Raw genomic sequence first — 72089 nt, forward strand, 5'->3', positions numbered from 1 at the left:
AGTTGAGCCCAAGATCCATCTCATGTACTACCCGTGGAACCAGAGTACCTAGAAGCTGATATGACCTACACAGAACAGCCAGCTGAAATTTTGGACCGAAAGGTGAAAACCCTTCGCAACCGCTCCATTTCCTATGTAAAGGTGCGATGGGCTGATCATTCACTTGAGGAAGCATCTTGGGAGGTAGAAGAAGAAATGCGAGCCAAGTACCCTCATCTTTTTGATCAACCAGGTACGTAATTTCGAGGACGAAATTTTTCAGAAGGGGGGGTAATGTAATACCCCGCTTCTTAAACCCGGTCTGATTTCGTGGTTGAACCGGTTTAACTATGCAGGAACCGAGCCAGAGGAAATTAGAGTAGGTTCCTTATGGGCTATGATGGCACGGGTGACCTTAAACACCGGCTGGCCCGACAAGTCCGAGCCAGTGCCAGAAGAGACGGGAGTGCCCAAACCGTGTACGTGCACCTACCATAAGGCTATGTACGGATAAAACAGGTATTATATCCGTATTTTAAGGTATATACGTATGCTACATCGTATGCCTGGGGTGGGGCTCGCGCCGAGGTCCGAACCCGGCCAAAAATCCCAAGTCTTGGCTCTTAGGTGGGTAGGACAGGTGGGTGCACCCACCTGCGTGGCCCATCCAAGAGCACTATTCACTTAATTAGGAATAGTATATAAGGCTTTATGATTTTCTTTTCTTTCCATTTATTACCCTCGTACGTTGGTGAGAAAAGTAAAGAGGAGAGAGAAAAGAAAGGGAAGAAGAAAGGAAGAGAAGGAAGAGGAAGAAATGAAGGATTTCAGTGGTGCCGAAGCTTGATCTTCTCATTCCGGTGCCGGAAGAGTGATCTTCAACTCTAGATCTACAGTTGGAGGTAAGAAAAGTTGGGTTCCTTAAACCTTCACCATACCCAAGTAAAACCCTTGATTTGGGTAGGGTTTCTTGAGATCTTGTAAATCCCCCTTGAAATGATGAATCTAAGGTTTAATAGATGATTTATGTGTTGATCTTGAAGGATTTGAAGACGTATTTACAAGGTTGGAGAAGCATTGTAGATTTGAAGTGATTTTTGGGGTTTGAAGGTGTTCTTGAGCAAAGAAGGTAAGATGGCTTCCCATTCCTTAAATCTAACCTAGATCTAGGTTAGAACCATCCTATAAGACTTTGAAAGTGTGAAGAATGGGTTTGGAAAAACCCCCATTTGAATCCCAAAAGAATGGAGGAAGTTGGGAAGAAACAGCAGGTTTCCCGCCAAGACCGGTGGGCAAGACCGGTGGGCCATCTGGCCCGCCTGTGGGCACCCGCCTGAGAGGGTAGGGCCCTCGGGCACAACCGGTGGGCCAGACTGACGGGCTAACAGGCGGGCCACCCTGACCGTCGGTCTTAGCAGACCCCCTGGCCCAATCGGCGGGCCAACCGGTGGGCCAGCCTACCGGTGGGCCAGACAGGTGGGCTGTCTGACCCACCTGAGAGGCTCCAAATGTGATTCTTACGTCTGATTGAACCCAAATCGGACGTGCAACCTTCTTTTAACGTTCTAAACATGATTTTGTCATCGGATCTCATTAATTTTGATCCTAAGATGGTGAAATACTAACCCTGGTCACTCATGTTAGGTTCACCAAATCCTACGCTTCCCGCATCGGATCTCACCCGTACCGAGCGGGAATCCTTGTACACTATAAGTAAGTGGGGAGAGGACGTTTGGCCTTGTTTCAAGGCATTGTTTGGCATTCATTTAATTGTATCTAGTCTAGCCATGCCATCATGAAAATGCTATGTAGATTAGTCATCCTCGCATTGTTATGCATGTGTGCTATGTTTACTTTCTAAATGTCAAGTGATAAGATACTTACGCGATGAATGTTGACATCATTGTGCACAATGCATTAATAGACTAGATGCCGTAGTCGGCTTGGAAACGAATGCATTGGTGGCCCGTGGTATGGGACGTGATGGCACTATGCAATCGTACTATTGTCATATAGGAGCATGCGGCTTAGGATTTTCACCATCCCGTGCTACGACCCTTCCCAACAGGGGTTAAGGTGTTGGGTTACCATTTGGGGGGAAGCAATGGTCGCGGTTGTTGGGTCACTGTGGCTATTAGACATAACGCCCGGTGGGTCATTAGGACAGTCGGCAACCCCGGTGGTATATTCAAGAGGGTCAATCGTACTGCTTTTAAATTGCTGGAGTCAACACCTTTAATTTCAGTCATTTACTTTTCTGTTGAGAGTCGGTGGTCGGCATGTTTTTATTTTTCCGAGTACTCACGGTGGGCCTTCTCCGACAACCCTGTGGGCGCATCGCGAGATGGAGTTCGCGGCTCGTACCCAGAGTATACGCGTACTGTGGCTGTAGTAGCACTAAACCAAAGACTTAGTAATGTTGCTTAGGTGGATGTGATTTAAAATGTATTGCATAGCATGTAGTGCATATGATTGTGTTTTGTTGTGTGGACTACTGTGTGGTCCATCTTTCCACTTACTGAGCTAGTGAGCTCATCCCACGTGTGCACCTCTTTTTATATGATTTTACAGGTCATCCATCTGAAGAGCACGGGTCGGGTCCCACGGTTGAGTTCCCTGAAGAGGACTGGTGGGCCCCTGAGGAGTTAGAGCACGACACTGACTGCTCGTGCTAGAGTTGTGCTGTGGGACCGTAGTTCTGATGCCGAGCTGGGCTCAACCCTTGATGCCGAGCTAAGCTCTAGCCTTTGATACCGAGCCGAGCGGTATACTCTGATTTTTAATGGTTTCCTCTTTGTACTTGATATGTGAATTGTACTTTTATTGTGTAATTATCATGCCTTCGGGCCCACATGTATATAACTATTGTATCATAATTCGGGTATCAAGTATTAGGGGAATATTCACAGGTAAACCAAGTCTTCTGCTGGTCTGATAAGCTTTTATTTTTTGTTTGTATGCTGTGGTGGAATACAGTATCAGATGATCCTGGCAGGTTTGGGTTAACAGTGTTAACCCGATCACTGGCCCGGTTCGAAGTGAATGGGGTGTGACAATCCCAATGTAAGGGTGTCCTGCATCTCCTACCATAAAATGCCTCATATGGAGCCACTCCAATTGTGGCCTGATAGCTATTAGTATAAGCAAACTCCATTAAGAGGTATATTTTCCTCCCTGCTACCACTCATTTCCATCACACAGGCCCTGAGCATATCTTTTAGTATTCATATGGTTCGTTCAGATTGCCTGTCAGTTTGTGGGTGGAAAGCAGTACTTAGGTTCACCTGTGTTCCTATGGCATGCTAGAGGCTCTTTCAGAATTTAAATATGAACCTTGGGTCTCTATCTGATATAATACTCATCGGTGCCCCATGTAAGCGAACTACTTATCCATGTAAAGTTTTGCCAACTTGTCCATAGAATAGGTAGTCTTGATTGGAATGAAATGAGCGGTCTTGGTAAGCCTGTCAACTATCACCCAGATTGCATACATCCCTTGGGTGTACGAGGTGATGAAATCTATGGTAATCATATCCCATTTTCACTCTCGTACTAGGAGGGATTGAAAAGTGTCATATGGTCGATGCTGCTCCGCCTTGACCTTCTGATATGTGAGACACTGCACTACATATAAGGCCACAGTAATCTTCATCCCTAGCCACCAGTAACATTATTTAAGATCCTTGTACATCTTTGTGCTTCCAGGGTGAAGTGTGTACTCTAAGTTATGTGCTTCCTTTACTATCTTGTTCTGTATCACCAAGTCATTGGGCACACACAACCTGCCCTGAAACAAAAGTGCTCTATCCTTGGCTGTTTTGAAGTTAGGATCATCCACCATTTGCTCTTGAATCCTAATTATGATCATCTACAACTCAGGATCCAAGGGTTGTTTCATGATCACCTCCTTCCTGATAGATGGTTGTACCTGCAGGGCCACTAGAGATAGAGTTAGCTGCTTAATACTACCCGGCTGATGATTAAGCTCCAAGGTCGCTTCCTCCTTTAAGAGGACATCATCCATTAATATTGCTTCTTACTTAAGTGGTAGGCTAGTGGCCAAGTACGCAAGTGATACAGTCTGAGCTTTTTGACTCAATGCATCCGCTAGCTTTACCGGATGGTATTGGATATCGTAGTTATAATCTTTCATAAGTTCCAACCATCTCCTCTGCCTCATGTTTAAATCCTTTTGGGTGAAGAAGTACTTGAGACCTTTGTTATTACTAAATATCTCGCACTTCTTCCCATACAAATAATGGTGCCAGATCTTCAAAACAAAGATGACTACCACTAGCTCCAAATCATGGGTGGGGTAGTTCTTCTCATACTCCTTTAGTTGCCTAGATGCATATGCCACCACCTTTTCAGGTTGCATGAGAACGTAACCCAACCCAATCTTGAAAGCATCAGTGTAAACCGTCATCCACCCATGCCCTCCAGAATTGTCAATACTAGGCTGACACCAATCCACTCTTCAATTACTGGAAACTATTTTCACTCCCTAGACCATTCAAACTTCATGCCCTTTTTTTTCAAATTGGTTATTGGAGTAGTGATTCGAGAGAAATTCTTAATGAAGCGTCGATAGTAGCCCGCTAACCCTAAGAAGCTTCTAATCTCTATCATATTCTTGGGTGTTTCCCACTCCACTATCACTTTTACCTTACTCGAGTCTACTTCAATTCCATTCTCAGATATTATGTGTCCCAGGAATCCAATCTGCTTGAGCCAAAAACTCACACTTGCTGAATTTTGTGTATAACTGTTGTTCTCTCAACCTTTGAAGTACCATCCTAAAGTATAGCATGCTCCACTTCAGTCTTTGAGTAGATCAAAATGTCATCGATAAAAACGATGACCTACTTATCAAGAACAACATGAAATACTCGGTTCATTAGATCCATAAAAGTTGCTGGTGTGTAGGTTAACCCGAAAGAAAGCACTAAGAATTCGTAGTGACCATACCGAGTCCTAAAAGCTGTCTTGGGTATGTTGCTGCTTTTTTATTTTGAGCTGATAATAGCCAGATCTGAGATCAATCTTTGAGAATGCCTTAGCACCCTGCAGTTGATCAAAGAGGTCATCGATGTGTGACAATGGATACTAGTTCTTGATGGTTAGTTTGTTCAACTCCCGGTAATCGGTGCACATATGCAAACTCTCACCCTTCTTCTTCTCCCTCCTCTTTACTCTTCTCCACCAACCTTGCTTAATTGATGACTTAAATAAGTTTATTCACTCATATTTGGTTGTATTATGGTAATGAGAATGATCTTTTGCATGCATGACTCACCTATCACTCTGTGGCAAGAAATTTCATAATTTTTAGGTTAGGGTTCATGAGAAATTTGGGGTTTTCATTTGAACCCTCTTTTACTCACTATTGTTGAATTCCTCTCAATGCTATGGATGTTCATTGATTATGCTCATTCCTATGGAAATTTTATTTTTTTCTTCCCTTACAATTTGCCAAATGCTTTGGGTTATTGTTAGTTTGAGTATTTGTATGATCTATGCTCCAAATGAAATGTTCTCACTCCTTGGCTTCTAACTGTGAAATGTGGATTAAAAAGCATGACACCTTGATGTTCTCTTGGTCACTACACTATACATGCCAACTCTTTCCTTATCAACTTGTCATTTCTATATGAGCATATTATGTCAATGGCATGAGCATTATAGTGGTTTTTTTCCTTATTCATCATCCAGTACACATTACTCCCCCCTTTTTATGGCAATCCTTAGTATCCCCTACAATGTACTTAATATAAGTGCCATGTTGGATTGTTGTCATTCACACTACTCTTCCACTACTTATAGCCTTATATGCATTGACTCTTCTCTTATATATTGCTTAATTTACTTCCTCTTGGAATTCTTGTCGAGTTTCTTATTCTTTATATATGTTTTCACATGGACTTTACAGGATGTTATCTCACAAAGGTAAGGAGGTTGCTGCCCAATCCCAGAGCAGGAAAACTCCTAACCCCAAGGGGGAAAATGCAGCTTCGAGTTCTTCTAGAAAAAGGACTCACTAGAGAAGGAATGCCCCTGTGGACCCAGAGGATTATGATGAGACCATGTTCCGAAGCCTGGAGACAGTTGCCTCATGGTCCATGTTTTCCTTAAGGCCAGTGCTCATGGAGAAGATTGTGATCGTAGAGAACTTCATAAGGGTCCAGATGCTAGAGAAATTCACGGCTTTGGGCTGGCAGTCCATGCTCTCCATTGATTTTCCTTGCTACCCCGACCTTGTTCATAAATTTTACTACAATCTAGAAGCTTCCTATGACAGCAGGGTGTACTCCCTTGCCAGTCAAGTGAAGGGGAGAGACATCAGACTACCCATGGAGCTATTCCCAGAGATCCTTGGCATATCGATGGAGGGAAATTAGTATTTTTGTCCTCCCAGGGGCAAGGCTTTGGGTCCATTTATGGACTAGGAGTTACAGAACCATATTTACGACACCATCAGTGGTAGTGAGGCATGCCCAGAGTCCGAGACTGCATATATTCTAGATGTCTGTGTTTTTAGCCGCCTTGTTCAGTTCAACTTGCTCCCCAGATTTGGTCATAGCAACCAGGTGAACTTCGTGGCGGCATACATGGCTTATTGCATTTATATGGCCCTGGATGATGCTTCACTCCTATGTCTTCTTTTCATCATGATGAAAACCATGGAGCACCACACTGCACACCCCACGATGGAAGTTTTCCTTATGGTCAGTCCCTTACAAGAGTATTCCAGCATTTCCATGTTGATTTAAGGGGTGAGGAGTGAAAATTCCCATTAGATAAGTTTTCCCTAGGAAACCTACATAAGATGGACTTGCATGGTGTTATGGAAACTAATGATGAGGAAACGGTTCTTGAGGAAGATGATGAGGAGGATGAACAGCATGACCCTACAATAGATGAGGAGGAAGAAAATCCAGCTGTCATGGAGACTGAGGATCTTTCTTATGTAGCACCCACTCCTCCAGGTGGGGATTTTGACTATCAAGGCATGTTGGACAGATTGGAGGCACTTCAAGTAGGGCAAGAGCAAATCTTAAAGAATCAAGAAGAGGGAGCCGCACGTTAGAGGATACTTTGGTGGAACCAAGTAAGGATGAGGACAAATGCTTTAACTATTATGATTGTCACCTCAATATAAACTCTAGGTCTAGGGAGGCAAAAGTCATTGATCTGGATGACGATGATAGTATAGTGGACTATGGTTGTTATCTGTTGAAATTGTTTTGGGGAACATCTCTTTATTTTAATTTTTTTGAAATTTTGTACTTTTCTTTTCGTACATGCAGCATGACACAAGTTTTATCTTTTATCTCATCATAACTTTTACATTATAAATCTTTTATGTTTACCCAACCCCAAATCCTATTAAAGATTCTACAAGGTTTAAACCTGCAAGCTGAGTATGTTTAGAGCATCGCACTCTGATTTCACCGTTGTCATGCCCCGTTCACGTAGACATGGACCGGTGATCGGGTTACCTCCGGGTAACCCAAGAATCATTAGGATCATCTAATGCAATAAATCATAGCATAGCATATAACAAAATATATGAAAATATAATTAAATAATTCAGTGAAAGACTCATCATATATATATATATATATCTATAAATTCCCCACTACTCTTGATACCCAAATTGTTATACATAGTATATATATACATGTCGGCCTGCAGACATGATAATTACACAAGAAGATAACAATTTAAATATCCAGAGCACAAAAGGGGAAAATAGAAAAAGAATAAAAAATGTGATGATGGTTAATCGCTATTATTGCCTACAATGCAACCCTCGCACGTGCACCTGACACTGTGCTCGAAACCTTCTGAAACCCACCAGTTCCCTATTGAAAACTTGTCAGTGGGCCTCATCTCTTGCTCCTCAATGGAAAAACCTACAAAATCATCTAAAAAGGTGTATATATAAGGGGGGTTAGCTCACTAGCTCAGTAAATGGAAAGAAAGATACAAATAAGTAGCCACATTTCAAATGATCATATATGCATGCAATTTATTTTAGGCATAATCGCCTAGGCAATAATGCTAAGTTATAGGTTACGTGCTATTCACAAACACACTGCATGTATCCCTGGTTGTGAGACACATTCTCCATCCCGCCATACACCTATAGGGTTGTTAGAGAGGGCCGATCGTGAGTACTCAAAAAAGTAAATTGTGGCTGTACCACAGTATAAAAGTAAATCGAGGCCGAACCACAGTAGAAAATAAATGCAGTACACTCGGACCTCTGAATATATCACTAAGGTTTCCAACTGTCCTAATAATCAGCCATGCAGTCAGCTTGGAAACGAATTTATTGGTGCATCGTGGAATGGAACATGGGACACAGATGCATTATGTAGCCATACTATCTCATATAGATGCATTAGATTTAGGTTTACATTCCCTCATGCTCGACCCTTCCCAACAGGGATTTAGGTGTTGGGTTATCACTGAGGGGAAGCGTCGATTGTGGACCGCCGTGATGGTTAGCAATTCATCACATGTCCAATAATTCATCACCATCCAATATTTGAAATAGTCCATGCTCATAATTCAAGCAAGTAACATATATTTAAAATTTTAAGCATACATTATAACGATTCATAAATGTATCCTGCAGTAAACGAGACATATGCATGAAGATAGCATTCATAAATGGCAAGATGATGTACATAATGAAAATGATGCAATAAACATTCCAAAATAAGATCAACATCCCCTTCCCACTTACCTATTCATGTACAGATATATAATATAACAATGATAAAAAAGGTAATAGTAGACACCACAACTAAACTATACAAGAATTCAACATATAAACTCATCACAAACCACTATCAAAATACATTGTCCCACAAAAAAATTCCAGTTACAGTGCAAGTACAAGGAATGAGAAAAGAAATGAAATATACAACAAGATCCAATAACAGGAAATAGAGAAGCTGGTGTGGGTGAGCTAAGCCCTCACTGATCATCATCGTCGTCGTCTATGATTACTACGTTCGCCGGAGGTCTAGAGTTGACATCGAGGCGATGGTCGTAGTAGTCAAACCTCGAGTTCACCTGCCACACCTCCCTCCGTAGTCGGCCAAAATCTACTGAGATGGCGTTGGCCGTGGTGTCCAAGTCCTGGCCCAGTCTGAGAAAAGAATCCTCCAAAGTAGCCTACCTCTCCAGGATGCATTCCTCCCTGGAAGCACTCTCGTCCAGCCTTCTCAAAAGCTGATCTTGGCCATCCTTCAAGGCCTGCATGGTGGACATCATGCCCTCGAAGTCGTATGCACCACTCTCAGGTGGTGGGGCTCTATGCTGTGAGGCTGCAACTCTGGAGAAGCTAGGATCGGGACCTCTCGACTCCTGAGGCACCTCCTCAGGGATGTCATCACCCACCAGATCATCCTCCTCATCCTAAGGAACATAGTCCTCATCCTCCTCGTTGGACTCCTCCTCCATGAGAACATCCTCCACAGGGGCAGCCCTCCTATCCCTACCTCTCTGAGCTCCTGCTCTCGGAGGTGTATCCATAAGGGTGTGGAGACCCATCCTCAAGAGATTACCCCTGTCGAACTTATCCGTCGGAGTCTTCCCCTCCTCGCCACTCAGGTCCACCTCGAAGAACTCGAAGATCCTAGTGAGGATCCTACCATAGGGGAATCCTCCATCCTCAGGGTGGGAAGTATGGTGCTCCATCGTCTTGAGGATGATGTATGGCAGGCACAAGTGCTCGACCCCTCCCTCTATGCCTGTGTAAATGCAGAAAGCGATGAAGGCCGCCATGAAGCCCACCTGGTTCCGATGACCTCCTCTGGGAAGCAAGTTGAACTGGACCAAACGGGCAAACACGCAAACCTCGGGGTAGAAGGATGTCTCGGACTCCGGACGGGCACTGCTGCCACAGATGGTCTCGTAGATGTAGTCCGGCGTCTCCAAACTCATGAATGGTCCCAGGGGCTTACTCCTGGGAGGACTGTAGTATCGGTGCCCAGCTGCTGAGATGCCCAAGATGTTGGCCAAGGTGTCCATGGTCAGTTGGATGTCCACCCCCTTCACCAAGCTGACTATGGTGTACTCCCCGTACTGATAAGAAACCTCCAAGTTGCAGTAGAACCTGCAAACTAGCTGCTCGTAGCATGGATGGTCTACGTGGAGGATAGACTCCTAGCCCAGTGCTGTGAACCTCTCCTGAAGCCGAGCCTTGTGGAAGTCGTCGACTACCACGGTCTTCTCCATCATCACCGACCTCTTCAGGAAAGCAGGCTAGTTGGCAGCTGCCTCTGCACTGTGGAAGAGCTCCTCATCATAGTCCAAAGGGTCAAATCGGGCAGGTTCTGGTCTCCCTGTGCGGGGGGCTGGAGAGTTAGTTCCCACACTCTTCCGCTTAGAAGCGGTGGTCTTACGTCAAGTGCCAGAGGAAGAGGGCCCCTTGCCGGTGCAAGATGACATCCTGACAAGCAAAGAGGAAAGCAGGGTGAGTAAGGAAAAGAGAATGATAGTAGTAAGGGGGAGCCCCAAAACCCAATTCTCGCAAAACAGAAAAATACGACAAGCGAGGAATGATAGGGAGCCTATGGACGAGACGCACGGTAAGTAACAAAACAGAATCATGGAGAAAAAAAAAACAGCAATACGATAGAAAGGGGCATATGTAACATGAGAGGATTCAAATTTCAATGTGCAAGTTCATTTACAATGGAGTAAAGCTTGAAACTATAGGTTTAAGACGAAAATGCCATGGTAGCGAGATCATGAACATGCAAAAATCTACTCTAATAGACTATAGAGATCCACAAATGCCAAGTATGTAAAGAAAAATCAAGGGAACCCAACACAAAAGAGGGGTTTTCATGGGAAGACATGGGGATTCCAAGCATAGGGGACATTCCATGAGTTCTATAGCATGTTAAGCACGAATCAAGCATAATGCATCACAATGGGATCATTAATTGGGGAAAAAGAGCGAGAATTGAAGAAATCCCCAAATTTGAGAAAACTAGGGCACGATTTGGGGTTTTTCTCAAAATGGGGAGATAAATCCTAATAAACTAGAAATGACTCCAAGGGAAACATCATAATCACATGAAAACGCTATTCTATGGAAAGAAATATGGAAAGAGAGCCTAGATTAAAGTCTACACATGAATTTTACCTCCCAAGAGAAAATTCTGAGAAAAGAGAAGGAGAACTTACTTGGAAGTGGGAGATGTGAATCTTCTCAAAAAGCACCGAGTTGATGAGTGGAGTCGCGAGTGGAAGCGGCAAAATGCCCTCCAAAATCACCTGGGAGAGAGAGAGAGAGAGTGAGAGAAGAAGGGAAGGAGATAAGGAATAAACAGGGATTAATGCCCTGTTCACGATTTTCAATCGGGTAGGACCGGTGGGCCGATCGGCGGGCCACCCTGCCCCCCGGTGTCACCTGTCGGTTGAGTATTTAGGACCGACGGGCCACCTGCCCGCCGATGCAGCCCACCGATTGAGGAAACTTGAGAAAAATGGGAATTTTTTTTAATTAATGTCATTAATATAATTATATTGATTTTTGCCATTATTCATATGATTGCGTGTTATGGTCAAGTGGGACCATTGACATACTTGTCGGAGCACCGGTCTTGTATCTTGGAATTAAGTTGCGGTTAGTTGCAAACTATCATACACTACAATACCCTATGTGATGGTATATACTTGTGTGCCGAAATCAATTCTACGGTGTTTAACCAATGTGGTGCATGATATGTTCCAGGTACAGGGATACGATGGTACGTACTAGATCCGGTAGCAATACCCGAGGTACCTCGCGTGGTCCTCGTCTGGTCGGTCGACCACCGAATCCCAGGAGGTCCTGCTCTGTGGGGCAAACCTCACCTCCACCACCTCCAGAGACCCTTGGTCAGGGTGGGGCATATGGGGACCCACCTATGACTACACTCCCGGACCCTCCACCGGTTATTACTCTGGGAGATGTTGCTACCATAATTCAACAGTCACAACAGGCTTTTCAACAACAAATGCTTCAGCAACAGCAAGCATTTATGACTGCTATTCAGTAACAATTGGACCTTTCTCAATCGGGTCAACCTCCCCGGATACTTACTCCACAGGACCCGCCTGTAGGGTCTGGAACGGGGCCACAAGTGGGGGGTACACCTCCAAACCCACCATTTGGCATTCCTCCGTATGGGGTACCCCCTCCATACCATTACTACCTGGCTTATGCTCCCAATTACCTGGCGGCGAATAATACGTCAAAGGTAGTGGAGTCATTCAAGAGGAACTTACCACCTGTATTCACTAAGGTGGGGAGTGATCCTCTGGAACCAAACCAGTGGATCCAAGAATTGGAGAAAATATTTGAGGTGATTGAGTGCACGGATGCACAGAAACTCATTTGTTCGGGGTTGCAACTCAAGAAAGAGGCCAACTCCTGGTGGCAAGCTTCTAAGCCCATATTGTTGGCTGCCCATCCAGAACCCATCTGGGAACAGTTCAAGGAGTTGTTCTTGGACAACCATTATCCACGCAGCTTCAGAGACCGCAAGGAGACTGAGTTTATGGCTTTAACTCAAGGAGGCAAGACTATCCTTGAGTACCAACAGCAATTTGAGAGCTTGTTCCATTTTGTCCCATGGCATATGCGGACGACTAAGGAGAAGGCTGCGAGATTTCTAAAAGGCCTAAAAGCATCCATTGGGTCTGTACTTGAGGTCTTGGATTTGACTGACTATGGCCAGATTGTGCAGAAGGCCAAGACCATGGAGGATAAGCAAAAGGTAGAATAGTCCCTCACCACTGGATTGTGGAAGAGAACGAACCCATTTTCGGATATGGGAAATTCCTCCAAAGCATCCCGTGGATCGTACAGTTCTGGGCCTATGTATAGGTAGCCCTATAGGCCATCTGGCTACCCTCCTAGACCAGCTGGTGGTTCGGGCTCTTCATCTTTTCGCCCGAACACTAGTGCGGCACCTACAGCTCCAAGGCCACCTAGACCTCCATCTGCAATAGGTCAAGTGCAGAGGGGCCCCGCCCCAGTTCCGACATCTTAGATTCGTTGCTTTAACTGCCATTCATATGGGCACTATACAAAGGACTGTAGGGTTAGACCAGCCTTGCCCTCCAGTCAGCCCTCGGCGTACCGACCTCCCTTAACTCGGAGAAGTCAACCGTAGGGAAGGATGTATGCTCTATCAGCTGAGGAAGCTGAGGCCAGTACAGAAGTAGTAGCAGGTACATTTTAAATTAAGAATTTCCTTATGTTAAATATTGATGATCTGCTGAAATTATATACATTGTTACACTAGGTGTCCTATCTATATCAGGCATACAAGCCTACGTTTTATTCGATTCAGGAGCTACTCATTCATTTGCATCTAGGAGATTTACAGAGAAACTTGGGATGCCACCCAGGATCCTAGATCACGGAATGATTGTTAGTATGCCTACTGGGAAAGTTATTCAGTTAAAGGAGGTGTATGGACCGTGCCCAGTGGAAATTAGTGGAGAGAAATTTGATGCACAACTCATTAAGTTCAATATGCAGAATTTTGATGTTATATTGGGCATGGATTGGTTGTCGGCTCATCGAGCTAATGTGATGTGTGCTGAGAAGCTAATTAGGGTGACAGATGACGAAGGGAAAGAATTGGTATACCGAGCAGATAAAATGAAACGGGTGAGGAAGGTCCTTGTCTCCGCCCTCCAAGCGGTAAAATTGTTGAAAAGTGGATGTCAGGGCTACTTAGCATCGGTACTTGATGTTGATGCAAGGATTACACCTCTAGAAGAGGTAAAGGTGGTTAAAGAGTTTCCTGACGTCTTCCCAGATGATCTGATGCATTTACCACCTGATAGAGAGTTGGAGTTTGCCATAGATTTGACTCCTGGAGCAGCTCCAGTATCTAAGGCTCCATACAGGATGGCACCAGCTGAATTGAAGGAGTTGCAGATGCAGTTGTAAGAATTATTGGAAAAGGGGTTTATTCGCCCAAGTGTTTCACCTTGGGGTGCCCCAGTGTTGTTTGTCAAGAAGAAAGATGGCAGTTTGCGTATGTGCATCGATTACCGGGAATTAAATAAGCTAACCATTAAGAACTGGTATCCATTGCCACGCATTGATGATTTATTTGACCAACTGCAGGGTGCCAGGGTATTTTCAAAGATAGACCTTCGATCAGGCTATTATCAGCTCAAGATAAAGAGCAACGACATACCCAAAACAACATTTAGGACTCGGTATGGGCACTATGAGTTCCTAGTATTATCTTTTGGGTTAACCAATGCACCTGCAGCATTCATGGATTTAATGAATCGAGTATTTCATGATGTACTCGATAAATGGGTAATTATTTTTATTGATGACATCTTGATCTGCTCCAAGATAGAAGAGGAGCACACTCAACACTTGAGAATGGTGTTACAGAGGTTGAGAGAACAACAGTTGTTTGCCAAGTACAGCAAGTGTGAATTCTGGCTTGAGCAAGTTGGATTCCTGGGGCACGTAGTGTCTAAGGCTAGAATCGAAGTAGATCCTGATAAGGTGAAAGCAGTAGTAGAATGGGAAAGCCCTAAGAATGTCACTGAAATTAGAAGCTTCTTGGGTTTGGCTGGATATTACCGGCGCTTCATTGAGAATTTCGCCCGAATCTCAACACCAATGACTAAATTAACCAAAAAGGGTGTGAAATTCGACTGGGCAGAGGAATGTGAGAAGAGTTTCCAGGAATTGAAGAAGAGGTTGGTGTCGGCCCCTGTGTTGACCATCCCTGAAGGCACAGGTGGAATGACAGTCTACACTGATGCTTCCAAAGTTGGTTTGGGTTGCGTTCTCATGCAACGCGGTAAAGTAATAGCGTATGCATCCCGACAACTAAAGGAGTATGAGAAGAACTACCCCACTCATGATTTAGAACTAGTCGCAGTCATTTTTGCCCTTAAGATTTGGCGACATTATTTGTATGGGGAGAAGTGTGAGATATACAGTGATCACAAAAGCCTTAAGTACTTCTTCACCCAGAAGGATTTGAACATGAGACAGAGGAGATGGCTTGAGCTCATGAAGGATTATGACTGCGACATTCAGTATCATCCCGGTAAAGCTAATGTAGTAGCAGATGCGTTGAGTCGGAAGGCACAGACTGTGTCACTCTCATGCTTAGCAGTCAGCCCATCACTTATGCAGGAGGCGACACTAATGGATGAAGCTCTCTTATATGAAGGAGCAACCTTAGATTTTGAACGTCAACTAGAAAACCTTAAATGGTTGACTGTATCCTTGACAGCTCTACAGGTGCATCCGGCTATTAGGCAAGAGGTAATAATGAAACAACCTTTGGATCCTGAATTGCAGCGGATCAGAGTTAAGGTTCAAGATCAAACAATGAACGATCCAGATTTTGTTTTAGCCAGTGATGGGGCATTGATGTTTCGAGCCAGATTGTGTGTACCCGATGATTTGGATATACAAGACAAGATAGTGCGAGAGGCACATAGCTCCGAGTACTCACTCCACCCAGGAAGTACAAAGATGTACAAAGACCTCAAACAAAATTACTGGTGGCCTAGCATGAAAGTCACAATAGCTCTGTATGTGGCGACTTGTCTCACATGCCAAAAAGTAAAAGCCGCGAGGCATCGACCTTATGGTACTCTTCAGTCACTCCCAGTGCCAGAATGGAAGTGGGAAAGGATTACAATGGACTTCGTCACTGGACTACCATGTACACCTAAGGGGATGGACGTGATATGGGTAATCGTTGATCGGCTTACCAAGACTGCTCATTTCATTCCCATCAAGACCAAGTTCTCTATGGCCAAACTAGCACAACTGTACATGGACAACATAGTGCGCTTACATGGAGTGCCAGTGAGCATTGTATCAGACAGAGACCCAAGGTTCACTTCTAGATTTTGGAAAAGCTTCCAGCGTGCCTTGGGATCACAGTTGAATTTGAGTACTGCTTTCCACCCACAGACTGATGGTCAGTCGGAGCGAACCATACAGATATTAGAAGACATGCTCAGGGCATGTACGATGGAAATGTGTGGTAGTTGGGAAGAATATATACCTCTTATGGAGTTTGCCTATAACAACAGTTACCAAGCTACAATTGGGATGGCTCCATATGAGGCATTATATAGCAAGAAGTGCAGAACTCCCTTGTATTGGGATGAGGTAGGTGAATGTCGAATGTTAGGACCTGAAATGATACAGATGACTTGTGACAAAGTTGATGTTATTCGAGAATGGATTAAAGTAGCTCAGTCCCGTCAAAAGAGCTATGCGGACACCCGCAGAAAAGACATTGAATTTCAGCCAGGAGAAAAGGTATTTCTCAAGATCTCTCCTACTCCGGGTTGGTTCAGTAGCCTACATGCTTGCTCTGCCACCTTCACTTAGGGATGTTCATAATGTATTCCATGTATCCATGCTGAAGCGATACGTTCATGATCCCTCTCATGTATTACCCATGGAGCCAGAATACCTTGAAGCTGACATGACCTATATAGAGCAGCCAACTGAAATTTTGGACCGAAAGGTGAAAACCCTTCGCAACCACTCCATTTCCTATGTAAAGGTGCGATGGGCTAATCATTCACTTGAAGAACCATCTTGGGAGAAAGAGGATGAAATGCAAGACAAGTACCCTTACCTTTTTGATCAACCAGGTACGCAATTTCGAGGACGAAATTTTTCAGAAGGGGGGTAAATGTAATACCCTACTTCTTAAACCCGGTCTGATTACACGGTTGACCCGGTTTAACTATGCAGGACCCAAACTGGAGAGAGTTAGAGCGGGTTCCCTATGGACTATGATGGCAAGGGTGACCTTAAACACCAGCTGACCCGACAAGTCCGAGCCAGTGCCAGAAGAGATGGGAATACCCAAGCCATGTACCTGCACCTATCATAAGGCCATGTACGGATAAAGCATGTATGTAGCCGTATATTAAGGTACATATGTATATTACATCGTATGCCAAGGGTGTGGTTCGCGCCGAGGCCCGAACTCTGTCAAAATCCCAAGTTTTAGCCCTCAGGTGGGCGGACAGGTGGGCGCATCCACCCACCTGAGTGACCCACCCATGTGAATTACTTAGTATTTTAAAGAAGTATATATAGCATTTATACTTTCTTTTCTTTTCTCATTTATGACACTCGTACGTTGGTAGAGGAGTAAAGAGGAGAGAGAAAAGAAAGGGAAGAAGAAGGGAAGAGAAGGAAGAGGAAGAAGAGTTGGATGTCATCGGCGCCGAGGCTTGATCTCCCCATTCCGACGCCGGAAGAGTGATCTTCAACACTAGATCTACATTTAGAGGTAAGCAAAGTTGGGTTCTTTAAACATTCGCCATACCCAAGTAAAACCCTTGATTTGGGTAGGGTTTCTTGAGATCTTGTAAATCCACTTTCAAATGATGAATCTAAGATTTAATAGATGATTTATGTGTTGATCTTGAAGGATTTGAAGAAGTATTTACAAGGTTGGAGAAGCATTGTGGATTTGAAGTGATTTTTGGGGTTTGAAGGTGTTCTTGAGCAAAGAAGGTAAGATGGCTTCCCATTCCTTAAATCTAACCTAGATCTAGGTTAGAACCATCCTATAAGACTTTGAAAGTGTGAAGAATGGGTTTGGAAAAACCCCCATTTGAATCCCAAAAGAATGGAGGAAGTTGGGAAGAAACAGCAGGTTTCCCGCCAAGACCGGTGGGCAAGACCGGTGGGCCATCTGGCCCGCCTGTGGGCACCCGCCTGAGAGGGTAGGGCCCTCGGGCACAACCGGTGGGCCAGACTGACGGGCTAACAGGCGGGCCACCCTGACCGTCGGTCTTAGCAGACCCCCTGGCCCAATCGGCGGGCCAACCGGTGGGCCAGCCTACCGGTGGGCCAGACAGGTGGGCTGTCTGACCCACCTGAGAGGCTCCAAATGTGATTCTTACGTCTGATTGAACCCAAATCGGACGTGCAACCTTCTTTTAACGTTCTAAACATGATTTTGTCATCGGATCTCATTAATTTTGATCCTAAGATGGTGAAATACTAACCCTGCTCACTCATGTTAGGTTCACCAAATCCTACGCTTCCCGCATCGGATCTCACCCGTACCGAGCGGGAATCCTTGTACACTATAAGTGGGGAGAGGACGTTTGGCCTTGTTTCAAGGCATTGTTTGGCATTCATTTAATTGTATCTAGTCTAGCCATGCCATCATGAAAATGCTATGTAGATTAGTCATCCTCGCATTGTTATGCATGTGTGCTATGTTTACTTTCTAAATGTCAAGTGATAAGATGCTTATGCGATGAATGTTGACATCATTGTGCACAATGCATTAATAGAATAGATGTCATAGTCGGCATGGAAACGAGTGCATTGGTGGCCCGTGGTATGGGACGCGATGGCACTATGCAATCGTACTATTGTCATATAGGAGCATGCGATTTAGGATTTTCACCATCCCGTGCTATGACCCTTCCCAACAGGGGTTAAGGTGTTGGGTTACCATTTGGGGGGAAGCAATGGTCGCGGTTGTCGGGTCACAATGGTGGTTAGACATAACGCCCGGCGGGTCATTAGGACAGTCTGCAACCCCGGTGGTATATTCAAGAGGGTCAATCATACTGCTTTTAAATTGCTGGAGTCAGCACCTTTAATTTCAGTCATTTACTTTTCTGTTGAGAGCCGGTGGTCGGCATATTTTTACTTTTTCGAGTACTCATAGTGGGCCTTCTCCGACAGCCCTATAGTCGTATCACGGGATGGAGTTCGCGGCTCGTACCCGGAGTATACGCGCACTGTGACTGTAGTAGCGCTAAACCAAAGACTTAGTAATGTTGCTTAGGTGGATGTGATTTAAAATGTATTGCATAGCATGTAGTGCATATGATTGTGTTTTGTTGTGTGGATTGCTGTGTGGTCAATCTTTCCACTTGCTGAGCTAGTGAGCTCATCCCACGTGTGCACCTCTTTTTAAATGATTTTGCAGGTCATCCATCTGAAGAGCACGGGTCGGGTCCCACGGTTGAGTTCCCTGAAGAGGGCTGGTGGGCCCCTGAGTAGCTAGAGCACGGCACTGACTGCTCGTGCGAGAGTTGTGCTACGGGACCGCAGTTTTAATGCCGAGCTGAGCTCAACCCTTGATGCCGAGCTGAGCTCTAGCCTTTGATACTGAACCGAGCGGTATACTCTGATTTTTAATGGTTTCCTCTTTGTACTTGATATGTGAATTGTACTTTTATTATGTAATTATCATGCCTTCGGGCCCACATGTATATAACTATTGTATCACAATTCGGGTATCAAGTATTAGGGGAATATTCACAGGTAAACCAAGTCTTCTACTGGTCTGATAAGCTTTTAATAGTCGTTTGTATGCTGTGGTGGAATACAGTATCAGCTGATCCTGGCAGGTTTGGGTTAACCGGTGTTAACCCGGTCATTGGCCTGGTTCGGTGTGAACAGGGTGTGACAATGCCAATATAAGGGTGTCCTGCATCTCCTACCATAAAATGCCTCATATGGAGCCACTCCAATTGTGGCCTGATAGCTATTATTATAAGCAAACTTCATAAGAGGTATATTTTCCTCCCAGCTACCACTCATTTCCATCACACAGGCACTGAGCATATCTTTTAGTATTCATATGGTTCGTTCAGATTGCCTGTCAGTTTGTGGGTGGAAAGCAGTACTTAGGTTCACCTGTGTTCCTATGGCATGCTAGAGGCTCTTTCAGAATTTAAATATGAACCTTGGGTCTCTATCTGATACAATACTCATCGGTGCCCCATGTAAGCGAACTACTAACCCATGTAAAGTTTTGCCAACTTGTCCATAGAATAGGTAGTCTTGATTGGAATGAAATGAGCGTCTTGGTAAGCCTGTCAACTATCACCCAGATTGCATACATCCCTTGGGTGTACGAGGTGATGAAATCTATGGTAATCATATCCCACTTCCACTCCGGTACTAGGAGGGATTGAAAAGTTTCATATGGTCGATGCTGCTCCGCCTTGACCTTCTGACATGTGAGACACTGCACTACATATAAGGCCACAGTAATCTTCATCCCTGGCCACCAGTAACATTATTTAAGATCCTTGTACATCTTTGTGCTTCCAGGGTGAAGTGTGTACTCTAAGTTATGTGCTTCCTTTACTATCTTGTCCTGTATCACCAAGTCATTGGGCACACACAACCTGCCCTGAAACAAAAGTGCTCTGTCCTTGGCTGTTCTGAAGTTAGGTTCATCCACCATTTGCTCTTGAATCCTAATTCTGATCATCTACAACTCAGGATCCAAGGGTTGTTTCATGATCACCTCTTTCCTGATAGATGGTTGTACCTGCAGGGCCACTAGAGATAGAGTTAGCTGCTTAATACTACCCGGCTGATGATTAAGCTCCAAGGTCGCTTCCTCCTTTAGGAGGACATCATCCATTAATATTGCTTCTTACTTAAGTGGTAGGCTAGTGGCCAAGTACGCAAGTGATACAGTCTAAGCTTTTTGACTCAATGCATCCGCAAGCTTTACCAGATGGTATTGGATATCGTAGTCATAATCTTTCATAAGTTCCAACCATCTCCTCTACCTCATGTTTAAATCCTTTTGGGTAAAGAAGTACTTGAGACCTTTGTTATTACTGAATATCTCGCACTTCTTCCTATACAAATAATGGTGCCAGATCTTCAAAACAAAGATGACTACCACTAACTCCAAATCATGGGTGGGGTAGTTCTTCTCATACTCCTTTAGTTTCCTAGATGCATATGCCACCACCTTTTCATGTTGCATGAGAGCGTAACCCAACCCAATCTTGAAAGCATCAGTGTAGACCGTCATCCACCCATGCCCTCCAGAATTGTCAATACTAGGCTGACACCAATCGACTCTTCAATTCCTGGAAACTATTTTCACTTCCTAGACCATTCAAACTTCATGCCCTTTTTTGTCAAATTGGTTATTGGAGTAGTGACTTGAGAGAAATTCTTAATGAAGCGTCGAAAGTAGCCCGCTAACCCTAAGAAGCTTCTAATCTCTATCATATTCTTGGGTGTTTCCCACTCCACTATCACTTTTACCTTACCCGAGTCTACTTCAATTCCATTCTCAGATATTATGTGTCCTAGGAATCCAATCTGCTTGAGCCAAAAACTCACACTTGCTGAATTTTGTGTATAATTGTTGTTCTCTCAACCTTTGAAGTGCCATCCTAAAGTATAGCATGCTCCTCTTCAGTCTTTGAGTAGATCAAAATGTCATCGATAAAAACGATGACCTACTTATCAAGAACAGCATGAAATACTCGGTTCATTAGATCCATAAAAGCTGCTGGTGTGTAGGTTAACCCGAAAGAAAGCACTAAGAATTCGTAGTGACCATACCGAGTCCTAAAAGCTGTCTTGGGTATGTTGCTGCTTTTTTATTTTGAGCTGATAATAGCCAGATCTGAGATCAATCTTTGAGAATGCCTTAGCACCCTGCAGTTGATCAAAGAGGTCATCGATGCGTGACAATGGATACTAGTTCTTGATGGTTAGTTTGTTCAACTCCTGGTGATCGGTGCACATTGCAGACTCTCACCCTTCTTCTTCTCCCTCCTCTTTACTCTTCTCCACCAACCTTGCTTAATTGATGACTTAAATAATTTTATTCACTCATATTTGGTTGTATTATGGTAATGAGAATGATCTTTTGCATGCATGACTCACCTATCACTCTGTGGCAAGAAATTTCATAATTTTTAGGTTAGGGTTCATGAGAAATTTGGGGTTTTTATTGTTTTGACTTCAATAAAGTTGAGATATGTGTAATTGTATGCATTTGAACCCTCTTTTACTCACTATTGTTGAATTCCTCTCAATGCTATGGATGTTCATTGATTATGCTCATTCCTATGGAAAATTTATTTTTTTCTTCCCTTACAATTTGCCAAATGCTTTGGGTTATTGTTAGTTTGAGTATTTGTATGATCTATGCTCCAAATGAAATGTTCTCACTCCTTGGCTTCTAACTGTGAAATGTGCATTAAAAAGCATGACACCTTGATGTTCTCTTGGTCACTACACTATACATGCCAACTCTTTCCTTATCAACTTGTCATTTCTATATGAGCATATTATGTCAATGGCATGAGCATTATAGTGGTTTTTTTCCTTATTCATCATCCAGTACACATTACTCCCCCCTTTTTATGGCAATCCTTAGTATCCCCTACAATGTACTTAATATAAGTGCCATGTTGGATTGTTGTCATTCACACTACTCTTCCACTACTTATAGCCTTATATGCATTGACTCTTCTCTTATATATTGCTTAATTTACTTCCTCTTGGAATTCTTGTCGAGTTTCTTATTCTTTATATATGTTTTCACATGGACTTTACAGGATGTTATCTTGCAAAGGTAAGGAGGCTGCTGCCCCATCCCAGAGCAGGAAAACTCCTACCCCAAGGGGGAAAATGCAGCTTCGAGGTCTTCTACAAAAAGGACTCACTAGAGAAGGAATTCCCTTGTGGACCCAGAGGATTATGATGAGACCATGTTCCGAAGCCTGGAAACAGTTGCCTCGTGGTCCATGTTTTCCTTAAGGCCAGTGCTCATGGAGAAGATTGTGATAGTAGAGAACTTCATAAGGGTCCAGATGCTAGAGAAATTCACGGCTTTGGGCTGGCAGTCCATGCTCTCCATTGATTTTCCCTACTACCCCGACCTTGTTCATAAATTTTACTACAATCTAGAAGCTTCCTATGACAACAGGGTGTACTCCCTTGCCAGTCGAGTGAAGGGGAGAGACATCAGACTACCCATAGAGCTATTCCCAGAGATCCTTGGCATATCGATGGAGGGAAATTAGTATTTTTGTCCTCCCAGGGGCAAGGCTTTGGGTCCATTTATGGACTAGGAGTTACAGAACCATATTTACGACACCATCAGTGGTAGTGAGGCATGCCCAGAGTCCAAGACTGCATATATTCTAGATGTTTGTGTTTTTAGCCGCGTTGTTCAGTTCAACTTGCTCCCTAGATTTGGTCATAGCAACCTGGTGAATTTCGTGGTGGCATACATGGCTTATTGCATTTATATAGCCCTGGATGATGCTTCACTCCTATGTCTTCTTTTCATCATGATGAAAACCATGGAGCACCACACTGCACACCCCACGATGGAAGTTTTCCTTATGGTCAGTCCCTTACAAGAGTATTCCAGCATTTCCATGTTGATTTAAGGGGTGAGGAGTGAAAATTCCCATTAGATAAGTTTTCCCAAGGAAACCTACATAAGATGGACTTGCATGGTGTTATGGAAACTAATGATGAGGAAATGGTTCTTGAGGAAGATGATGAAGAGGATGAACAGCATGACCCTACAATAGATGAGGAGGAAGAAAATCCAGCTGTCATGGAGACTGAGGATCTTTCTTATGCAGCACCCACTCCTCCGGATGGGGATTTTGACTATCAGGGCATGTTGGACAGATTGGAGGCGCTTCAGGTAGGGCAAGAGCAAATCTTAAAGAATCAAGAAGAGGGAGCCGCACGTTAGAGGATACTTTGGTGGAACCAAGTAAGGATGAGGACAGATGCTTTAACTATTATGATTGTCACCTCAATATAAACTCTAGGTCTAGGGAGGAAAAAGTCATTGATCTGGATGATGATTGATAGTATGGTGGACTATGGTTGTTATCTGTTGAAATTGTTTTGGGGAACATCTCTTTATTTTATTTTTTTTGAAATTTTGTACTTTTCTTTTCGTACATGCAGCATGACACAAGTTTTATCTTTTATCTCATCATAACTTTTATATTATAAATCTTTTATGTTTATCCAACCCCAAATCCTATTAAAGATTCTACAGGGTTTGAACCTGCAAGCTGAGTATGTTTAGAGCATCGCACTCTGATTTCACCGTTGTCATGCCCCGTTCACATAGAGATGGACCGGTGACTGGGTTACCTCCGGGTAACCCAAGAATCATCAAGATCATCTAATGCAATAAATCATAGCATAGCATATAACAAAAGATATGAAAATATAATTAAATAATTCAGTGAAAGACTCATCATATATATATATATATATATATCTATAAATTCCCCACTACTCTTGATACCCAAATTGTTATACATAGCATATATATACATGTCGGCCTGCAGACATGATAATTACACAAGAAGATAACAATTTAAATATCCAGAGCACAGAAGGGGAAAATAACAAAAGAATAAAAAAGGTGATGATGGTTAATCACTATTATTGCCTACAATGCAGCCCTCGCACGTGCACCTGACACCGTGCTTGAAACCTTCTGAAACCCACCAGTTCCCTATTGAAAACTTGTCAGTGGGCCTCAGCTCTTGCTCCTCAACGGAAAAACCTACAAAATCATCTAAAAAGGTGTATATATAAGGGGGGTTAGCTCACTAGCTCCGTAAATGGAAAGAAATATACAAATTAGCAGCCACATTTCAAATGATCATATATGCATGCAATTTATTTTAGGCATAATTGCCTAGGCAACAATGCTAAGTTATAGGTTACGTGCTATTCACAAACACAGTGCATGTATGCCCTGGTTGTGAGACACATTCTCCATCCCGCCATAAACCCATAGGGTTGTTAGAGAGGACCGATCGTGAGTACTCAAAAAAGTAAATTGTGGCTGTACCACGGTATAAAAGTAAATCGAGGCCAAACCACAGTAGAAAATAAATGCAGTACACTTGGACCTCTGAATATATCACTAAGATTTCCAACTGTCCTAATAATCAGCCATGCAGTCAGCTTGGAAACGAATTTATTGGTGCGTCGTGGAATGGGACATGGGACACGGATGCATTATGTGGCCATACTATCTCATATAGATGCATTAGATTTAGGTTGACATTCCCTCATGCTCGACCCTTCCCAACAGGGATTTAGGTGTTGGGTTATCACTGAGGGGAAGCATCGATTGTGGACCACCGTGATGGTTAACAATTCATCACATGTCCAATAATTCATCACCATCCAATATTTGAAATAGTCCATGCTCATAATTCAACAAGTAACATATATTTAAAATTTTAAACATACATTATAACGATTCATAAATGTATCCTGCAGTAAACGAGACATATGCATGAAGATAGCATTCATAAATGGCAAGATGATGTACATAATGAAAATGATGCAATAAACATTCCAAAATAAGATCAACATCCCCTTCCCACTTACCTATTCACGTACAAGATGTGTATATTCGGTACAAGTGAGATCAGGCATGCGAAGATAAGGGTCACAAAAACCTAACATAGAAAGGAAGCTTAGAATACGTCCATTCCAGGACCATAAGAACAATGAGTGACATGGTCACGATGCGTTTAATAATGCAAAGGAGGTTGTTGATGAAGTTCAAGCTCGAACGGAGCTCAGTGGACCAAAGGTGGGTCATACAGGTGGGTAGAAGGACCCACCTATGCAAGACACCCATGCAAGACACCTATGCAAGCAACACCCAGACTACATAGGTGGGTGCTACCGCTGGGCCTAGGTACCCACAGGTCCTACTTGTCGGTAGGACTTGGGGCCTAGCTAAGACTGGTAGGTTCTATCGACAGGTTTAGGTACCCGCTGGTCCTACCTGTCGGTAGGGCCTGAGTCCTAGCCAAGACTGGTGGGTTTGGCTACCCGCCGATTCCAGCCCCCATTGTCCAGCAGGTTCTTGCTGCCCCTATTTCCTCCTTTACCCCACCTTTTGGGAAACCGGAGGGTTGATTCCTTTGCATTTGCCACACATTTAAGACTCTATTTACATGAATACTACATAGATTTAGGTTCAAATCAAGATTTGGGAACAAATCTTACCTTCAAGCTCAAGAAAACCCCTAAACCTAAGATTCTTCCTCCAACTCAAGATATCATTTAAATGCCTTCAGATATTGGTTGTTCCTTCTTTAAAACCTTCAAAGACAACACATAAACTCTCTCTTAACTTTTTTATTTGACCACACAAGAGGATTTCACAAGATTCAATGAATTTTACACTTACCTACCTCGAATTGCAACTCTCAAGGTTCTAATCACCTTTCCGGTGTCGAAATGGCCAGGTACGACTTTGACAACGAGCAGGGAACACTTTCCCCCAAACTTTCTTCCCTTCTCTTCCTTCTTCTTCTCCCTCCTCTTTACTTCTCTCCACCAACCTTGCTACAAGATTAATGGGAGAAGAGTAAATGCTATTTATAATTGGGTCATAAATATCTACTAGCGTGTGTTTAGCTTTGACACCTAATAGCCCAAATCGCATTAAACTGCGATGGTAAGCGAAGTAGTCGAAAATACCGGATACACATGACCCCACTACGACGGGGAACTTGAAACACCAGTGATAACCCAAGTCGGGCTTGCTGGGGCCCACATTTTCCCTATAGGTTAGTCGCACGGGAGGGTTGTACCCACCTGTGACTACCCACCTGTTGGCCAAAACATGGCCAACCTTGCTGGATTTCAGTGGGAATTGCTCCTCAATGCATATTTCATTCTCGTCACTTGTCGTGAACCAAATTCTCATCATTAATACAACAACTTACTTTCCCCACTCGTACATATCCTTATGTAATGTGCAAGGGCATGGCTAAGGCATGCGAATCACATCGGACACTGAATCAAATTTGTCCAGCCACCCCACATTTGAAGTCACATTTGCCGTCATATACCATAAGGCACCCGTATCAACCCTTGTCGATTCGGACCCTGCATGACCAAACCGAACCAACGGGACAATAAACCAAGTTTAGATAGAAGTGCACTACAGTAGTCCTCCATGACCTACCACCGAGTGGGATTAGCCAATACCTTACCCTTATTGGCAAGGGCTATAGCACTGAGATGTATGCATCCATAGCATTCATAACATTCATAGAATCCAATCACACATCCGTGGTCACAACTGTAACACTGACCTCTGAGCCTATGGTACCGGAAAGAACCTCGGCCACACTGTGCCTCAGACTGTCAATATTATAACCATCACCACACAACTAACATACTACACATCCACAAAACCTAGAACACATCAAAGTTGGTAAAAACATGCAACATGTGAAATATATAATTTTATATAAAATAAATCCATAACATGGTAGTCATCACATTCTATATGAGTATGCATAACTGAAAATATAAAACACTCCATAAAATAAATCAAACACTCACTCACCTCAAAACCCAAATCCCAAGTCCGATAGAATTCTATCAATCAATCGCGTGTCCTCACCCGATAAATTTAGGTTCCTAATCAAAGGTGTATTATCATGTTAAATATTTATGACTCCTAACACAATTTAGTATAGGTTCTATATTGAACCTAACAACCCTCAACAGTCCGTATACTAACCTAATTCTAAAACCTCAGACAAGCCCCCGAACTGCCCCTACCCATAGAGTTAAATTTAGGTAAATATGTAAGGAAACGAAACCCACAAGGCATGGGGCACAGTTCAGCAAAATAGAGGCTATTCAGCTTCGAAAACACCCAACTGGTGGGTCAATTCTGCATAATTTTATTCTGCCAGAATTGCTTTTGCTGGTCACTTTTTGTTTAGGTTGTAACCAAGGCCAAAAGCCATTATGCCCAACAATATAGGGGGTGCTTTCTTATGCCTCTAGGGTCAATAAATACCTCAACAATCATTCCAATTCCTTGAGCTAACTTCAACCCATCCCAATTCCATGAAATTCTATAATTTTTAGTAATTGGGAATTGCTAAACTGAGAGCTGAGCTCCTCCCTTCACCATTCCCTCTTAACTAAGGTTGGATAGACATATAAATAAATGTTGTTCACACACCAACCCTAGTTAAGCTCACATAGTTAACTAATTTAAGGATTCACATTTTAAGAAAGGGAATTGCACTAATTTAACCCCAAATTGACAACCTACATATCTAATTCATCCAATTGGGGTTATCTCATCTAATACATCACTCATATGAACCTGAAAATTTATAAGAAACGTGGTAGTACCATGCATCAGTTCTAACTAATCTTAGGTGGGACAATTCATAGGTCACAGAGGACAATCGGTTAATTTCTTCCCAATTCACCCAATAAAATACAATAGAACTACTGTACAACAATTAAGGTCGCAAAATTTTACTTTTTTTGAGTGTATGTACAATAGAAAGAAGGTTCTAGCAGCTCATCTTAGCTATGTGCAGCATCAACTCCATGTTCAGCCAAGTGGTAACAACCTTCCAGGCTTGAATCAGTAGCAACCCTATCCAGCAACAAGATGGCATCATCATATGGCCTTTGCTTGCACAAAAAACAACAGCATCAGAAGAGGATGCAATAGTAGGAATAGAGGCAACAGCAGCAGGGCAATAGGAGGACAACAACCATGTACAACAGCTCCTTTACCGAATTGTGCAACAAGACTAGAGTGAACAATGGCTGGTCTCTTCCTTTATAATTCAGCCCAAATGGGTCCTAGGGCCCGTTTGGCTGAACACCCTATTGTCTAAAAGTAATTTTTAAAAATAATTCTAAAAAGTAATTTTCAAAACTAATTCAAAAACCATAAAATTGTTTAAATTAAATTTCCATTGATGGACCCCACCAAGTATTGACCTAAAACATGGGTTACACTCAGAAAATACATCCCTATGCATGGGGTAGACATGATGAGTTGGGGTGCAGAGAGGTGGACCCCATATAGAAAACCTTTTTTTTTCTACCAGCCCAACCGACTGGCCAGTTGGCAGTTGAATTGCCTGCCGATTGTAGCCTTTTCAGCCCATCAATTGTCCTACCTCCTAGGCTTATGAATCCACTCAATGTGGAACTGGTTCCACTCATTTTCTGGCCATTTAATACATTAACTTGGCCAGTGGATCTGTTAAATTCCCTCTCCTACTACTGTACAACAAGATAACTTATTGCCTTTGTGCCAGCTATGTCCTGACACTAGGTTCAGCTACTTCTGATTCAGGGTGTTACATCAGGGCACTCTCAAACACTTGCCCTTATTTATTTATTCTATATTCAAAATAAAATTAATAAAAAAACTGATTGTGCTTGAAACAAAGCTTGTTAGGGACGTGCCCACATTCTTATAGTTGGTTTTGATGATAATAAACATATGAAGGTATTTTGCAGTTGTTTTCAAATATTGTTTTGTAGAGACTTCATATCAAAGATTGAATTTAACGAATGAAAGAAAGAAATGAATATCAAAATCATCAAATGGTGAAAATAAAAACCCAAGAAGTAAAGTAGAAAGCTCAAGAGAGAGAGAGGAAGTGTGAAGCCTCCAAAGCTTGAAGAAAGTACTTCAAAGTATTAAGATCGCAACCTATCAAGACTTGAAGTTAACCCAAACATCAAGCAATACAAGAAGAATATTGAAGACCATTTGCTAGATGTTAGATAGAAGCCTTGAAGATCTTAGCTCAATGTAATAGTGCACACATCATATACCAGCATTGCATAGCATCTCATAAGCATGCACAATATATTGGATCCTTTAGTTCATATTAACTTAGAATGATTTTAGAAAGTACCTATGACCAAGGGTGAAACCTAAAAATGGTTAGGAACATGTTAGGTATAGATGTCTTAGGAATTTGCTGAGAATATAGCAATAACCCTGTTCAAAGGTATTTTGAGAAACCTTAAAGTAGGTTTCAGAAGACGGTCTCTTCACCAATTTTGAATAAATTCAAGTTACGAATCCAAAAAACTTGGAATCAAGTCAATCCGAAGTCGGATGAGAAAGTTATGGCCTAAATACTGATGAAATGCCAACTTTCTAAATGCCTGTCAAAAGTTATGGCCCTAGACGATCGGTACCCTACCGGTCGATATGTCTGATCGACGAGTATGAAACCAACTGTCTTGCCCAAGCTCTAACTGCTAGTTTTTGTCAACGACTCTTTTTAGCGGTCAACCGGTAGACCCAAAAAGTGACTGTTTGAGTGAGATTTCTTGCCAAATTTTCATTCCTAATCTACTTATAAAGATCTCTAACGCTACTCATTAACATGTCATCTTTCCTCAGTTATAAGCTTAGAAAGAGCATATGAGACTACTTTGATGAGATCCCCAAAAAGGGTAGTCAGCCTAAAAGTTGGGATAGCAGCAGTAAAGCCAACGGATGATCGTTGACTGATTGTTTTCCCTGGTCTTCGACTACTAACAATTAAGCTTAACTTTAAAGGAGCAATATTTGAGCATTAGAAGTGATATTGGTCTACACCATCTCTTCAATTCAAGTTCTTCATTTTCCATTCAAGAGGAACTTAAGGTTCTCTACAAGTTTTCATCTACATCTTGGCATTTGCATTGCAAGCATTAAGAAGACTTCAAATGTGCATTCTTTTATATTATCACATTTCAATCATGCACCACACTAGCAGTTTCTTTAAACCGTTCTATTCCGCTTTGAATTTGTTTTTGTCCAAGAGTTGGGTTAACTCTAGAATCGGACACCTTGTTTACACATGATCTAGACCGTACTTATACAAGTGTGTGGGATTCTCTCATCTTTAAGAGATTGTAGAGACACTCTTATCCTTGAAAAGAATTGTAAGGACTCTCTCATCCTTGAAAGATATTGTAAGGACCCTCTTATTCTGTAAAGAAATTGTATGGATATTCTTATCATTAAAAGAGTTTGTAAAGGTTTTCCTCTTTATCTATTGTACTGAAGGGGAATAGCTAGTGGAACACCTTACAAGTGAATTTTGTAGGTAGTAGACTAGATTCAGATTGAGTCGAACCACTATAAATTTTGGTGTTGTGTGATTGTGTTTATTTCCTTTATATTCCACATTTTTATTTACAATCACATATTGAAGACTTTAAATCTCAAAAATTTTCAAATCTACTAGCATGACGCATTCACCCCCTCCCATCTAGGTTATTTCAGAGCCTATGCTTCTAGGGTTAGAGAATCTTTCCCCCCAAAAAAGTAACCATATTTGTGATCAGAGGGTTTTGTAAGATAAATTATAAGATTAGCATTTAATTGTGGAAAAAAATAATAGCGTAGAATGTTCACACTCCACTATGGCCAAAGTAGTTGCGTCATTTGCCCAAGCTTTGTACAGTTTATGTGATTTGATCATCCAACACATATGTGTGGATAGGCGTACGGTCCCAGGTTCGATTAACCATCTGTTCATCTGTGATTTAAGTGGAGACCGTGACGGTGGGTTGTTGCGCTAGTCTTCCAAAGGATTAATCAAGGAGCGCGTAAGCTAGCCTAGACACCTTGGTTAACCAAAAAAAAACTGGGTGACCATTGCCAGCCTCACAATTGTCACTTCTATTCCACGGAATGCAACTTTTTGTCTTTTGAACCTTTGATGGGCCAAGATGAGAAAAGATGCATGCAAAAATCCAACAAAGTTATACATACATAGGGATGTATACTATGTATACGGATACGATGTGATTGGATTTGAATATTATTTGATCAAATATAGATAGCTCTAAGTGGATACAAATAGCTCTAAAACAGATCCGAATGCAAAACAAATGTGGATTTTTAACTATTCATTTACAGCCCTAACTTGTGTAACCCAAACTTTCCTCCCTCTAACAGATACATTCTGCTCTCAATCCATGGATTTCTATCAATTGTCTCAGTTCTTTTCTTCATTTTCTAGAACTTGACAAAACTTCAAGAACCCTCGAAATTATAATTCACTAATTTTTTTTATTATAAATAATTATTTATTCGGATTGGATAATTATTTTCTTGAAGATACTTTCAGATTAGATACAGATACCCCTAAATGGATGCGAATCAAATTCGGATTTTCGGCCATCTTTTTATTTCCCTCATACTGTGCCAGAGGCTAGCAATCACAGAGTTCTAAGCTCAGTTAAGCATCGCCTTCACTGCAGAATGTATCCACCACAACTACTCTTTTGATCCTTGAATTGATTAGAAGAAGACAAAAATCTGAAACCTGATGAAGAATATATGGCGGCTAAAAAAGTACAAGCTTAGTTAATTTCCTAGTTTGAACACTTCGGAATTGAATCACATGGTGAAACTGAACTACCCAGAATCATTTGATCAAAGATTTTCTTCGTCTCTGGTGGTTCCTGGAGTCATACAGCATAAGGCCATGTCAGGGCACTGGTCCAAAAGGAATCACCGTGCTATCAAGGAAATGGAACTGCTCTCTTAGAATACAACTGTGTCTAGCATAGTCCCTAGAGTCTGGACTATATTTGATGACATCAAGTTGGACACGTGCTCTTCCAAGTGTTTCTTCGCATCCTGTCTGCCCACATTTGCAATGGCAAGCTTTTCAGGGGGCAGCTCATCCTCTTCCTGTACTGCCTTGTTGTATTTGATGGCCAGGTTCAGCATCTCCTGATATCATTCACAAACACAGCCAAGCTGATCAAGATAAAGATGATGGAATTTTTATTTTTTATTAATAAAAAAGGATAAATATGATGGAGTTCAAGATGCTAGAAACAAGACATTAAATTTTTTTTTCTTTTTCAAAAAGGGAGAAATTGCAAGAGAAATAATAGAACCAGAAATTCTTGATAACCAACTGTTACCAAAAGTTGAATGGATGTCGTATTTAAAGCTGAAAAAGTGTGCAGAAAAGATAAAATACGACTTCAAAGTTCTAACTCGCAAGTACCTGCACAGTCTGCTCATTGGTTTTGGAGTGTTCATCGAACCGTTGTAATGTCAAGCCATCAGTCCATTTCTTTTTGTGTAGGTTCAGTAACATCTTTTCCTCAAGTTCATTCTTCCTATAGTTTATAGCAATTGAGTAGTAATGTCTGTTCAACCCATGGATCAAGGCCTGATATCATCATAATATAGGAAATTGTTAAATATGGGAAATATAATCATTTCAAGGAGAGTAGTTATACACTTTGGTATCTATCTAGCCACACTAACCTGAATAGATGGCTTGTTTAGATGCCCAAGGTTGGAAGTTGTCTGGCGAGGTTCTTGTCCAAGCATCATGGTCTGAGGGTTGATCAAGCGGAAGGCATCAATGACCACTTTCCCCTTCACACTCTGAATTGGATCTACCACTACAGCTACAGCTCTTTGATTTAGAGCTTCAAAGCTCTGTACGACACAATCAAAGTAAATGGCAGAGTCAGCAATAATCAAACATCTTCAAATGAGGTGTTTACAAAAGAAAATACAAAGATGATACCCAGTGACAAAGCTCAGTCTTATTACATGTTCAGAAAGGCAGAGGCCAATTAGCCAACATACAATAGAAAGAGTTACAATATCAAATATAGTAAACCAGAATCTATTAAGAGAGAGAAGGGAGAGAAAATCCTAGGCCACGATAGGATTCAGTAGTTCTATTGTGGTCTAGTTTCACTACATAAATTGCATTGTGAAACCTACTCTTAATGGGAAAACCTACTAAGAGTCAAAGTTTTATTACAAAGAAAGATAAAGTAAATAACTAAATAAGAAAGACTCAAGGCAACTCAACATCAAATTCCCCTCACAAGATTAACAAGGACCAAGACTTCTCCTTACGGTATACTTTTAACACCCCCCCTCAAGTTGGAGCATATATATCCTAGGCTTCAGCTCGGTACAACAAAGATAAACATAACCAGCAGAACCCAACTTGAATAGATAACCATATGTAGAAACCAGTAGTTAGCAACACCAGCTTCCATGCACCATATGCGCTTCAGCCATCAGCACAATGGTAAAGAAAAATCATGTTGAATAAATCAAGACATCAACGAGAAAAATAAGCAATAGAGAATACCAACCGGCAAGCCAAAATATCATAGCGCAACAGCAACATTATAAGCCCTTCTCTCAGAGAATCAAGCAATAATCTTCACAAAGAAGACAGATAAAAGTGCAACATAGGTCATTATGTTGCACTGATTTCCTTTTTCACGAGTACTTCCCTAGCTCTCTCTGCTACTCTCTTTCTAGCGGCTATCTGCTAACGGACTTTCCCTAGCTCAGCAGCACTCACCCCCCTCAGGCAGCGGCAGTGAAATCGGCAGTCTCTTGAACCAAGTGGTACCTGGTAGGTAGTAGCACTAACCTTTGTCCTCCCCGAACCACTCTCTCTCTCCCGAACCTATTCTTCTATTTTTCCCTATCTTGATCTGCCCTCCCCCGTCGACCCTGCCTCTGCCACTAAGCTCTGATCTGACTCTCTCTCCACTAGCTCTCTCCTGCCTCCATCGACCTGCCCAGGACACAAAGTCCTGCTCCGATTCCCTCTATTGACGCTCATCTATCTCTCCTCCTGACTGATGCATAGCACTCAATCCTATCGTCTCTCACGATAGTATCCTCTGTTCTGCCCTGTACCGATCTCGCGCTCCTCCATCGATCCTGCCCCTACAACTGACCCCCTATTCAGATTCTCTCTCCTCTTTGACACAAATCCCTTGCCACAAACTCCTGCTCCAATCACTCTTGCCTCTCAATTTCTTCTCATAGGCCTGTGTAGGGCTCTGTTATCACTCTCTTTCTTCCCAACAACCCTTGATTTTGCTGTCTCAGCCATCCATGATTTCTCGCCCTTCCTGCTGCACAACAAAAGTCTATTAAGCGGAAGGGACACTTTGTCTGTGCGAACCAATCGTCTGTGCGAGCTACGATTCCAAGTCTTCCAGTTTGGCATTGGACAATTATTCATGTGTCACACCAGACTGAATCGTAAGGAAAACCCAATCAGTTTCTCTCTTTTGTTATTTCCATTTTGCATAGCTTGATTGCATTTTGACATACTGTTGAAAGAAAAAAAAAATCGTATATCACATATCATATTGTACACCTTGCTCTTTGATTTATTGTTATACACTTTGTTTAGTAGATTAGAGCCTAGTAGGCATACTACCCTTCAAAAAAAAATGAGCCTAGTAGACATTAGACTAAAGTACTATCACAGTATCGGCACCATAGCTTCCCATTCATTATACCCTGCATAAAAAAAAAAAACCTAATTACTTTCCCTATTTTGCTACTTATATATATATATACATTTTCCATTTTGCATTGGACATACTATAAAAAAAAAATAAATAAATAAAAAAAATTCACGCTTTTGCTTTATTGTTCAGCACTTGAATTCACAGCTCATATACTCCTTCATTATTCCAAAAAAGAAAAAAAGAAAAAAAAAACACCACATTGCACACCTTGGGGTAGGAAAAGCGACCAGATTCATATAAAGCATCCCATAAGAGGTAGGGATAGACCTAAAATGACTATTGACGAAGTGGTAAGGAAAGATATGCAATTGGTGGGGTTGGATTCTAGTATGACTGTAGATAGACCTTTGTGGAAGATAGAGACCCACGTAGCCGACCCTTTTAGGGGATGTTACTGGGATGCTTTTCTATTTTTACTACTAAAACATACCTCGTATACCGTCTTCTACTTCCTTGTATTTCATTTATCTTATAATTCTTTTACTTTGTGGAACATATCAGATCCATGTAACCGACCCTATTTAGTTGGATAAGGTATGGTGGTTGTTGTTGTATAGGTCATTGTGAACCACTGGTAAAAGTGAAGCATAGGTTACTTTGAACCACTGGTAAATGTGCATCATAGATTGCTGTGAACCACCGATAAAAAGTGTGGCATAGGTCACTGCAAACCACTGAGAAAAGTGCAGCATCAGTTGCAAAGAACCACTGAAATGCGGATAAGGTTGCTAGGAACCACATATGAGAATCTTGTTACTGAAAACATAAGTAACCATCTTCATAAGAAAATAAGTTGTTGATGATAAGAGCAGATGACACAAATAAATAATAATATAAAGGGAGAGGGATAGGAATGCTAGCGGATAAGCTTGGAATCTTATGTGCTAGCCGGATTTTAACCATATGATTTGGACATCTTAAATAAAACCGTTGGATTGAGAGAACAGATCCAAACCTTCAATCCACCGCTGCTACATCTTTGATCTCCCCTCTCCCTGCTCCTCTCTGCAACTGATCTGTGTGCTGCTTGACCTGAGTCTGACTACCCATGGCCAGCCTGCAAACTATTTCATCTCCTCCCCGCCCTCTCTCCCTCTTCCAGCCCTATGCTGGATCTCCCTCCCTCCTCCCTATCTAGTTTCAATTCTATCAATCCCCTTACTCATAAATCTCAAATCCTTCTGCCCTCCTCCCGCTGCTCCCACCTCTTCAGCCTCTATGCAACTTGCCACCCCTTCCCAACACCGCTGCTCAATAGTCCTTCTTCTGCCTTTCTCCTCCCTGTCCATCTCTCTGCAACTTGCCGCCCCTGCCATCGCCATCAGAGGCCGACCTTCACCCTCTGTTTTTACCGAAATCCCAACTCCTCCACCCTCGACTGACCACCACCGTGCATCCCTTCCCTCCCTCCGCTAATTAACATCCCAGCCAAGGTGAGGGTTATTCTCATCTCATTCCCCCCACCCTAAACATTCTTGCAATCCCACCTGCTCTGTTTTTTCCTGCAATCCCCATCCTCACCATGCACTAAGGGGTGTCCAAACTCCAGCCTACAAATTGAAGTAGTGAGGTAGATTGACATCAGAAGCTTACGTTCATTCATCCTACAGGCAATGGGCCGCGCATCTTTAGATCAACCACCTTGCTTAAGTCCCCAACCGCCCTGCAACTTCGTTATTCTACACTTTCTCATCTGATCTGATGTGCTCTCTCTCTCTCTCTCTCTCAAGGAAAACAAGATAGGAGGACGCAAAGGGAACAAACGCCATCTAGAATTTAACAGAGAAAGAAAGAGGGGCAGTGATCGGGGCTTTCTTCATAAATAAAAAATGCCCTGCACATTGCCATCTCGTAGAAGCGGAAGTAATAGGAGGTCTTGCAATTTGGGCAAAGATTGCTGGCCTGGTAGCCTCATCTGTCTCCAGAGAAAGAGAGAGAGAGAGACAGTGGGGAATCGATGAATTTTTTGGAAAAGAAGAGAAGTCAAAGACCGAGAGGAAGGAGAAAGGTAGAAGAAGAAGGAAGATTGTGGAGTGGCGGTATTGGGCAGGTTATGTAAGACAATGGTTACAAACAGATGAGATCGTTTACGTTTCATCTGATAGTCAGTAGATGCTAGCATGTCTTATTCCTAGCTAATCCACCAGCATACCCAGCATTTTCCTTGATAAAAATATTAAAGTATAAAATGATCACTCTAATCTCCCGCTCACGTGTAACACCACAATGGACAAATAATGCAGGTGAAAAACTAATGCCCTGTTTGTTTGATGGAGAAAAGAGAAAAAGGTAAAAAATGGTGGAAAACTTGTACTTGTTTCTCACAAACTACCACAAACATGAGTGTTTAGATAAGTGGGGTGGGCAACTTACCAAACAAGTTCTTTAAATGCAATTATTGTTATCTGCTGATGTGGCACTCACGTTCTCCCACCCCTCTCACTTCCAAAGTCCTACCAATTGGGATTATTCATGGGAAAGTTGCTTTGTGTTTATATATCTCTCCTCTTATTTCTTGTGACACCCAAGAATATGGCAAGTACTAGACCTGCCTGGGTGATCGGTGAGGTGTCTCCACCAAGAATATGATAAATACCAGACTAGCCTAAGAGATCGGTGAGCTGTCCCCACCAAGAATACAGCAAATACCAGGGGGTTTGGAAGATCGGTGAGGGTGTACAAACTTTAGTCACACATCGCCCAGAGAGAGATTGTTGGGCTAATTGATAACCTCTAGCCTCCTTAACATGGCACAATGCGTTTTAAAGCCTTGAGGCCCATGGGCCAAAGAGGACAATATTGTGCTAAAGTTGATGGGGCCGAGGTGTTATAAATGATATCAGAGCAGATCCCGACAGTGTGTGGGGCCACAACGGGGATGTTGTAACGAAGGGGAGAAGATTGTGACACCCAAGAATACGACAAATACCAGACCAGCCTGGGAGATCGGTGAGGTTGTGTAAACCTTAGTTCTACATCGCCTAGGGAGAGATTGTTGGGCTAATTGATAACCTCTAGCCTCCTTAACATGGTACAACACGTTTAAAGCCTTAAGGCCTATGGACTGAAGAGGACAATATTATGCTAAGGTTAATGGGGCTGGGGTGTTACAAATGGTATCAGAGCAGACCCCGACAGTATGTGGAGCCACAGCAGGGACGCTAAGTCGAAAGGCGTCGGGGTGTTACATTTCCTCTCTTTCCCCATAGAAACCCACCCCACCTCTATTTCTACTCCTTCCCACCAAATTCCAGCCCCACTAAAAATTACATATTCCATTATTTCCTTCCCTTCCTTTTCCTTGTCAATCCAACCCACAACATATGGGACCCACCCTCACAAGGTGCCTAAAGGATAACCCATTGTCATATGGCAACAATAACCAGCATTGCGAAATAACAATAAATCCCATAATCGACCCAAGTCGCAATAGCATCAATAGGAGCAACATATTAGATCAAAGTAGATAAAGAACTCCAACGCATGACACAAATAGTGTAGAATAGTAATAATAACTAAAAACCAGAAAGCCTGATGTCTCCTAAATTCTGGTCAAATGCTCCTCATAGACAATAACAATAATCTCCGAAATATTAAGTTTAACCAACATCTGGTTTGCAATATATACAACATGCCCACCACACTAGCAGGTTACCATGAAACCTAAGAAAAATTAATCAGATATGGCAAATCTTTTGACCTGGTGTAGTGATCAATCAAACAATATGACTGAAAAAATTGGTGGTAATCCAACAACTAGATTTTAATGTACATACACAAATAATTGGTAGCCAAGAGAATAAATGTAATGCCAGAACTGTAAATATATCAAAAGAACCAAAGGGATGGAAAAATGGAAAAATCAAAATTTATCATAAGTTCTCAAGGTAATGGTAAACTTGTAATAAATTAGAATTCGAGAGGGTTATTGGGCAACTTAAGAGAGGACAAGTGGGGATTATATTTATTAATGAGGGTAGCAGTTAGTAAAAAGAATGGTAGGGAGTATTAAAGGAGAGAATGAGGGGAAGTAAGTTAAAGAAGCAAGTATTGTGGAGGAGGGGAAGCCATCCCTAACCTCATACAACCTTCAACTGGCGGAATCAAACAAATCAATAATACTCTTTCAATAAAAGTCGAATTTGGTTCAAACTCTAAGGTTAGATTCTATACCCATAGGCCTCTCAAATACATCAAGGATCTTAAGCCCTTATTCGTTTGCGCTCATTATGGATGATTCAACAGGAATATTCAAGACAGGATTCTGTGGTGTATGCTATTTGCTAATGATACTGTTTTAGTGCATGAGACAAAAGCAGGGATAAACACAAAGTTAGAGTCATGGAGATCAACATTGAAATCAAGATATTTTAAGATAAGCAGAACGAAGACGAAGTATATGATGTGCAATTTAGTCATACCATAATGGACAACGAAATGATGAAAATTGGGGAGATGCATCTAGAGTGTTATGTGACTAACTTATTCCTTCATAGCTTAAAGAAAAATTCTATAAGATCGTTGTATATCCGGCTATGATGTATGGGGCGGAGAGTTCAGCAATTAAGAAGCGTCGTATAGATAACCTATGTGTAGTAGGGATGAGGATATTAAGATTGATGTGCAACAAAACTAGGAAGAATAAAGTAAAGAATGACCAAATTAGAGCAAATTCCGGAGTTGCCTCGATTCACATAAACTCTGAGAAAGTCATTTGAGATGGTATGACCATGTTCAAAGGAGGCCTTGGGATGCACCGTTAAGGAAGAGTGAACGGATTCAAATTGAATGAGCTAAAAGAGCTAGGGGCAGGACAAAATTGCCATTTGAGAAGTGGTGAGGAAAGACATGCACAATTTAAGATCTGTCCCAAGTATGACCTTGAATATAGCTAATTGGCAGGCTAGAATGCATGTAGCTGGCCCTAATTAGGTGGGATTTTCGTAAGTTGTTATGTGCTCCCCTCCTTTTACTTTTACTTTTCTTTTTGGCTTTGTACGGATCCATGTAGCCGACCCCATTTAGTTAGGATAAGGCTGAGTTGTTGTGTTGTTAGAGCTTGAGAAATCTAACAGCAAGAGCATACCGTCAACCTGAAACAAAGCTTGGTGGCATTGTAAAGACCAGCGGAGGTTGCTGATTTGTAACCCAGATTCAGGTCTGAAACTCTGGGGTCTATCTCCTATACGGAAGGAAGCCCAACCTTCGATCAGAATCTCAAGGCGCAGGGGCAAGGCACGATAGAAAAATCCATAGTTATCAAGGCGCCGCTTTGTTTGTGTCGCCTCGATTTTACCATCCTCCATCGCCTTGGGTCACCTTACGCCTTGATAACCTTGGAGAAATCAACTCACCACTGTAGGAATGCAACTGGAAATAAGGAAGGAGAAGGATTGGAAGAAGAAATGTCATCAGCAGGGAAGAAATACCATCAAATAGAATATTACATAAAAAGGGTAAAATATTTATCCACAAGATAGAATAGTTCCACACAGGAATAGTAGTAGTAGAATAACCAAGCTTCATATGCAAGAACCCTAGTTTTCATGTTTCAACAACTAGGGTTTCAAAAAAAATAGAATTTCGTTCTTCATGGCTCTGATACCATGTTATCAAATATAGTTGTTAAAATATGTGTCACGATAAGCGGGTTTGTCCATATCGTGATTAGTTATTGACTTTATCTATGGTTTATTGATTCCTATTTAGGCTAGACTTATGCTAGTGCTTTGTTTCCTAAATTGGTTAGATTAGGATTTCTGTTTCTTATTTCCACAAGGTCTCTAATTGTAAGGTTATTGGTTTTGATTATTATAAATACACTATGAAGGGGACTACCAAGTACAATCGGCTGCTCCTCTCCTTGCAGTCTCTCTTCTTCTCTTCTCTCTCAATCTCTTTCTCTCTTCTTTCTTCTCTCAAGTTACTGGTTACAGATCTTGGGTTTCTAACAATAGTAAACCAGAATCTATGAAGAAGAAGAGAGAGAGAGGGAGAAGAGAGAGAAAATCCTAGGCCATGTTCTATCATGGTCTAGTATCACTACATTTATTCGCAATACAGTACCTACTCTACTCTTAGTAGGGAACCTACTAAGAGTCAAAAGTCTAATTACAAACAAAGATAAAGTAAATAACTAAATAACAAAGACAAAAGTTAATTCAACATCAAACTCCCCTCTCTCACGATTTAACAAGGCCAGAAATATTATTCCATGAGATAAAGAAAGCAACTTGAACAATTGAGAATTACCTGCTGGGTGTTTATGTCTACCCCAGAAAGCCAGCAGCCGAAACCCGGATGAGAATGGTACCAGCCTACAACCATCTCTGGCCTGCAACATGTTGCACAACAAAATAAGCAGAAAAAATGAATGAACATAATCAGATTAACCAAGATAACATTTAATAGCAAACAAGCTAGACCTTTGTCAGGAAACTGAAAGATAAATTATCCAGGGAAAAAAAGAATATTACCAAAGAGAAACATAGATAAAATCAACATTATTAAAATGGCGTACTAACAGATACTCTCAGTGCAAAATGAAGTCACAGTCAGCATTAGTGCCTCGTAGATGATTCACTCCAAAATCATTAATCCCAAAACATTTATCTTATAATACTTTGAGAACTTCAATATTTACATTGAAAAATATGTTGAAACTAATGGGTTTTCTTGTACTGTATCAGTTGATGCACATGCAACATCACATGGAAAGGGGAAGAAGCGGGCCTGACCAACCTCAGCTGAGAGGCAACTGGCCGGACCAATCAGGGCAGCCAAGAAGGAATTTATTGGCCTGACCTTAGCCAAAAAGACGAAACCAGTCTCTATTTGACATCTTTTCTAATACTTGAATCCCAGCATTAGTTTGAATTCTATATTTAATAGAATTAAGAGTTTGCCCTTGTCAAGTAGGAATTTAGTTTTACTTATTTCTTTGCTTCCTATTGGTTAGTTAAGATTTTTCAATTCGAAATAGAAGTAGGTGGCTCTTATTCAAGGTAGAAATAAATTTTAAGAGATCCATAAATAAACATGTAAGCTAGACATTAAGGTGACCCAAGAGCAATTCCATGGACCAGCCCAAACCCAATGGGGAGCCAAGTTAGAAATGAATTGGGTCTAAATTAGTTATGGTCTAGTGGCAAATTATAGTTTATTTATTTATTTATATCTATTATTTGGATTATCTTTATATTGTAATATTTTACTTAGGCAAGAGTTCCTTTCTATTTTTTAATCTAACAGTTTGATTTAGAATCTACTTCAGTTTTAGAGTCTAGTTAATAGTCTTTATTTTCTCTTTAAATACAAACTTGTAAGCAACGTTAAATAGATTTGATGAGAAACAAAGGTTCTTGGAACCAGGATCGCAACCAGCGCAAACCCGTTGGGGAGCCACGTTAGAAATGAATTTCTAAATTTAGTTATGGTCTAGTGGGAAATTATAGTTTATTTATTTATTTAGATTTATTATTTGGATTATCTTTATATTGTAATATTTTACTTAGGCAAGAGTTCCTTTCCATTTTTTAGTCTTACAGTTTGATTTAGAATCTACTTCAGTTTTAAAGTCTAGTTAATAGTCTTTATTTTCTCTTTAAATACAAACTTGTAATCAACGTTAAATAGATTTGAATGAGAAACAAAGGTTCTTGGAACCAGGATTGCATCAATTGGTATCAAAGCCAAAATCTTTTTTTTTTTTTTTGGCTCTTTTGGAGAGAAGCATGAAGACACTAGAGTATGGATTATTGGAACTCAGATCGGATTTTCCGAAAAGTTACGGATGATACTAACCGCTTTTGTGAGAAGATGTTGACCATAATAGAAGCTTCAGAAGACGGATCAGTGATGATGGAAAGGTGTTGTCAAACTAAATTAGCAAAGGGTAATTAGTCCCAGTAGGATCCATCATAAACTTCAACACACAAATCAAGTTCAGATTCAACAAAAAAACTTAGATATGGAAAATAGGGCCAAATAGAGGATATTGCAGTGCTTCTCTAGAGATGATATTACAGTGCTTCACCGACTTATGTCTCAGCTTGACAGCTCATCTATCTCATAGGATACCTCATCTTCCGTTATGCATGTCTCCACATCAGCGCTTCCCACTACTCCGTAGTGGGTCATTGACTTTGGTGCCACTAACCACAAAACTCCCATTATTATGATTCTTACTCCATTTGCTCTAGAAAGGATAAGGTTCGGGTGGCTGATGATAGCCTCTCCTTTGTTTCTGGTAAAGACAGTATCCCCATTACCTCTTCCATTTTTCTTAATTTCGTTCTTCATGTTCCTAACTTTACCTTGAATCTTTTGTCTGTGAGCACTTTGACTACAACCTTGAATTGTATCACATTTTTCCTTCTCATTGCTTTGTTCAGGATTTGGTAACAAAGAGGATTATTGGCAATGGAAGTGAGGAGAGCAGCCTCTAACGTCTTGAGCCGCAGTTATCTTTTTTTACTACACCATAGTCCTATGCATGTGGTCGTAGTAATACTAATTCTATAGACTCTGAGATACTTTGGCATCAGCATTTATGACACCCCTCTTTTGTTGTTGTGAGGAAATAATTACCTTATTTATTACATCTTTTCCTTCCTCTTATGTATTTTATTATGAACCATGTACTTTTGCTAAACATTGTCGTTCATCTTATCCCTATCATGGTGATAGATTTGTTGTTCCCTTTCGCATTGTGCATACTGATGTTTGGGAAGCTTGTCCTACTACCTCCTTGTTTAGCCATCGTTATTTTGTTTCATTTGTGGATGACTTTTCTCGTGGTACTTGGACCATTCTTACAAAATAGATAAGTGATCAATGATGTTTATGATGCATTAAAATACTTTTATAAAATGGTCTATACCCAATTGAAACCAAAATCAAAATAGTCCGGTTTGATAAGGGGGGAGTACTCCAAGACTTTTTTACTGACAATGGAATTATCCATCAGCTTGCTTGTGTTGATACACCCCAACAAAATGAGGTAGCTGAGAGGAAAAATCGTCATTGTTAGAAGTCGGTAAGAGCCTTCTCTTTGGCATGCATGTTCCTAAAACCTTTTGGTCCGAAGCCAGTCTTACTACTACTTTTCTCATCAACTGCATGCCTACAAAAATCCTTAGGTCCCAAATTCCCTATGTACTCTTGTCTACTTAGTCTTCAATTTTTTCTCCTCCTCCCAGGGTGTTTCGGTTGTGTTTGTTATATGCAATTTAACAAATCCTCCCGCACTAAACTTGATCCCAAAGCTCTCAAATGCCTCTTCCTTGGGTATTCTTTCGCTATCAAGGGCTAAAAGTGTTACCACCCTTCTTCTCGCAGGCGTCTTCTTTCCAAAGATATCACCTTTTTTGAGTCTGTTCTTTTCTTTCCTTCTCCTCAACATCCTCTTCAGTGGGAGAATGGAAGTGAAAGTGTAAAAGTTGCTGATGCCATTCTGTTTCTTACTCCCTTGCCTCTTACTCCTTTTTCCCTTGATATTGGGAAACATAAAGCGGTGGATGATGTTGACACTGTGGATATTGTTGATACTAGTGTACCTTGTACAGAGAAAACACCTAATATTGTGTACACAATGACAAAGAAGACTAGCCAAGAGTCCTCTTTGGATCCACATCCTGAGCTTCCCCTTCCTCAGTTAGGTAACATATCTTCTCATTCTAAGTTAAACCTCCCTATTGCTATTCGTAACGGTAAGAAAGCTTGTGCTAATCCTATAGCCCAGTTTGTTTCCTATGATGCTCTCTCTCTCTCTCCTATAGCCCAGTTTATAAAGAGGGTAATACTACCTCTAGAAAATGAAAACAGAAAAATAGAAAGTGTCAAACAGTCTTACACATGTAGTAGGGCTGCCTTGTACAATAAGGAAACTGGAAAATAGTAACTATGGGATCCTACCACATATGTAGTGTGATAGGTTTCCTATTTACAGCAACAACCTTAGAAATAGAAAATTACTAATCTCAAGATATTATAAATAAAATTACAAACAGTATCCTCATGCAAAGACTAGATATCATGTGGTAATGGGCCCCAAACCTCGCCCACAAATTGGACTAAACTCAGCCAAAAAGGCTAGCTGCCGGCATCTGCTCTTCCTCCTTCGATCTACATCAGGTTTACTGTTTTCCTGCACGTCAAGCATGGGCAGTGTTCTAAATCTAGTTTTTCCTCGAACTGGACTTCTTCAAAATTGTGCAATCAACTGAGGGATGATTCAGTGTTGTAATATTTTAATCATATTGATTGTTTACCCATTATGTCATAGCCCTCTGTCTCCACCAGCACTGACCAGAACTGTATCCAAACCATGTCACACCTTTCAAACTACAGGAAATTTTTATCATAATTGTGTTTCTAGCTAGTGAAGAGGCTCTTGAAGTCCTCAACTCAACTTTCAGACCAAACAGATATCTGGTTAGCGAGATACCAATTTTCTCCTTCAGGTTTACAGAGCTGTTTTCTGAAATTTTCTCAAGTTCAGTTCGCTATACCACTTCTATTTACAATGATTCTTCTGTTTATCTAATACTAGTTCAATTACTTATTGCTATTACTATCATGAGATGGAATGAGAGTTTAATTCTACATTTTAATCACTACAGCCATAAAATTAAATCTGTGGTACAAATGTAACACTCCTGAATGATTTAGGGAAAAAATAGAGAGTAGCAATGAAACAAGTACTAATACAGCCATAAGGGAAGCTGAAAATAGCTACTTAATTACAAGGATTTCCAATATACACCATTTTCAGCCAGTGGATGACAATCCCATTTGCAATATTATTCATAAGATCACAATAGAAAATAATTCTGAAAGGGGAGTCAAAATTATTCAAGATTTTCACTCAGCTCACATGTTCAAGTCTTAGACATATTTCTCATAAGTTGAAAAAAAAATTCACAATTATTCAAGATTTTCACTGAGCTCTCAGGTCACATATTCTAGTCTAGACATATTTCTCATAAGATGAAAAAGGTTGTCACAATTATTCAAGATTTTTCACTCAGCTCTCAGGTCACATATTGAAAAAACAGAGTAGAGAAACACCACCAAATTTAACAGAGAAGCAGAGTATGACAGAAATCCATGTTTCCAGATAGGAATGGTGATCGTCAGTTGTTTTTATTTAGAACAATCTCACTATTGAGATATTCAAAGTAGACATAATCAAAATATATAACATAAGACCATAGACATTCAATTGGAATATAAGAGCAAATAATGCTTAAATTTTTATCGATACACATAGTTTTCCAAAAATACATTCAAAAGGTCGTCAGCAAGAACCTGCCAGTTTGCTTGAGCATATCAAGCATGTTAGTTTGGAAGACATGATCAACCGCCTCAACACTGACACCAGTACCACTCTGCGGCATCGCAAAAACATCCACAACACGGACTGTGTACTCGTCGACGAACTCACCAAGCATCAAACCCATGACTTCCATCGGAACCCCGGCTCTCCCTGCCACCATCAACCACCCAAAATCACCAAGGTTCAGAAACACACCCCCCCCCCCCCCAAAAAAAAAATAATAATAACAACCAATACCCTAATTTGGACCAAATCTACATCATAAAACTTCACAGAAAAAACGAAAAAAGGAAACACTCCTCGTAGTGTCGGAAAACTATATTTTTAACCGAATTGATCCAGAGACCTAATTCATACTTTAGGAACAGAAAAAACAAAAAATTTAGCCCAAACACAAAGCGAGAAAGATTAGAAAGAGAAGGATTACTATACCGTGCTTGAGCATCTTGAGGAGGGCTAGAGAGGAAATGTAAACCTGCTCAGAGGAGTCGAGAAGAGGAGCATCAGGAGGAGGATGCCCCATTCCACTTGCACCGGAGAAAATTCTCTGCAATCTCTCCAGACTCATTTTCGCTTTTTCTTTCAGAAGGTAACAGCAACAACACAGAAATGGATTTTCTTGATTACTTCTGAGGGGAAGAGAGAGCCGAAAGAACTAAGAACAGTTTTAGAATTTCAGCATTATATAGTTTTATGTCAATTGAGTGCTCCGCAAGGTGTCTAACTACATCGAATGCCCTTGTGTTCAAGGCCGTTAGATCAGTCTCTCCATAAAAGCGGGATCGCAAGGGCATAATTACCAGTTTACCCTCATTTCAGGCACTTTTTTTTTTTTTTTTTTTAAATCAAGGAAAGAAGAGTAATATTAAGATAGAAAAGTTATCTTATAATAGCAAGTGAAGGGCTGCCGATTGTAGGGTGACAATCAGTAGCCAACTTCCTTACCAAAGCCACAGCCGGGTCATTGAGGGTTTTATATACAAAAGTGATCGAGCAGGATAAGTAAAATATTTTACAAAAAGTGGTGAAATAAAGCAGCGGCCAAGTGCCCCTAGATGGCTGTGGAAGGAGGTGGATCAAGTTTTGGTTGGAGAACCAAACTTCGTTGATCGCCCAATGTCCTACTTCTGCCTGTAAGAGACCATGGAGGATTCCTTCCGCTTCACATGCTTCTGGGTTATCAACATCAGTATCACCTGACTCCACAAGCCTAAACTCACCCTTTGAGAGGATTCCCCAAGCCCATCGCTGACCTGAGTGCAAAAGGTTAGAAGAATTAGTGCAGACTAGAACTTTACAAGACAAAAAAGGGAGAGTAGGGCTAGCAGTCAGGCATGGTGGACCATCTGTAGGCATGAAAGAAGGAGGTGTTAGTACCACATTATATAGATCAAGATCCGCAATCCAACAGTTAATATGAACCAAAATACTTGATTGTCTAGGGGAAACATGAGAAAATAAAACCTCATTCTTGTGTTTCCATATAAAATATAATGTAATGGCTATTACGAAAAATACCCATTGGTGATTCACATGTGATATGACCTTCTGAGAGAAAAAATGCAGTATTATATTGTGAAGTGAGATGGGAGAAATTATTCAACCTAAGCCCAAGGGGTTAGCCAGCCAAATGTGTAAGGTGAAGTCACAATGGAGAAAGATATGGTCTAGAGATTCATTAGCGCTATTACAAAATGGGCATTCCAGAGGGATTGACATCCATTTCCCAAGCCTGTCTTTGGTTGGAATACCATTATGTAATATGCACCAAAGAAACATAGTGAATTTCGGGTGCTTTTCCATGTCATTGGCTTAGAGAGATTTAGGACAACCGCTCATGGTTCAATGGCCCCATTGATAATGATCTTATTCCTAATTCTTTGATTCCAGGTGGAATTGGTTACTTTGGGTTTCATGATTCTTTGGAGTAAATAATCATATGTGCTGTCTATGGGAATGTTTTTAAATAAAGGTTAATGATAAGACCTGAAACTTCTTGTTTTTTTGTCACTAAAAAAAAAACAGAAACATGAATCAAAGGTGTCAACTGGTTGGGCTTAGTTGGGCATAATCGGACTTGATCAATTTTAAGTCTTATACCATGAACGTCCATTTAGCTTAATTTTGGTGGGTATGGTACGGTTTACAATTAGACTAGTCAGTCTTGAGCTATAATCGGGCTACCATAAAAGGGTCTTAATCAGGGTTTAACAAGGCCTTAGCCGGGTTTAACTTTAAACGGAGCTTGATCGGGCTCTAAACAGGCCTTCCCTAAACCCTCCCACCCCCTCTTAGTTCTCATGTACGTGTTCTTTTTCATCACAAATCTAAATTAAAAAGCCAAAAAAGCTTCAACCACGAAAAGAGAACTTCCATTTAAACATTTATTCATGTTCTCAGTCAAAGAACTTTTTACAAACTTGTTGGAAAACATATCCTTAATATATTGAAAATATCAAATGCCTTTAATTGGTCTGCTTAGCCGGGTGCCCATCGGTTCACACCCCTATGCCATGAATGTATGTTTAAATGGGCCGGGATAGGCCAAAATTTAAACAGTCGGGCTCGATCGATATGGCACCCATATATTTATGGAACACACTTAACAAAATGAATTCTTCACTAAAAGGTCAATTATATTAGAGGAAATATCACTTCCCTCTTGAACTATAGCTAAATATCAAGTTTCTCCACATTTTTTTTAAATTTCACTCTCCTCCCCTTAAATGGAAAGATTCTATTTATCGTGCCTCACAGTTTGAATTAACTGTTGAGCCAACATTATTTTTTCCTAATACCTAAAATACTCCCATACCTATAGAAAACCCAGTATTCCCTTATTAATCGATCAAAACAACTCTCTCCCACTATAAATCGATCAAACCCCTTTCACCTCTCCGACAGAAATTTTTCCTTCGCAGATACCGAGATAAAGTCCGGTTCCCAAGCAGGGGTTGAGTCAGAGCATTCGGACTCCGAAAGTGTGAAATGGCGGAAATACCGGAAAAGAGGAAGCCAATCAAAAGTGGGAGGAAACTATATTGAACAATCAAGACTTGCTGGTGAATCACGTGGAGGCGGAGCGGCAGCCGGGGGAGAAGTTAAACCAATGCTTCTACACACTCAGCTCGGTGGTCCCAAATGTGTCAAATATGGACAAGGCATCATTACTTGCAAACGCGGTATCGTATATAAATGAATTGAAAGCCAAGGTAGAAAGGTTGCAAGCACAACAAAGGGAGGGAGAGAGACCATTGAAATCAAGACGGAAGTTGCAGACTGCCAATGTGATAGACGATCATCATGACCACCCCGAGTGTTTGTCAGTACGAGAAAGTTTCAATACCATGCGACCTTGGCCACATGTATATATAGGTCCTTCACGTTCCATATTTCTGCTAGAATACTAATGTTAGAAATAAAATTTATTGTAATAATTAATAAAATATGAATGTAAGAAATAAACACGCAATAAACCCAACAAAAATGTCACATCAACTATTTATCATGTCCAAATCAAACAACAAACATAAATTTCAAAGCTCAAGCATTGAATTACATCCAATTTTAAAAGTGCTTGAAAATCATAAAATTTGGGCCATTCCTACTCTACTAGCTAATTCACTTGCAATCTTTTCTCTATTGACATCCACCTCTTTTTCTCTATTATGTTGGCTGCTACTACCATACTTCGGCGGGATATCATCATCATCTCCAAGGGTCCTCATCTATCCAATCTTCACCATACACTGCAAAATTCTTGTCTACAAGTTCTTCATCTTGAATAAAGTATTGAAGGCCAAAACAAACAATGACGATCATGCTTTAAATTTTAAGTGTAAAATATAATATTTTGCTTAGTATTAGAAAACTCTTTTTCAACGGCCCAAAGCTACGGTCTATGATGAATCTAACAGATGAGTGTCAATGGTAAAATAGCTCTGCTATTATCCTTAATTGTCTACCTCTGTAATCATTTAGGTGGTAACTTTGCCCTTTGAATGCGTCAAGAACCCAATTGTAGATGAATATCCAAAGTCAACTGTGTGATATTTTTCTATCATATATTGTTTAAAAAATTAATCAATTTGTAAAATTAACACATTGTACAAGTAATAAAAGTTGATAGTAAGACTCTGTATTTACCTGGTAGAGGGTGGGAGAATCCTAAAGTTGGTGTTGATAAAATCTCGTTAATTATCCAACAATCATTTGCAAGGCCCTCCCAACCACTATACATAAGTGTAAATTTCACACTAGCACTTAGAGACTATCTTAGCCCAGAACAAGGGATCATAATAACCAATTCTATAGCAACATTTCCCTGCCCATTGTCTACTCATTTTTTTTTGGGACTTCAAGAGCATTTGAGTAAAGGGAGGTGCAAGGGCAAGAAGATCTGCTTATTCAAAGGGAAGGCGCACCCCTCTACATAAATATAAATTTCATGTCATGGGCACATGTATAGGTTTATTATGATTAATCCATTTGAGGTTGCTTTATATTCACATTGACATGCAAACATGGGGATAGTCTAAATACTCATGAACTGTTTGTAGACCAAGTCATTATACCGACAGTCTTTTATTTTTCTACAGCCATGATAATAATTATGTTTATGTTGTCTAGACTTATAGGTTCATGTTGTATTGGAGAATCATTGGTGAATGTGAATATAACTTGAGTATGTCAAATTCTAAAAATACCTTGAGTATGTCAAATTCTAAAAATACCTTAGGCAAATGTGATCTGATATAAAAGGTGAGACTTCTTAGAGCCCGTTTGGTAATTCTCCCAATATGATCTTTTTTGTTCTAGATTCCATTTTAGAACAGAAATAGGAAAAAAAGCATTTGGTAACTCCTCTCCCATTTCTGTGCCTAAGAAATGAATCAGTCCAAGAAGTCATCCCAAGAGTGGGGATCAAGTAATAGGTGTTACTTCACTTTTAAGATGATCTTTTGGGAAATAAAAAAAGAGTCTGTTCCTGATAAAAACCTCAAAACCTTTATTTCATAAAACCTAACATCTCCGTCTCTCACGAAGCTCTTGCAGCTCACTCCCATCTCTCAGGCAGCTCTTGCAGGTCTCTCTCTCTCTCTCTCTCTCTCTCTCTCTCTCTCTCAAGGTTCTGTTTTAGGGCAGAATTTGAAAACCAGGAGAGATGAGGTTGTTCTCATATTATTTATTGGGTTTTATCTATTTTAAGTTAATATTGATGTTTTTCTCTTTATGGCTCTTGTCATGTACACAAATTGAATTTACCTTCTGTCATAACAGGCTTTGTTTAGGAGTCTGAAGTCCACTAGTTTGAATCTGTCTCTATCATCATTAAATCCATTCCTATCGCCATTGCATATGTGTATTTTAGCAGTTGACATCCATATCTTCTTTAATAGGGGTTTATTGAATAAAAGACTCCATAAAATGGCCCAACAGATCATGTGTAGATAGTAGGACAATAAAATGAAGAGGCCAAATAGATCTAAGTGTCAATTCGTAATGTTATCGGATCCAATCCAATTATAGAATCTGTACTATGTTTCTGAGATACCTGAAAGCATGAGATGCAGATCCCGCCCAATATTTCAGTCAGCAGTAAATTATGGACTTGTATTTTAGTTCTAGTTCATGCTTATGGATATGGTGTTAATCCCATATAAAGTTTAAAATTTGGACAGTCACAAGGGAATATCTTTGTTCTCATGCGTGTGTTTGAAGAGCACCAAATGGCTTTTAGCCAATTTCACTATCAGTATTCTCTTCGGAAGAGATTAGGAATAGTTTATTCATTTCATTGTTCAATTAAATGCCCTTGCCAGTCTAGGCAAGTTATTGGGACCAGGGTATCGTCAAGATTTCCTCTGCTATACTTCTTAACTTGTATTTGTGTTATGTCTGTTTTTCTCTATTTATCTTTTAGGATATTTGTCACGCCTCGTTCATATAGAATCGGACTGGTGATCGGGTTCCCTCCGGGTAACCCAAGACTCACTAGGATCATCTGATACAGTAACCACAACACAACATGCCACATATAACATGAAAATATAATTATTAAATTCAACGAAAAACTTGTCATATATATATATATACCTGTAATTTTCCCTACTTACTCTTGATACCCAAATTGTTATACATAGTATATTTACATGTGGGCCCATAGGCACGATAATTACACAAGAAATAAAAATTTAATTATTTAGAGCACAAAAGGGGAATATACCAAAAGAATAAAAAAGTAATACTGCATTTGGAATTAGTTACTGTTGCCCCGCAACACAACTCTCGCATGGACATCCGGCTCTATGACCAAATCCCTCTGGGACCCACCAATTTTCCATTGGAGATTCGTCAGTGGACCCTGACACTTGTTCCTCTACCGAAAGTCTTGTAAAATCATCTAAAAAGATGTGTACATGAGGGGTGAGCTCACTAGCTCAGTAAATGGGAAGAAAGACTCACGCAAGCAATTGCATTTCAAATGATCCTATATGCATGAGATTCATTTTAGTCCTATCTACATAAGCAACTTTACTAAGTCGTAGGTTACGTGCTGCTCACAACCACAGTGTGTGTATGCCTCGGGTTCAAGACACGTTCTCTATCCCACGATACGCTCATAGGGTTATTGGAGAGGGCCGGTCATGAGTACTTGGAAAAGTAAATTATGGCCAAACCACAGTAGAAAATAAATGCAGCACGCTCAGCCCTCTGAATATATCACTAAGGTTTTCAACTATCCTAATGATCAGCTAGGCGTACTTCTAACCATCATGGTGGTCTGTGATCGATGCTTCCCCCAGTGATAACCCAACACCTAAACCCTGTTGGGAAGGGTCATAACACGAGGGAATGCCAATCATAAATCACATGCTCCTATATGAGATAGTATGACTACATAGTACTTCCGTGTCCCATTCCACGGTGTACCAATGCATTCGTTTTCAAGCTGGCTACGGCAACTAGTCTAGCAATTTATCACGTGCCCAACTAATCATCATCATCCAACCATTGAATAATTCATGCTTATAATTCAAAACAAGAAACAAGTGTTCAACATAGCAATTCATAAATGCATCCTATTGTATGCAAGAAAATGCATGAAGATGGCATTCATAGATGGCATGATGACATATAAGATGAAGATGATGCAACAAACATTCCCAAAATTAAAATCAACATCCTCTCCCCACTTACCTATTCTCGTAAAAGAATATGCACACATGGTACGGGTAACATCCAGCGTGCACAGACGAGAGTCTTGAAACCTACCACAGATAAGAAATTTATAATATGTCCATCCCGGAATCATAAAATGATTTACGACATGGACACGATGCGTTTAATAATACATGGGTGGCTGTTGATGAGTTTGAGTTCAAACGGAGCTCATTTTGACCACAGGTGGGTCATACAGGTGGGTAGGAGGACCCACCTATGCAAGTTGCTCAGGCAGACAACACTTAGACACACACTGGTGGGTGCTATTGGTGGGTCTGGTACTCATTAGTCCTACCTATCAGTAGGACCCGAAGGGTTACTCAAGATCGATGGGTGCTACTGACGGGTCTAGTACTTGCTGGTCCTACCCATCGGTAGGACTTCGAAGCCTAGTCAAGACTGGTGGGTTATACCGATGGGTCTAAGCACCCGGCAGTCTTACTCACCTATAGGCTCTGAAGCCCAGGTAAGACTGGGGGGTCACACTGGTGGGTCTGGTTACCCACTGGTGCTACCCACCAGTGTTCATCGGTTTTTGCTGTCCTTCTTCTCTTCTTCATCCCACCTCTTAGAAATCCAAAGGAGTTGTTCCCAACACATTTCCCCCACATTTAAGGCTCAATACACTTGAAACATATAATAGATCTAAGTTCATATTAAGGTTTTGGGAACAAAATCATACCTTAGCTCAAGAAACCCCAAGGAACTAAGGATCCTTTTTCCTAACTCAAATGTCACCTACGTAGATCTCAAGGTGCCGATCACTATTCCGGTGACAAAAAGGCAAGATGCGACTTTGAAAATCAAGGGGGAGCACTTCCTTCATTTCCTTCCCTTCTCTCCCCTCTTTTCTTCCTCTTCTTTACTCCCCTCCACCAAACTTTTGCTGAAATAATAAATGAGAGAGAGAGAGAGAGAGAGAGAGAGAGAGGAGTAAATGCTATTTATACCTTGGGTTATAAATATCTACTAAGGCTTGTTTGGTTTTGTCATTCTATGGTCCAAAACGCATTAAATCACAATACAGGGGGATGTAGCCTGCATTATCGGACACATATGACTTCATTACTATGGGGAACCCGAAACACACGTGCTCAACCAAGTTGGGCTTACTGGGGCCTATGTTTCCCCACAGGTGGGTCGCACTTGGGGGTCGCACCCACTAATGACCACCCACCAGTTGGCCAAAATATGGCCAACCTTGCTGGATTTTTGGTGAAAAAATGGATTCTTAACGCGTATCTCACTCTCGCCATCTGTTGTGGACCAAGTTCTCATCATCCAATAAGATAACATACCTTCCCTACTCGTATATGACCTTATGAGACATGCAAGGGCACGACTTAGGCATACGAACTACATTGGGCACCAGCTCAATCTTGTCTGACCATCCCGCATTTGATGTCACCCTTGCTGTCATACACCATAGGGTTCTTGTATCCACCCTTGTTGGTTCAGGCCCTACATGACCATACCGAACCAACCAGTCAATAAACTGGGTTTAGGGAGCAGTGCTCTACATTTACCCCCTTTTAAAAATTTCATCCTTGAAATTGAAGTTACCTAGTAGTCTGAATAGGTGAGGGTATTTAGCCTAGATTTCATCTTCTATCTCCATAATGCCTCCTCAATTGAGTGGTTAGCCCATTGCACCTTTACAAAAGCAATGGAGCGGTTGTGTAGGGTCTTTATCTTTCAATCTAGGATTTTAGCAGGCTGTTCTTCATAAGTCATATCAGCCTCAAAATATTCTAGTTCCACAGTTAGCACATGCGATTTATCATGAATGTACCGCTTCAACATTGAAATATGGAATACATTGTGAATGTTGTTGAGTGAAGGAGGAAGGGCCAATATATATGCTACTGAGCTAACCTGTTTCAAAATCTCGAATGAGCCGATATATCTTGGACTCAACTTGCCCTTCCTATGGAACCTATGCAAAACCTTGGTAGGAAAGATTTTAAGAAATACTTTCTCCCCCACTTGAAATTCAATGTCTTTTCTATGGTTGTCTGCATAGCTCTTTTGACGTGATTAGGCCGCCTCAATCTTCTCCCGAATGTGTTAACCTTATCACATGTCATCTGTATCATTTTCAGCCCAAGCATTCGGCGTTCTCCCACATTATCCCAATATAAGGGAGTCCTGCACCTCCCTGCCATACAATGCCTCATATGGAGCTACTCCAATAGTGGCTTGATAACTATTATTATAGGTGAACTCCATAAGAGGTATATTTTCTTCCCAGCTATCACTCATTTCCATTGCATAGGCCTGGAGCATATCTTCTAGTATTTATATGGTTTGTTCTGATTACCTGTCAGTCTATGGATGGAAAGCAGTACTTAGGTTCACTAGTGTTCCCATGGCATGCTGGAGGCTCTTCCAGAATTTAGATGTGAACCTTGGGTCTCTGTTTGATACAATACTCACCGGAACTCCATGCAAGTGAACTACATTATCCATGTAAAGTTGTGCCAACTTGTCCATTGAATAAGTAATCTTGATTGGAATGAAATAGGTAGTCTTGGTAAGCTTGTCAACTATCACCCAGATCACATCCATCCCCTTGGGTGTATGGGGTAACACAGTGACGAAGTTTATAGTAATCATATCCCACTTCCACTCCGATACTGGGAGTGGCTGAAGAGTGCCATATGGTCAATGTCACTCCGCCTTGACCCACTGACATGTGAGACATTGCGCCATATGTAGGGACATAATAATCTTTCTCACTAGCCACCAATAACTCTGTTTAAGATCCTTGTACATCTTAGTGCTTCTGGGGTGAAGTGTGTACTTTGAGTTATGTACTTCCTTTACTATCTTGTCCTGTATCCCCAAGTCATTGGGCACAATTTGCCTCAAAATAATAGTGCTCTATCACTGGCTATTGTGAAATCAGGATCATCCACCATTTGCTCTTGAATCCTAATTTTGATTTTCTGCAACTTAGGATCTAAGGATTGTTTCATGCTCACTTCCAGTCTGATAGATTGTTATACTTGCAGGGCTGCCAGAGATAGAATTATCTATAGAATTATCTGCTAGATGTCTTTCAGCTAATGATCGAGCTCCAAGGTCACTCTCACATATAAAAGGACTTCATCCATTAATGTTGCTTCTCGCTTGAGTTGTAGGCTATTGTCCAAACACACAAGTGATATAGTTTGAGCCTTTCTACTTAATGCATTTGGCATCACATTTGCTTTACCCTGATGGTACTGGATGTCACAGTCATAACCTTTCATAAGTTCCAACCACCTCTATAGAGCCCTGCTCTTTAAACCCGATTTATTGATCGGTCGGTTCGGTTTGGTCTTGCAAGGTCTGAACCAGAATGGGTTAATGCCAGTGCCCTATGGTGTATGACAACAAGGGTGACGTCAAATGAGGGGTGGCCGGATAAGATTGAGCCAGTGTCCGAAGTGATTCACATGCCTAAGCCATACCCTTATATATATCACAAAGCCATATATACGAATAGAAAATGTACATTATCATATTAGAATGATAAGAACTTAGTCCATAACACGAGGTAAGGGTTACATATGCGTAGGATTACAGTTTCCCAAGAATACAGTAGGGTTGGCTTTGTTTTGGCTAATTGGTGGGTGTCACTAGTAGGTGCGAGACCCACCAGTGTGACCCACCTGTTGGGGTAATATGGGCCCCAATAAGCCCAACTTGGGTGAGCACATATATCTCGGACTCCTCGTCAAGATGAGATCTCGTATACTCGATAGTGTCAATTATTTTGGCTAATATCACGATGTTGGTCCAAAAAGGGGAAAACCAAATGGGCCTTAGAAGATATTTATTGGCCATGGTATAAATGGCATTTATGCCTTTCTCTCTCTCCCATTTATGATTTTCAGCAAAGGTTGGTGAGAGGAGTAAAGAGGAGGGAGAAAAGAGGAAGACAAAGAAGAAGAAGAATAGTAGGAAGAAGGCTTCCCCCTTGATTTCCAAAGCTGCATCTTACATTTTCATCGTCAAAATAGTGACCGGTGTTTGGAGATCTACATTTTGAGGTAAGTAACACCATAAACCCTTGAGATGTGATGAAACCCTTTTGTGTGTGATTGAATCAAGGAGATAATGGAACCCTTGTGTGATTTCCTTGAAGGTTTGAGGAAGAGGAAAACCAAATTTGAGAGTATTTGGTGACATTTTGAGTTTGGAAAAGAGATCTTAGGTTTCAAGATTTCTTAAGCCAAGGTATGATTTCATCCCCAAAATCTTGATGATGACTTAGATCCATGGAATAATGAAGTAAATGAAATTTAGAATGTATGGAAAATGGGGTGGGAACAACCCCCCTTGGATTCCCATGAGGTGAAATGAAGAAAGGAGGAAGAACAGTAAAACCTGTAGAATACCGGTGGGTAGCACCGGTGGGTGGTCATACCTACCAGTGTGAACCCCCAGTCTTACCTGGGTTTTTGGCCCAATCGACAAGTAGGATCGGTGAGTTCCACACCCACCAGTGTGATCCCTCGGTCTTCTCTGGGTTAATCGACGAGTAAGATCAACGGGTGCCTGACCTGCTGGTGTGACCTACCAGTCTTGCCAGTGCCTTTATGACCCGTCGGTCTCCTCTAGGCCTATCGACAGGTAGAACTGATGGGTGCCAGACCTACCAATATGACTCACCGGTATGGGTAGTTTGCACAGGTGGGTTCTCTTACCCACCTGTTGTCCAAATGAACTCCAATGGATCTCAAACTCGATGATGACCTTCTACGTACTGTTAAACACGTTAAGACCATATCTCAAATCATTTTATAGTTCCAAATTAGACATATTTCTAAACTCTTTATTTGTGCTAGGTTTCGAGAAACTCATCTTCTCGCATCGGATCTTATCCGTACCGTGTGCACATACTATTGTACGAAAATAGGTAAGTCGGGAGAGGACTTTGATCTTATTTCGAAGTGTTTTTGGCATCTTATGCATTCATATACTATATTGACATTCCGATTGCCATTTCCATACATATGCTTGATGTATGAATGATGCATTTAGAACTGAATATGTTGTATCTTAAATTTCTAAATGCTTGTTACTTGTTTGGAATCTTGAGAATGGATTTATCATATGATGGAATATGGTGATGATTTACCGAACATATGTGGGATTTCTAGAATAGATGCCGTAGTAGGTCTGGAAACAAATGTAGTGGTACACCGTGGAATGATACATAAAAGTACTATGCAGTCGTACTATCTCATATAGGAGAATGTGGTTAGGATTTCATATTTTCACATGCTATGACCCTTCCCAATAGGGGTTTACATGTTGGGTTATCACTGAGGAGAAGCGTCGATCGTGGATCAGCGTGGTGGTTAGAAGTACGCTTGGCTGATCATTAGGACAATTGGAAACCTTGGTGATATATTCAGAGGGCCAATCATATTGCTTTTAATTTATGCTATGCTTTGGTCATAATTTATATTTCTGTTGTGGTTCGACCACGATTTACTTTTTCGAGTGCTCATGACTGGCCTTCTCTGATAACCTTATGGGCATATCGCAGGATGGGGAACATGTCTGGTACCCGGGTCATACGCGTACTATGGTTGTGAGTAGCATTTTACCTATGACTTAGTATTAATTGTTTAGGTGAATTAGGTTTAAAATGAATCTCATGTATATAGTATCATTTGATTTACGATTGCTTATGTGTCTTTCTTTTCATTTACTGAGTTAGTGAACTCACCCCACGTGTACACACCTTTTTAGATGATTTTACAGGCTATTTAATAGAGGAACCTGTGTTGATTTCAACAGAGGAAACCCTAGTGGGGGATTGGTGGGTCCTCGAAGGATTCGACCATAGCGACGGTTACCTGTGCAAGAGTTGTATTGCAAGGCAACAGTGGCTGATTCTACTTGTTATACTCTTTTTTATTCTTTTGATATATTTCCCCTTTGGTGCTCTTGATAGTTAAATTACTATTTTTTGTGTAAATATCATGCCTACAGGCCCACATATAATTATACTATATAAGATAATTTAGGTATCAAGAGTATATAAGTATTTACAGGTATTATACATAACAAGACTTCCAATGAATTATTTTATTATATTCCTTTGATTACTTGTGCTTGTTGTGCTATGGGTACTATATCAGATGATCTTGGTGGTTTTGGGTTACCCGGAGGGAACCCGATCACCAGTTTAATTTTATGCGAACGGGGCATAATAATGGTGGTATCAGAGCGCGATGCTCTAATCACACACAACTTGCAAGATTAAATTCTTAGAAACCCAAAATAGGACAAGGGGTTGGGGAAAACGTAAAAGACTTCATGTAAAATCTGAAAGTATATGAAACTTGAAAATTTTGCCATGATGCATTAATAAGTTGGAGGTATCAAAAAGTTTTACATAAGAGAGAAACTACATAATCACAGCAGAAAATTTTCTACACACTAGAGAGACTTTCCAAGATTTCAATCAAGAGAAGAATAATTAGAAAAGAAGGAAAGAAGATAGAGTTCCAAAGTCACATTCTAGAAAGAAAGAAAAGAAAATCATTTCAGGCCAGCAGTCCCATCAATCGTCATCCAAGTCGATGACCTCCTCCACCCGAGATCTTGAGTTGATACCCAAGCGGTGGTCGTAGTAGTTGAACCGACGGTTCACCAAATCCACCTCCTCTTTAAGGTGTTTCATGTTCGCCGCTATGTCCTTAGAGGCAGTGTATATGGCATTATCCAAGTCATTTATATCTATGACTGCTTGCCTAGGTCTCCTGAGTGGTCTTCTATCCCTTCAGGAGTTTCTCCTGACCATCCTGGAGTGCCTTTAATCTATCTAACATGCTCTGGAAGTCAAAAGCCCCACCTGGAGATGGTGGAGCCACATTGATGGGGACCTCATCCTCCATCACCACATCATCCTCCTCCTTCTCAGCCATGGGCATGTAATCCTCATCGTCTTCCTCCTCATCACCCTCCTCCTGGGCTGCCTCCCCCACTACAGGCTCCATCAGATGAAATAGTTTCATCTTATGTAAGATGCCCCAGGCAAAACTATTCGAGGGGGAACCACCCTCCTCACCCTCAAGATCTACTTGAAAGTACTCAAAAATCTTGGTGATTCACTACGCATAAGGGTAGTTATCGTCAAAGGGGTGGGCTGTATGGTACTCCATAGTCTTCATAATCACGTATGGGAGGCACAGGCGAGGAGGATTCCCCAAAGCAGTGTAAAGATAGTACACTAAATTGGCATCTATAAAGTGCACCAGATTCTAGTGCCCGACCCGGGGGAAGGAGGTTGAACTACATTGGATTCCAGTGCCTGACCCAGGGGAAGGAGGTTGAACTGCACCAAACGACTGAAAACTCGGACCTCAGCAATGAAGGCTATCTTAGACTCAAGATGGACGGCGCTACAACAAATGGCCTGGTAGACATGCTTTTGGTGGGTCTCACTCATGTAGGGACCCAAGGCCTTACCCCTGGGAGGGTAGTCGTACCAGGTACCCTCCAAGGAGATGCCCAAAATCCCCACCAATAAGTCAATCAAAAGCCTGATGTCTCAACCCTTCACTCGGCTGGTGAGTGTATACATCTTGTTGTCATACATCACCTCGAGGTTGCATTAAAACATTCAGACGAGGTTGGGGTAGCAGTAGTGGTCGATAGATAACATAGCCTCCTAGCCTAAGGTTGTGAACCTCTCGAGCATTTGAACTCCAGTGAAGTCTTCAGTCACCACAGTCTTCTCCATCAGAACGGGTCTCTTGGAGAAGGTGTCCCAAGTGAGTGCAGCCTCAAAGCTGCGGAAGGTGTCATCATCGTAATCCTCTAGGTCCTTGGGAATGTCTCTACTAGGCCGAGCTCGAGGGGTAGAAGAACTAGCGGTATCACCCCTCTTCTTTCTACCGGAGGCATGCCCACTTTGGGATGATAAAACAGTGCCTTTGCCTTTGCAGGAAGACATCCTACAAAAGTCAGGAAGTAGACATAAGAAAATAGATAAATTTTTAATAAAGAGTCATAAAAGTTAGAAAGGAGCGTTATAAAAAAGATAAGGGCATTAAGAGGAAAGTAAATGGAATAACACTCATAAAAAGCACATAGTGGGGGCAATATGTGTAGCATAACAAATAAAAAGAAAAAAAGGGGCCTATAGTGAAAGGCCATAGTCACAATGTAATCATATATAAGTGGTAGATTGACAAAACCACACATTGATAAGTGAATGTCATGGGGTCATAATACTTGAAGCATCATACAAATATGATATGAGAAAGGAAAACATCTACCTAAAACGTGGATTCATGAAATTGCCAAAGTTAGCAACAATTTAAAGCATTGGTAGATTTTTCCCAAAGGAAGAAATGGGAAAATTCATAAAGAAAAGAGTATAAACCAAGGATATGCATAGCATTGAGGAGATTTGGTAATGATGTGTGAAAGAGGATTCAATTTCATACAAGTAGACATATCACAACATATTTGAGGTCAAAACAAGGGAAAACCCCCAATTTTACTCAAGAACCCCAACCTAGAAATGAGGGAAATTTATGCCAAAGAGAGAAAAGTCATGCATATGTGCAATGTGATATTCTTACTACTATTATGAAACCTATTGTGAGTATATAGACTCATTGAATCAGACATTGTGCAAGAAAGGAGAGAGAAAACAGTTAGAATTTCGGGAAAAATGGGGTAATCCATAGATATGACATATGCGAATGATTAAAGTTAAGATTCATGAAGTAAACACCATACCCACATACTACATTCAATTTTAGCTGGAATAAATCAAAATAAAATGAATTTTTTGAGGGTATTGAACAAAAACAACCGAAATCCCAAAGAGAAAGAGGTAAAACCCACTTACTTGATATTGAGATTGGAGTTGAGAAACTTTGAATCTGAATGGGGGCGTGAATAGGGCTTGTGAGGGACTCCTTGATCTTCTTGGTTGCCTTGGATGATTTGGAGAGGAGAGGGAAAAGAGAGATAAGAGAATGATTTGAAAATGAGGGCTTTTTGCCCTTCATAACAACCGCAAGGGCAACCGGTGGGTCATGAACCCAGCCCACCCGTCGGTGTGGGTTTTTAGGCCGAAAAATCCCAAATTTTGGGGATTGTTATTCAAGCCTTGTAGAACCCATTTTTGCATAAATTATAAGCTGATGTGCAATCGATCATCATATATGCTTATGTGGAATAATTATGATACCATATGGAACTCAATATTGGAATGCGTGCTATGATGATGGAATGCACTATGACTACATAATGGGAGGCATGACGTGCATTGATTTTGTGCTTACATGAACTAAATGTGGCACTTAATTGGACCTAATTTGATGTAATCTAGGTACAAAGTATCATGGTACGTACTAGATCCGGCAGTAGTGCAAGAGGGGCCCCAAGTGATTCCCGTCTTGTTGGATGACCGCCTAACCCTCGGGGACCTCGACCTTGACCTCGGGTGAGTCTTAGGCAAGAAGATATAGTTGAGGACTCACCTACACCTAAAATTCTAAATCCTCCTCCAGTTGTTACTCCCAATGATGTTGTGGCTCTTATTCAACAGTGGCAACAGGAATTCTAGAACAGTTACTCCGGCAACAGTAGACCTTCATGAATGCTGTGCACCAACAGTTGCACCCTATGCAAATGGGTCAACACCCTCATGGGGTACCTTTCCCACAAGATCCTCCCATGGTGCTAGGTGCCGGAGTTCAAGCGGGGGGTGCTTCTCCTCGAGCACCACCTGTTGAGACACAGGGGAGTGCACCACCTGCTGTACCACCATAGGACCAACCAGGGGGTACTCCACCTGTGGCCACTCCACGGTTTCCTCTTTATGGCACCCCTCCATATATGGTGCCACCCCCATACCAATAGTACCTAACTTATCCTCCATACTATCCAGCAACCACTACTGCAAAGGTGGTGGAATCATGTAAGAGACACTTGCCACCTATCTTCACCAAGGTGGGGAGTGACCCTTTAGAGCCAGATCAGTGGATCCAAGAAATGGAAAAGACATTTAAGGTGGTAGAATGTACAAAACGTCAGAAGCTTATCTGTGATGGGTTATAGTTAAGAAATGAAGTTGATTCATGGTGGAAGGCTTCTAAGCCTATTTTGATGGCAACCCATCTAGAACGAACATGGGAACAGTTCAAGGAATTGTTCTTATCAAATTATTACCCCACCAGTTTTAGGGATTGAAAAGAAGTTGAGTTCTCAACCTTGACTCAGGGAAACAAGTCTGTCCCTGAGTACTAGAAACAATTTGAGGAATTATTCTACTTTACCCCTCCACACATGAAAATAGTGGGGGAAAAGGCAAAGATATTATTGAAGGGGCTAAAAGTATCTATTGGCACAATTTTAGGGGCTATGGACTTGACTGATTTTGCTTAAATTATCTAGAAGACCAAGATTATAGAAGACAAGTAAAAGGAAGAGTCTACCACCACTCCTGGGCTTTGGAAGAGGTCCAATCCCTATGCAGATTTGAGCAACCTGAACAAGAGTTTTCGTGGGCCATATAATTATGGTCCATCATATCAGTAGCCCTATAGGTCATTGGGTTACATGCCCCGGCCCGCCAGTAGATCGGGAGCTACCTATTTCTGCCCGAACACTAGTATGGTGCCTATGGCCCCGCGGCCACCTTGTCCTTCTATTGCACATGACCAAATATAGAGGGCACCAGTACCAGTGCAAGCCTCTCAGAATGGGTGCTATGTTTGCTATTCACTTGGGCATTTTGCCAAGGATTTCCCGTACAAACCAGCTGTGGTACAGAGTTAGCCTCCCGTTTGTAGACCCGCTTTGGCTCAAAGTGGATCACCTCAAGAAAGAATGTATGCATTATCAGCTGAAGAGGTTGAAGTAAGCCCCGATGTCGTAGCAGGTACCCTATTTATCTCAGGTATACCAGCTTTTGTATTATTTGACTCTGGTGCATCACATTCTTTTATACCTAAAAGATTTACTAAAAAGATTGACATGACACCCAGGGCTCTAGAAAATAAATTGATTGTTAGCACACCTACGAGAAAGATGGCACAATTAAATGAAGTGTGGGCCCTGTCCTGTTGATATAGGTGGAAAGAAGCTGGTTGCCCAGCTTTTCAATTTTAACATGCAGAACTTTGATGTTATATTGGGCATGGATTGGTTATCTACTCACTGGGCAAATGTTATGTGTGCCGAGAAGCAAATTAAAGTGGTGAGTGATGATGGTAAAGAGCTTGTGTATCAAGCAAATAAGATAAAACGACCTAGAGTGGTTCTCATCTCTACATTGTAGGTGGTAAAATTATTAGAACACAGATGTTAGGGCTACCTAGCTTCAGTACAAGATGTAGAAGAAAATGTCACACCATTAGAAGAATTGAATGTAGTTAGGGAGTTTCACGATGTCTTCCCAGATGATCTAACCCGACTTTTGCCTAACAGGGAGTTAGAGTTTGCCATTGATTTGGTTCTCGAAGCAGCACCAGTGTCTAAAGCTCTGTACAAAATGGCACCACCTAAGTTAAAGGAGTTACAGACTCAGCTATAAGATTTTTTAGAGAAGGGATTTATACACCCATATGTTTCTCCTTGGGGTGCCCTAGTTCTATTTGTCAAGAAAAAGGATGAGAGTTTGCGTATATGCATCGATTAGTGGGAATTTAACAAATTGACCATCAAGAACCGGTATCTGTTGTCACATATAGATGACCTTTTTTGATCAGTTGCAAGCTGCTAAAGTATTCTTGAAGATTGATCTTAGGTCTGGTTACTATCAGCTCAAGATAAAGAACAGTAATATACCTAAGATGACTTTTAGGACCCGGTATGTTCATTATGAATTCCTAGTGTTGTCTTTTGGGTTGACTAATCCACCAACAACTTTTATGGATTTGATGAATCAAGTATTTTATGACGCCCTTGATAAGTGGGTTATCGTTTTCATCGATGACATCTTAATATACTTAAAAACTTAAGAAGAGCATGTACAACACTTGCAAATGGTACTTCAAAGATTAAGAAAGCAACAGTTATATGCAAAATTCAGAAAGTGTGAATTTTGGCTGAAGCAAGTTGGATTCCTAGGGCACATAGTGTCTGAGAATGGAATCGAAGTCGATCCGGAAAAAGTGAAAGCAATAGTAGAGTGAAAGCTCCCAATAATGCTACAGAGATCAGAAGTTTCTTGGGATTAGCAGGCTACTACTGGTAGTTCATTGAGATTTTTTTTGAGTCGTCGCTCCAATGACCAATTTAACCAGAAAAGGTGTGAAGTTTGAATGGTCTAAGGAATACGAAGAAAGTTACCGAGAGTTGAAAAGCCGACTAGTATTGGCCCCAGTGTTAACAATTCCTGAAGGCACGGGTGGCATGGCAGTCTATACTGATGCTTCCAGAATTAGGCTAGGTTGTGTTCTTATGCAACATGGCAAGGTAGTGGCATATGCATCTAGACAGTTGAAGGAGTATGAAAAGAACTATCCCACTTATGATTTAGAGTTGGCGGCAGTTATCTTTACCTTAAAGACTTGGCGCCATTACTTGTATGGGGAAAAGTGCAAGATATTCAGTGATCACAAAAGTTTTAATTACTTCTTCACCCAATGGGATCTGAACATGAGACTGAGGAGATGGCTGGAACTCATGAAAGTTTATAATTGTGATATACAGTATCACCCAGGTAAGGCCAATGTGGTGGCAAATGCATTGAGCCGAAAAGCTCAGACCGTATCACTTGCTTATTTGCCCACCAGCCCACAACTTAAGCAAGAAGTCATGTCGATTGATGAAATCCTTTTGAATGAAGGATCGACCTTAAAGCATGATCAACAACTAGAAAATGTCAAGTAATTAACCATATCTCCAGCGGCCCTACAAGTATAACCATCCATTAGGTATGAAATAATCATGAAACAACCCATGGATCCTGAGTTATAAAAAATCAGAGTTAAAATCCAAGAGCAGAGGATGGACAATCCTGACTTCACAATAGCCAGTGATGGAGCACTAATGTTTTGGGGTAGGTTATGTGTACCTAATGACATGGGGATATAGGACAAGATAGTGAAGGAGGTACATAATTCTGAGTATACGCTTCACCCCGGAAGCACCAAGATGTACAAAGATCTTAAGCAAAGTTATTGGTGGCCAGGGATGAAGATTACAGTAGTCCTATATGTTGCACAGTGTCTTATGTGTCATAAAGTCAAGGCAGAGCAGCATCGACCATATGGTACTCTTCAACCACTCCCAGTATCGGAGTGAAAATGGGACATGATTACTATGGACTTTGTCATCGGGCTGCCCAGTACACCCAAGGGAATGTATGCAATTTGGGTGATAGTTGACTGACTCATTGTGTCACACCCCGTTCACCCTGAACCGGAGCGATGACCGAGTTAACACCGGTTAACCCAAACCTGCCAGGATCATCAGATACTGTATTCCACCACAGCATACACACGCTAACATAAGTTCATCAGATCAGCGGAAGACTAAGTTTTACCTGTAAATAAATCCCATATACTTGATACCCGAATTGTGATACAATAATTATATACATTTGGGCCCGAAGGCATGATATATACACAAAAAGAATAACATTCAAATATCAAGTACATACAGGAAATCATCAAGAAAATCAGAGTGCACAGCTCGGCTCGTTTTCAAGGCTGGAGCTCAGCTCGGCATAAAGGATTGTGCCCAGCTCGGCATCATATAGAAGAGCTCAGCTCGGCCTCAGAAATGGAGCTCAGCACGGCCTCCAAGGTGGAGCTCAGCTCGGCCTCAGAACTGCTGTCCCGCAGCACAGCTCTCACACGAGCAGTCTACGCCGTGCTCAAACTCCTCCGGGGTCCACCAGTCATCTTCAGGAAACTCGACTGTGGGACCCACCCCCTGCTCCTCAGATGTATGACCTGCAAAATCATCTAAAAAGGGGTGTACACGTGGAATGAGCTCACTAGCTCAGTAAGTAGAGAGGTGGACCACACACAACAGTCCACACATCACAACACATCATATGCACTACATGCCATGTTATACATTTTAATTCACATCCACCTAAGCAACATTACTAAGTCTTTGGTTTAAGTGCTACTACAACCACAGTGCGCGTATACTCCGGGTACGAGCCGTGAACTCCCTCCCGCGATACGCCCATAGGGCTGTTGGAGAAGGCCCACCGTGAGTACTCGGAAAAATAAAGACAATGCCGTCCACCGGCTCTCAACAGAAATGTAAATAACTGAAATAAAGGTGCTGACTCCAGCAATTTAAAAGCAGTACGATTGGCCCTCTTGAATGTACCACTGGGGTTGCCGACTGTCCTACATGACTCACCGGGCGTAATGCCTAACCGCCACAGTGTCCGACAACCGCGACCCCTACTTCCCCCCAAATGGCAACCCAACACCTTAACCCCTGTTGGGAAGGGTCGTAGCACGGGATGGTGAAAATCCTAATACCGCATGCTCCTATATGACAGTACGACTGCATAGTGCCACCGTGTCCCATACCACGGGCCACCAATGCATTCGTTTCCAATCCGACCACGGCATCTAGTCTATCAATGCATTATGCTCCATGATGTCCACATTCAACATATAACATCTCATTCAATTGGCATTTGAAAAGTAAACATAGCATATATGCACATCAATGAGTGGAATGACTAATCTATATAGCATATTCATAATGACATGACTAGATTAGATATAGTTATATGAATGCCAAACAAATGCCTTGAAAACAAGGCCAAACGTCCTCTCTCCACTTACTTGTAGCGTACAAGGAGTCCCGCTCGGTACGGGTGAGATCCGGAGCGAATCGGGAAGGCTTTGGTGAACCTAACAAAATTGAGCGGGGTTAGTACTTCACCATTTTAGAATCAAAATTAATGAAATCCGATGTCAAAATCATGTTTAGAACGTCAAAAGAAGGTCACACGTCCGATTTGGGTTCGATCGGACATAAGGATCACCTTCGGGGCCACACAAGTGGGTCAGACAGGTGGGCTGTCTACCCACCGGTTATACCCACCGATTATGACCGGCGGGTACCTACCCGCCGGTTATACCCGCCGGTTGTACCCGCCGGTTTGGCCAGGGACCCTTGCCTTCTCAGGTGGGTACCCTCAGGCGGATAGGTACCCGCCGGTTGTACCCACCGGTTTTGGCGGGAAAGACCTTGTTTCTTCCCCATTTTCTCCATTCTTTGGGGAATCAAATGGGGCTTTTCCCCACCCATTCTTCACACCTTCAAGGTCCTATAGGATGGTTCTAACCTAGATCTAGGTTAGATTCAAGTGAGGGAAACCATCTTACCTTCTTTGCCCAAAAATGACTTCAAACCCTTCAAATCACTTTCAACTCACAATGCTCCTTCTATCTTGTCAATATCTCTTCAAATCCTTCAAGATCAACACATAAATCATCTATTAAACCTTAGATTCATCATTTCAAAGGGTATTTACAAGATCTCAAGAAACCACACTCGAATCAAGGGTTTAAAGCTTGGGTATGGTGAATGTTCATAAAACCCAACTTTTCTTACCTCCAACTGTAGATCTGGAGTTGAAGATTACTTTCCCGGCACCGGAATGGCAAGATCGAGCTTCGGCGCCACTGAAATCCTTCCTTTCTTCTTCCCTTTCTTTTCTCTCTCCTCTTTACTTTTCTCACCAAACGTACGAGGGTAAGAAATGGAAAGAAAAGAAATCATAAAGCCTTATATACTATTCCTATTTAAGTGAATAGTCTTGGATGGGTCACTCAGGTGGGTGGGTGTACCCACCTGTTTTACCCACCTGAGAGCCAAGACTCGGGATTTTGACCGGGTTCGAACCTCGGCGCGAACCCCACCCCAGGCATACGATGTAGCATACGTATATACCTTACAATACGGATATAATACCTGTTTCATCCATACATAGCCTTATGGTAGGTGCACTTACACGGTTTGGGCACTCCCGTCTCTTCTGGCACTGGCTCGGACTTGTCGGGCCAGCCGGTGTTTAAGGTCACCCGTGCCATCACAGTCCATAAGGAACCCGCTCTAATATCCTCTGGCTCGGTTCCTGCATGGTTAAACCGGTTCAATCGCGAAATCAGACCGGGTTCAAGAAGCGGGGTATTACATTACCCCCCCTTCTGAAAAATTTCGTCCTCGAAATTGCGTACCTGGTTGATAAAAAAGATGAGGGTACTTGGCTCGCATTTCTTCTTCTACCTCCCAAGATGCTTCTTCAAGTGAATGATCAGCCCATCGCACCTTTACATAGGAAATGGAGCGGTTGCGAAGGGTTTTCACCTTCCGGTCCAAAATTTCAGCTGGCTGTTCTGTGTAGGTCATATCAGCTTCTAGGTACTCTGGTTCCACGGGTAGTACATGAGATGGATCATGCACGTACTTCTTCAGTATGGATACATGGAATACATTGTGAACATCCCCAAGCGAAGGTGGCAGAGCAAGCATGTAGGCTACTGAGCCAACCCGGGATAAGATCTCAAATGGTCCCATGTATCTTGGGCTCAACTTCCCTTTTCTGTGGAACCTTTGCAAACCTTTAGTAGGAGAGATCTTGAGAAATACCTTTTCTCCTGGCTGAAATTCAATCTCCTTCTTGCGGGTGTCCGCATAGCTCTTTTGACGGGATTGAGCTGCTCTAATCCGTTCTCTGATAACGTCGACTTTGTCACAAGTCATTTGTATCATCTCAGGTCCTAACATTCGACGTTCACCTACCTCATTCCAATACAAAGGAGTTCTGCACTTTCTGCCATATAACGCCTCATATGGAGCCATCCCAATTGTGGCTTGGTAACTGTTGTTATATGCAAACTCCATAAGAGGTATATATTCTTCCCAACTGCCACTCATCTCCATTGCACATGCCCTGAGCATGTCTTCTAATATCTGTATGGTTCGCTCCGACTGACCATCCGTCTGTGGGTGAAAAGCTGTACTCAGATTCAGTTGCGATCCCAAGGCACGCTGTAAGCTTTTCCAAAATCTGGAAGTGAACCTTGGGTCCCTATCTGAAACAATGCTCACTGGCACTCCATGTAAGCGCACTATGTTGTCCATGTAAAGTTGTGCTAGTTTGGTCATGGAGAACTTGGTCTTGATAGGAATGAAATGAGCAGTCTTGGTAAGCCGATCCACAATCACCCATATCGCATCCATTCCCTTAGGTGTACTTGGTAGTCCGGCGACGAAGTCCATTGTAATCCTTTCCCACTTCCATTCTGGTACTGGGAGTGGCTGAAGGGTACCATAAGGTCGATGCCTCTCAGCTTTCACTTTCTGGCAGGTAAGACAAGTCGCCACATACAAAGCTATGGTGACTTTCATGTTTGGCCACCAGTAACTTTGTTTGAGGTCTTTGTACATTTTGGTACTTCCTGGGTGGAGTGAGTACTCGGAGCTATGTGCTTCTCTCACTATTTTATCTTGTATATCCAAATCATCGGGTACACACAATCTGTCTCGAAACATCAATGCCCCATCACTGGCTAAAGTAAAATCTGGGTCGTTCATTGTTTGGTCTTGAACCTTAACTTTAATCCACTGCAATTCAGGATCCAAAGGTTGCTTCATTATCACCTCTTGCCTAATTGTCGGATGCACCTATAGAGCCGACAAGGATACCGTCAACCATTTAAGGTTTTCTGGTTGAGGTTCAAGCTCTAAGGTTGCCCCTTCATACAAGAGGGTTTCGTCCATTAGCATCGTCTCGTGCACAAGTGGTGAGCTGACTGCTAAGTATGAGAGCGACACAGTCTGTGTCTTCCGACTCAATGCATCTGCCACTACATTCACCTTGCTGGGATGATACTGAATATCGCAGTCATAATCCTTCATGAGTTCAAGCCATCTTCTCTGTCTCATGTTCAAATCCTTCTGGGTGAAGAAGTATTTCAGGCTCTTGTGGTCACTGTATATCTCACACTTCTCCCCATACAAATAATGTCGCCAGATCTTAAGGGCAAAAATGACTGCGGCTAGTTCCAAGTCATGAGTGGGGTAGTTCTTCTCATAGTCCTTTAGTTGTCGGGATGCATACGCTATTACCTTTCCGCGTTGCATGAGAACACAACCCAAACCAACTTTGGAAGCATCGGTATAGACTATCATTCCACCTGTGCCTTCAGGAATAGTCAGCACAGGGGCAGTCACCAACTTTTCTTTCAATTCCTGGAAGCTCTTCTCACATTCCTCTGCCCAGTCGAATTTCACACCCTTTTTAGTCAACTTGGTCATTGGGGCTGAGATCCGAGCAAAATTCTCGATGAAACGCCGGTAGTATCCAGCCAAACCCAAGAAGCTTCTAATTTCAGTAACATTCTTGGGGCTTTCCCATTCCACTACTGCTTTCACCTTAGCAGGATCTACTTCGATTCCAGCTTTAAACACTACGTGCCCCAGGAATCCAACTTGTTCAAGCCAGAATTCACACTTGCTGTACTTGGCAACCAACTGTTGATCTCTCAACCTCTGTAACACCATTCTCAAGTGTTGAGTGTGCTCCTCCTCGGTCTTGGAGTAGATCAAGATATCGTCAAT

At 41.6% G+C, this 72089-nt stretch overlaps 1 protein-coding gene across 1 annotated transcript; it reads right to left on the reverse strand.

Annotated features, from left to right (window-relative positions):
- Window positions 1-31889: 31889 nt before the first annotated feature.
- LOC122064250 (26S proteasome non-ATPase regulatory subunit 14 homolog) lies at window positions 31890-46956 on the reverse strand. Its single transcript, XM_042627959.1, has 6 exons — window positions 46722-46956; window positions 46262-46439; window positions 41204-41285; window positions 32913-33089; window positions 32647-32814; window positions 31890-32363 (listed from the first exon to the last, which is right to left on the reverse strand). The coding sequence occupies exons 1-6, from the start codon at window positions 46855-46857 to the stop codon at window positions 32172-32174; spliced, it is 933 nt and encodes a 310-aa protein (XP_042483893.1). The 5' UTR covers window positions 46858-46956; the 3' UTR covers window positions 31890-32171.
- Window positions 46957-72089: the final 25133 nt, after the last annotated feature.

The sequence above is a fragment of the Macadamia integrifolia genome, unplaced genomic scaffold, assembly GCF_013358625.1.
Source record: "Macadamia integrifolia cultivar HAES 741 unplaced genomic scaffold, SCU_Mint_v3 scaffold1582, whole genome shotgun sequence".
In the NCBI taxonomy this organism is placed as follows: Eukaryota; Viridiplantae; Streptophyta; class Magnoliopsida; order Proteales; family Proteaceae; genus Macadamia; species Macadamia integrifolia.

Excerpts from the sequence above, each read along its gene's own strand:
- LOC122064250 (XM_042627959.1), bottom strand. The coding sequence starts at position 46,857 with ATGAGTCTGGAGAGATTGCAGAGAATTTTCTCCGGTGCAAGTGGAATG. Across the intron at positions 33,090-41,203 it reads TAGACATAAACACCCAGCAG|AGCTTTGAAGCTCTAAATCA; the intron begins GTAATTCTCAAT and ends TGTGTCGTACAG. Across the intron at positions 32,364-32,646 it reads CCAATGAGCAGACTGTGCAG|GAGATGCTGAACCTGGCCAT; the intron begins GTACTTGCGAGT and ends GAATGATATCAG.